The following is a 72,089-nucleotide window of genomic DNA, read 5'->3' as shown; positions in this document are numbered from 1 at the left end:
TTAGAATAGGGAACTTTCCTTATTTCCTTCTAACGTAAAAAAATATGGGGTTTTTTTATTATTAATTCATTTTGGATGAAATCATTTGTTTAATGAAATTTAAAGCTTATTTGTAGTTGGTATGTTTATTTGTTTATTTCTGTCAAATAAAAAAAAAAAATTTTCACGAAATAATTGAATATTTAAAGCATTTACACATATATCACAAAACATTTTCCAGGCAATGCCTGGAATTCTCGCGAAAATAGCGAAATGTTGGAAAAAAGACCGGAAGTTATTTTTTTAAAAAATCTTTCAAGGAAGTGTGGAACGAAATTGTCTTAACACTAGAAGTGCCGAAGATTGATACCCCCCTTGAACCGCCGTCGTGACAAATTTGTCCCATTCTACTTATTATGTTGATTGTTGGTATAATACAAAAAAAATATTATTAAAATAATTCGTAAAATATGTAGACCATCTTTAATAATCAATTCTTATTCTTTAACAAACATAAAAGTACCAAAAAATAAAACACAAAGAAAGAATCAAATATTTCTAATACGTTCTAAGGTCGTGACAACTAACTGAATAACTCTTACAAAATTATAAGTTATTGAAATTAGTTAATATTATTAGTAGGCCAAGTAATGCATTAATATATTCTTCATCAGGGATACATCACAGATGATTTATAACATTGTGTGGTAATGCCTCCAGAATTCGGCGGAAAATGCCAGCGGAATGCATAGCACTAGGTTCCCAGGTTCCCTCTACCTACCCTACAATTGGCCACATTTGGTATCAAGTGCTTTTCTGAAATTCAAGCCTAGCTTAGTCATCCTTTCATCTGATACCTCATTTGGACTAGCGGCAAAATTTAGTATTGACACCAATTTTACCCCACTTTTCAGGCTATTATTTTTTAAGACTTATAAATAAATGTATAGTTTTCAGATTTTTTCCTGTACTAGTACTACATGTAGATGCTAGCTGCCAAATTTCATAATTCTAAGTTATCTGAAAGTACCTTATTAATTTGATTCCCTTTATAGTGTCGAAATACATGTTTTTTACTGTATAAATGGTCATATCTTTTTTTAAGGGCGCTTTTTCAGGAAATCAAGGGACTGTAGATCGTCATATAGTTGATATTCATATACTCATATGAATATCAACTCGATTTCTCCAAGCATTCCTGAGATAAAGGCACAGACAGAAGGATGGACAAAAAAAATGATCTTATAACGGTTTTTTTTCCATAAAAGCTACAGATCCCTAAAAACTTAGGCATTGACTGCTAAACCTACTATTCATTTTTTTTCCGGCCCCGCGTCGCCCTTTCACCTCCACCTCGTCCCCGAGGCATGAAAATATGTCAAATGATACCCTCAAATAATAAAATAATAATGGCGGGACAAAAATGACCCAGCGGCAGTTCTAGGTAGACCTAATTTTTTTTCAAAAAGTATGACTGCTATAAAATTATTTATATTTTTAATTAAATAAAGGTGTAAAATTGGTAATAGTAAAAAAATTTCATCTACATAAATTAACAAATAAAAAAGTTATATACAATTAACCTTGCGTTTGGGTCAAAAATAGGACGGCGGCGCTTCTAGTGTTAATGGGAACGGCGTTCCTTAACACCCTCTCCCTATGTTCCCTCTACCTACTCTGCTATTTCCGGGATAAAGCATGATGCTCAAAAACTAAAAACACGTTATACCTATATCTTATAAAAAACTTATTCTGTATAGTTTCAACAGCTTTCATATTAGCCAATAATGTAGTTTTTCTAATATGGATGGCCGAGGATTTATTTATTTCATAATAGCAAGCGTGTATCTGACAATGTTCATTATCGCTATTTCCAATAAGCCACAGAGTAGACGCAACGATATTTTATTATGTCTTATAATTTATTGAGGAGACTGATTAAATATCAAGCTTTTGAAATACCAAATTAGAGGCCAGTTCTTACTCAGGGGTGACTGCAAACGAGATTGGTTGTAGGTTCGATTCCCACTCGATGAAATGAAATATTTAATATTTTTATTTCTTTCGCTCTTGTGTCGATGTGAAAGTGGTTTTAAATTCCGCTACTCAGCACGCTATAAGTCCAGAATTCGGCGAAAAGTGAGAGCGGAGTGTTTTAACACTAGGCTCTCTCAGCCTACACTGCTCGAAAATAATTTTTAGAATACGTACTACACCATTTAACAATAAGCCGTGGTCACAGGCAGTGCTATGTCGTTTTATCTTTAAATTTATTTTTATCACCTGATAGGCATTTGGCGTGATAGGATTGCTGTACAATTTCTTAATGAACTCTAGGATCAGCAGAGGAAACTTACACTAGGGGGAAAGGAACCTAGTATAGGTTCCCTCTGCTAAGCCTAGAGAAGAAAAATAAAACACTACGTCCATTATTCTTGGAGTAGAATATGAACCCACTTCTATTATATACATTTCATTCTACATCAATACTTTTTTAACGTAGAAGCTAACGCTAAAAATATAATGGAATATTAAATTTGATATTTTTTCATATAAAGTTTGACATTTTGTTTTATCGCCCGGGGATTACAATTTCAAATTACTAGAACAGAGATTAGGTCAATTTGTCCCTTTTCACTTTTATGTGCCACTTGAACTTTTACATCACTTACGTTTTATTTGGCTTATTACTATTCCTTTTTTTGCTTCACGCTTTATCCCGCACATAGTGGGATACAGGGGGAACCTAATATTATCGTTTACGACTATCTGACTGTTCTGCACACATTTCGATCCCAAATTCCGTCTAATTTTAGAAACACTATCTATTGAGTGGCGAAACTCAACGCCGCTCTTTGTCATGTTACCGGAGTATGGAATTGAAAATAATTAATTTTCCTGATTAAGAATAAAACTTCACAGATAATTGGACAATCCACCATGACGGTCTCGTCAAATGAATTTTCATTGTTCAACCCAACAGACATATTGTATGTTAAGTAGCAGAATCCAATATCCAATAGACAAATTAATAAGATAGAGTTCCCCGAATGGGAATCGAACCCATAAACATACGCTTGTGCCCTTGCACCCCGACTAATCTCATAACTGGCGTCTGCTATTTACGAAAATTAAGAAAATAAGCTTTATACCTTCAAAATATATAACAGTGGATTCCTTATCCGCGTTGGCGATGGCTAATGGAATAACAGATGAAATCAGCATTGTCACGCTCATATCTTAATGAGGGGAAGTAAATAAGACTTCGTGACATGCATGTTATTTAATGTGAGAAATGGCGTCATGTCATTTTAGTAGGTATATTTTTAAGATTTCCGACAGGTTGTGGGTTCGATTCTCACTCGAGGAAATGAAATATTTTAATAATCATTTCTCTGGTACCGAGGCAAACTGCATCGTTGATTTTCGCAACTCAACACGCATTACCTCCAGAATTTGGCTAAAAGTGGGCAGTGGAGTGTCTCAATACCAAGTTACCTCTGTCTATCCTGTTACATGCGGGATACAGCGTGATGCTAAAAAAAAAAAAAAACTTATAATTAAATATTCTCATAATTTTGTAGGCATCATCAATTTGGCATCTTTCCTTTGGCGTAGTACCGACGACGACTTTCGACTGTCAGATTCAGTCTTAAAACTAAAGAGCAATTAGGTCTCGTGTTATTAAGAACGTTTACCTAATGTTAATTATGTTTTACAATTAATTATTTAATATTTAGAAGTAAAATGCTTAAAATAATTTTAATATAATTTTGTAACATCAATTGTTTTTTTTTTATTAAAATAAACACATTTCATTAATAAGGTTTCATGTATCTATGAAGTCAATGAAAAATCTAATTGTAATTGTTTGAAGTCATAGTGGCTCAGTGGGAGTAGGTTAGACTGTAAACGTAATGTTTGTGGATACAATCCCCACTCTGGGAAATCAATTACATATGCTAGCTTCTAAATCTATCTGTGACAAGTCAAAGTGCTATTAAATTCCGCCGCTCAACACTTGATGTCTAGAATTCTGTTGAAAAGCGGAGAAAAGTCACGAGTAAAGCTAACGAGAGAAAAACCTTTGCCTATACCTTCTTGGTTTTGGATAAAACGTCTTAAATGATCCATTATGGGGTGAACCTTTTTGCCGCGCGTGGTAACGGATGTACAGTACATTAATCAAACAATTCTTCTTTTTATTTTTATTCTTCCTTTTATTTTGAATTTTAAAATGAAATTTTATAAACATAAAATAAAATATGTAGTGCTAATATTTTTATATTATTTAACATAGGATTATCTTTATAATATTTTTTTTAGCTTCTAAGCTAAAAAGAAATGTTAGTGTTTAAACATTCCGTTATCCAATTTTAGTTATCCATTTTTCGAAAGATTCCATGTTGAGTAGCGAAACTAGTCGCTTATTTTTGCATTATTATTTCAAGCAATTCAATATAAATTCTCAATTTAATTCTGTTTCTAAATAACAATTGCCCGAAAATAAAGTGAATTTATAGCCAAAATTTACTTATTATCTTAATTAGAAGAACCCTCTGTATTTTACAAGCCGCATATTTTAGAATATTTTACAATATTAAATATTTAGATACATATTCTAGATGCTATAATAAATTATACTGTAATAAAGTATCTATGTTTAATATAATAAAGCTAAAATTATTGTTTCGTTAAGCGCGCTAACCTCGGGAAGTACTGGTTCGAATTAAAAAAAAAACTTTTGTGTTGGATATTCCATCTACGAAAGTAAGCTTAACATCACATTTATCATTTTCATGTAATCCAGTAATCATGCGGTCAGAATTACACTATTAAGAATATTAGTTTATATTGCTATTCCTATCTCTCTTGTAAAATGTCTTATTTCCACTATGTATGCTATAAAGAGTTTTATCTATCTATCTATCTAAGAAAATATTGAAAGATAATTTTAAAAACTTTTTAGTATAATCATTAAAAATATACTCACTTAATGTAATTAGCGTTTCTCAACTGTGCCATGGGAATAGAAACAAATTATTGTCGTAGTTCAACGACGTAGCGTCTGACTGTAAACACTATAGTTTCAGATTCGATTTCCACGCGGTGCAATGAATTATTTTCATCTCTTCACTGTGGTAGACAAAGATAAGAACGTTGAAAAGTGTGAAGGCGAAGTGTGTTAACACTAGATTTCCTTTGCCCATATCTACCTCGCCATGTACGAGTTACAGCTAGCTAAAATATATATATATATATATATATATATATATATATATATATATATATATATATATAGAGAAACAAATGAAAACATAGAGTCAGTCAAGGAGAAGTATAATAAATACGTACGATAAGCCTTCGCTTTTAGAACAACTTTGTTTCAATTTATCGTCGACGCTCGTAATACATTTAAAGTTAGCTTCAGAATGCTAATATATTATTATTATTTGGATAAAATATATTATGCAAGAAGTTATTTGAGTAATCAAAATCTATTTCCATGTACAAGGTAGTAAGCCAAGAAAAAATAGAATGAAGACACTCCCTTCTTAATTTTCCGGAAGAACTCGAGACATTGTGAGTCGTTGGGTAGTATTTTTAACCGACTTCTGTAAGTAATGTGAGGTAACCTCAATCCTCAAAACCTCATAACTTTTGACTGGGTAAACCGATTTTGAAAATTTTTTTGTTTGAAAGGAAGCTTCCCGAATGGTCCCATTGTTTTTGGTCCATGTCTGACAATGGTATCTATGAGAAAATCACATAAGTCTTAAATTTGCATTAGGTATGTGCGCGACAAATAGACGAATAACTCAATGTCGCGCAAACCGATTTTGATGATTCTTTTTTTATTTGAAAGGAAACACTTCAAGGTTTAATTTGGTGAAAGTTTGGTTAGGTTCCGATTATGGGATCCGGTGAAAATTGAGAAAGTTTGTTTTTTTTTGGTAAAAAATTGATTATACTATAATAGTTACAAAAACTTTTTAAATTGATGTCAGAAGTTAGATTCCTGATCGTTGCATTTCTTTTCGACCAACCTCAAAAAAGGGAGATTCTCAATTCGCCCGAATATTTTTTATGTATGTTCTTGTCAATATACCAAAGTGTAACTTTGCACAAAAATAATACCTAATTAAATAAAGTTTTACTTAGGACAACCACAACCACCCGTTGACAACCACTACCACCACCATCACCACTCGATTAAGAAACATCATTTTAAGATCTACCCATCACTTAAAATCGTAAAATAAATTAATTTTTAACAAAAAGAAAACCGACTTCTAACAACGAACTAAAAAGTGAAAAATAATTATATAAAGATTTTATAATTTTGAAGTCGGTGCCAAGTAAAACAAACAAGCTTAGTAATTAGATATTGTAGTAAAGGTATTGTAGCATTAGCTTGACACCGACTTCAAAATTATAAAATCTTTGTATAATTATTTTTCACTTTTTAGTTCGTTGTTAGAAGTCGGTTTTCTTTTTGTTAAAAATTAATTTATTTTAAAAATATACTGGAAGAGTATTCCGTTCTCTGTTTTAAGGAATGGAATATCTTAACACAAAGTTTCCATTCATTTATCTACCCTGCTATGTGCGGCAGTATAAAAAAAGCCTTAAAATTGTAGATTACAACAAAAAAATATATTTTGCTAACGCTTCATACATTTACAAATACTGCTAACACCTAATAAAAAAAATTAGACTCGTAAAGGAAAGCGAAAGATTAATGATGCGTAAAAAGGATCTACTTTAAATAATGGGAAAGGAACCTGACTTGTGTTTTTATATTTTTATTTATCTGCGTCGTTAGGTATCGATACGAATACATTTGTTTTTTTTTATAGCTTTTACAAATTTTTCCTTTGCTCAGTTTTTGACTTAACACGGCTGGCTGTGATGTTTTATTTATGTAAGTACTAGCGGCCCGCTCGCGGTTTCACCCGCGTGAACTATGTTATTATTAATTTCTGTCTCCATGACTACGTCCTAGTGACGTCTATGCAAAATTTGAGACTCCTAGCATTTGTAGTAACGAAGTTTCATACAAACTTTCGACCCCAAAAACAACCCCTTAGAAGTCGAATATTGCAAATTCCCGTCTTAGCGAGCACCCACGTCCTATAAGTAACTCCTATGCAAAATTTGAGATTCCTAGCACTTGTAGTTTCTGAGATTTCGTGATGAGTGAGTGTCCTTTCGATTTTATATATATAGATGATTATTATTATTGATATTGTTTCTATATAAAAATTTTCTGTTATATTTTACTTTCCGTCATGCAGGTATCGTTTACGTTCCGTACAGGTCGTCGTGGTGCAAAGGTACAAGCGTGCTGTGGGGTAGTGGCAAGGGGGGCATCATGCCATGGGCGCCGCTCATAAAGGGGCGCCAAACAATCTGCAAAACTATTTAAACATATATATGAAATTATATTGTGTTCGCCTGGGGGGCGCTGTAAAAGTATTTTTCCCGGGCGCGAGTTAAGCTTGCTACGCCACTGCAAGCGTGCAATGGGAAACGTGACGGCAGTGGGTTCAATTCCCACTTGGTGATCGATTTTTTTATTATTTTTTATTTGTTAGCTCTGGTAATGAGGCAAAGCACGGCGTTAAGTTCAAAAATAGAAGTAACATGAAAAATGAAAAATTTTAATTGGATTTTTATTTACGTCATACAAACGATCAAATACTATGTACGACTCGTACATCGTAATGTAAAGAGACAATAACTCAGTGTAAACATTGTTAACGTGGCGTCTACCGGTGAATTGGGAAACCGTTTGATAGCTTTCGCTCTCTATTCATCGGACAGGCCATTAAAATGAATAGAAAGAGTGAAAAGCGAATTCTAATTTGATATTACTTAACCTATTTAGGTTTGGTTTTTCACGTTTTATCTTAGATACAGGATAGAGGGGGTAAATTAGAGTCAAGATTTTGCGTTCTCCACTTTGGTAACACATATAATAGGGTAGATAGAGAGATCTTGGGTGAACCTTTCAGCTTCAAGCTGTACAGCTGTACCCCGTATGTAGAAGGGGTTACTACATACGCTACTACTATTGTGTTCTCAGCTTCCTGCTGCAGTCTCGGGCCTGTCCGTGTGGTCAATGTGACCAGAATCTCGTGTCTCTATTAGAAAGAATAATGGAAATATCAATAAAATATGATAATCGAATAAGCAACCATCGCGATTACACTCAGAGGTTTTTTCACTGCGCCAAAACGATCTTTTATAGATGACAGCATAGCCTATGTATATCAGTTATCAATATCTGTCACTATATCTACGCATAGAGCCTAATATGATCAAACCCTGAGCTACAATGGTACGTATCAAATTCGATAAGGGATTCCAAAAGCCCTAAGGCGTTACTCAATAAGCCTAGAAACCTAACACCTATCTAATACATAGATATTAAATTAGCTTCGAACTTACATTTAAGCCCCGAAGGAGATAACTTTCATATAAGTTATGAAAGAAAAACCTTTGACATTTACAATACTTTTTCTTCAGCTCTTGTATTTCGTGTGTAATAAGACAGAAGGAGCTGAGTGTTAAGATACTCCGCTTCCCACTTTCTATTGAATTCTGGAGGCATTGCGGAACTCAACGCCGTCTTTACACAGTGCCAAGAAACTCGAATGGGAATCGAACCCAGAACCTGTCGCATTTACGGTCATACACTTGTACCTCTGCGTCACGACTGACCTCAAAAATTCAAATAACTATAAAATTCCCACCACCCACAGATTTTGAGGTACAAATCTCTTATTGTCTAAGCTTTTATCTCCAGTTCCTCCAGCTTGCTCTCATTTGACATTCCTCACCCGGTTGTTTCATTACACATTCCGGGTTTACCTCTGAAGTGCTACTAAAATTTAGTAGTAGTTAACCTCTTAATAATAATATTCACGTTGAATTTAAGGTTTTTTTTTTAAAACAGTTTTTAAGATTGAAATTTATGAAAAAATAACTTTTTCTTATTTAAATTAATGATGTAAGTTTGGTTTGGTTAAGAAAATGTTTTTTTTAAAAATCAATAAAGAATAACTCCATACCCACCCCACTTTCTGCCTTATTTCGAGGCTTTGCGTCTAGAGTGGCAGAACCCAACGCCGCTTATTGTTCGGCCCCCCCGAATTTCCCTCTATCATCAGTTCAAATTGCACCAAAAAGGCTATTTATTATTATATTTTCTTCGGCTTAGTTTGCCTTTTTATTAAAAGCTTTTATTTAACTTGCAATGTATGTATGTGGGTTCGGGTGAAATCTTAGAGCTCAAGTTTGAAGTAGATATCGTCAACCGATTGAGCTGAAATTTTGTATACACGTTTACTTTGGATGACAATGCACGATAAAATATGTGACGTCATTCTAAATGTAATATGGCGGACCATGCAAGATGGCGGAATTGTTAGTTTTAATGAACTTCTACAATATGGGTATCAAATGAAAGGACTCGTTGAGAGCAACTCGAAAAATAATCTAACGTCATTCTAAATCCAATATGGCGGACTATCCAAAATGGCGGAATAGTTATTATTTATGCACATCTGCAATACGGGTATCAAATGAAAGGGCTTGCCGAGAATAATTAGAAAAATAATATGACATCTAGTGTGAGAAACCTTCTTCCTCCTGGCATTAATCCCGGCTATTGCCAGGGTCTTCCTACTCAACCTACTCCACTTTGCGCGGTCTTTTGCATCCTCGGTGGTTAGACCATTGGCTCTCATATCCGGCATCACGACATCCAACCAGCGCATCCTTGGGCGTCCAGGAGGTCTCACTCCAGGAACTGATATAGCAAGGCACTTGCATCCGACATAGTTCTTAGACCGGCGCGTAACGTGGCCAAACCATCTCAGGCGGCGCTCTTGGAGCTTATCCGCTACGTCACGGACCCCAAGACTACCTCGAACGAATGTGTTGCGTATGCGGTCAGACTGCGTTACGCCGCACATTCAACTCGACATCTTCATTTCCGTGATGTGAAGCTCCTGAGTGTGCCGAGATAGTGCTGGCCAACATTCGCTGCCGTATAAAAGAACCGGTCGTATGATGCTCTTGTATATCAGTCCCTTGAGCTTGGCAGTTTTCTTCGGTCACAGACCACACCAGTGACCTCCCGCCATTTGGCCCAGGCAGCATTTATCCGGCCATGGACATCGTGATCGATGCCTCCAGACTCGTGCATAACGACAAGCTTTTATAATCATACTAGCGACCCCCTTGCGGCTTCGCCCGCTTTTACTACTGGATTATTCATATAATGTATGTTTGCAAAGCACTTAAGATAATGTGAAAATTAATTAAACCCTAATGCAACCCGCATTTTCGTAGTTTCAATAAGGATTTTCCAATTGTTTTACACAGCAAGGATTTTTTAGTAGGTACCGTAATTTTAAATCTGTGCTACTAATCTTTTCAAGTACTTATATCAAGTACATTAAAATATTTTTAAATGACTATTTTTAGATAGTTAAATGACTATATTTAAACGGAAGAAATTATAAACAAAAGCCTACCTACTAATAACTACTACAAAAAATATGAAACCAAATATATCGCGCTGAAATAATACATTCAACTCCAATTATCCAATACGTGCAAACGCATCTAAATCTTCGTTGCTATGCCTCTATAGCGGGCGGGTTTTTTTTTCGAGCTTGTGGTTAATGCTGAAGAGAGTATTCTGCCCCTGATGAAAAGCAAGCACTACGTGGCTGCCTATGAGGAAAATTAAATAGAATGCATTGGCCGGGAATCGAACCCGGGCCTCGTGGCAGGCGAGCATTCTACCACTGAACCACCGATGACAGCTCATGACGCGCTTGTATAAGCAAAACGTCGCGGGGCGCGTTTCGCAGCAAGGATGTTTTGATATTGTAACAACTTCTAAAGTACTTATTAAAATAAAAAAAACAGTAAAAGACAGTTTTGATCTACATTAAATGGCCAACGTAACTAATATACTTATTTATATGCTGAGAGTAAGGGATAAGTAAAACTTGAGTCGGCACAGCTGATGTGTCAACGGCGGGATGTGTCAACAATTAAATGCATTTTTCTCTAATACTATTCGCAATTTCGAAATAGTGTAAAAAGCAAATTTTATCTTCGTTTAACGTAGAAAATTAATAAAGTATTTTAAAGGATAAGGATTAATACCATTATGGAAAAATATCCCTCACAATAAAAAATATATTGAAATTACTATTTTTAGACAGAAATATGATCACTACACGTTATTCTTAAAAGATAAAAATATGCTCTCGCGGACTTTTTTGTAGATCTTATTAAGAGGAACAATACTCCAGTACATTATTTTCACGTAGTACTTACCATTAAAGCAGCGCATGCGCGAAAGTGTCTCAACGGGTAGGACTTTAGACACATTTATCGTATTTATGTTAATTTACATAAGAATGTACAAATAATAAACTATATATAAACCTTCCCTGAAAAATACTCGACCTAATGGTGAAAACTGCATAAAAATCCGTTGGGTGGTGTAGAAGAAGAAGAGTTAGAAAGTTCAGACAGACACGAAAAGCGACTTTGTTTTATAAGATAATAGGATAGGATAGGATAAATTGTGTACAATGAGATTATGAGTTGATAGTTAAAATTTAAAAGACAAATTTTATTTTCTGCTTTTTAGGACGTTTAAATAAAAGCTTTTTCTAAAAATGATTTTTTGCTTATAATTTATTTATGACTTATTTTAGCTAATTAACTAACTAATTTAATATAACATTTCTATATTTTACAGAATTACTATTAAAAACATTTCTTTTTCCAAATAATTGAATCTTATCTTTCAAAACAGTACTTTACTTAACAAATGTACGTACAGACACGAACATGAGAATATTGGAAAGGTACTTAAATATTTAATTAACGGTATATGAAATAAGCTCGGTCTTACGGAGGAGGATATACGTACAAATGTATATTTTCCATTTCATGTAATTCAAATTAACAGGAATATGTAATGAATGTGTTATATTTATTGATGTAGAATTTTGTAACGGGTATTATGAAATTATTTTTAGTAATAATGTTATTTTCTTAGATACAGGTTAATTATTTTAATTTTGAAAGGAAAACGGTGAAAATCGTTGGGTGGTGGTGGAAATCGTCTCTCTTGGTGTGCTTAATGATCTTTAACCACATTTTGAACACGGGAAGCCGCTACTCACCTGAAAAAATAAAGCGGATGCAAGTGCCTTACTAAATAAGTCCCTGCAGTGAGAGCTTTCGGACGCCAAAGAAAGCGTTGGTTGGAAGTCGTGACGAAGAACATGAGAGCCAATGGTCCAACCACCGAGGATGCTAAAGATCCTGCAAAGAGGAGTAGGATAAGCCGGCAGGCAGACCCTGGCAAACGCCGGAATGAATGCCAGGAGGAAGGTTAGGGAGGGTTAAGGTCATAGGTTAATTATTTGAAATATAGTGGTCATTATATGCAATGTAATCATAAAGAAAGCATATTTCAAATTAGAAAAACTAATGAAAGTTTATTGATTGGGATTCGATTTCCGATAAGTTTTATTTATGTAAAACATTTATATAAATAAAACTTCTATACTTTTTAAATTGTTATTAAAAGGCTTTAATTTTAATTCTAGGCTTAAGATATAAATAAAACAGTATAATTGGGCTAAGTGAATCAAATGTAGACAACGTGTTGCTAACTACGAGACGACACTTCTTCTAGGTGTTTTGTATGGCGCACTCGACCTAATCTCATTTACAACTAAAAGAAAAAGCCTTTTTATTTATGTGTAATATGAAAATATTTTTGTTTCTTATATGATGAAATTAGAGTACCTCAGAATATTTGTAAATATGTATATTAATGTTAATGTTATGAAATTAAAATGTTTGATTGTTGGAACGTGCTATACTCATGAAGCACTAGTTTTATTATTTTTCCTTTTTTTTTCAGACGATTGTGCCCGTTCTCCACGGCTGGCTTCATATATTTGTGTTAGATAGCGCATGTCGATGTACCCTGCTGAACCGGCGGGCAGTTATGGGCCATAGTATAGACTAGCAGACGAAGCAAGGCGTTAAGTTCCGCAGGTCAAAAATCTAACGACAAAAAATATTATTAATTAACATTAAAATTCGCCATGCCGCCCCTGCGTTAAAAATAATTTAACAAGAAGAAAAATAGGCTTGCATGACTATGAAACTCTTACATTATAACAAGTGATAACTAACGGAAATTCCAACGGTACTATTCGGTACGGTATTATAACGGTAACTATTCAGAACCCACAAAAATTTCAAAAAGCTACTAAAAATATATCCATGTACAAATATTCGAGTACATTTTGCATACATGAATAGTTTGATAGAACATCAAAGGAGTACGCCCATCGCCAGGCAACGGAATATTAAAAGTTTCTTTTGAACACGTGTTTGTGTGAGATATTGAAGCGAATATAATACTTTACTTATTTTATTGACAAAAGGTAGAAGTATCTTTATATCGAGTTTATTATGTTTAATACTGCTCTAGTTTACAAAGCCTTTATGAAATTGGAAGAGGTGCTTAGAAAATATATATAAAATGTTTAGACATGAAGTGTTTTTACAATGTTTTATAATAAGATTAGTTGGGTATTATTTTCTATTGTGAAACTTATTGGGTCCGAGAAATGATTTTCTTGTGAACGCAGATGGCAAAGATTATTATTATCTTTTGTTGATAATATTTCTGATCGATTTATATGTAAATTTAATTTAATTTTATGATGTTAGTTTAAATTGTGGATGTATTTTTATATATCGGCTAAGCAATATAAATATAGTTTCTCATGTGTTCATTAACAATTAAATTTCTTCCTACATATAAAGATAAAATATATTAATTTTCTCGTTCTGGTAACGAGGCAAAGCGCGGCGTTAAGTTCCGCCACTTAACAATACAGTGGCTCCAGATTTCGGCGGAAACTGTGGAACGAAGTTTACTTCTGTCTACCCTGCTATCTGCGGGATACAGCGTACCCCGAAAAAATAGCATATTCTGAATCGTATGTATCGATTTTTCCTTTGAAATGACTAAGAATTATATTAATTCTATTGTTCGTGTAATCTTTTAGCAGATATTAACTACTACTATTTAACATATCCCAAAATTAAAAAAAAAGATATTATCTGAAAAAAGGAGAGATGTTCAATAAATCCATATCAATAGAACTTATAAGTGACCATCAGGATATAAATCCTGAGTGAAGACCAAATAAACGTACCAAAGCTGGACAAGAAGCACTATCTGTGAGTGGCCAGGATAAACATGATGCATATGGGAATAATGCTGAATATTCACCGGAAATATCCTCTGTCAGGTTCCTTTCAACTCAGCATTTCGCAATTTCAAGTTAAATTCAAAGTTCTATTGAGGTATTTATATTATAAAGTTTGATAAAGTGGAATATGGCCACGTCTGTCTACGTTTTCATATTCACACATCTAATAATATACCGTGATATGCTAGTTAGAATAAATGGAGGTGGTCTTTATATGTAATTTTTTAGTTATTTTCAGTATAAAATGACTTGCCTCTCAAATGATACTTGTCTCTCAACTGTTCTTATAGTTTCACATCTGATATAGAAATTGTAGGGACGATAAATCTATTAATAGATAGTTATATTTTTTTATCTTTTGTTTTATCTTTATTTAAAATCTAATGTCGTTGTAAGATGTAAATAGTCTGATTTGACACTTATTTAATAGAAAAATAAAGACCGATAGCTCTCAAACTTCCCTTGCAATAGCATAAAAAAATCTGCCAGCACCATTATTGTTTATGTATTCTTTTCTTTCAGCTTCACACTGTATCCCGCATGTATTAAAGTAGGCAGAGGGAGCCTAGTGTTAGATACTCTGTTCCCCAATTTCCACCATGCTTCAGCTCGACACCAGAGCGAAAAAATTAAAAAATATATTATATATATTTATATTCCTCGGATAGAATCAAACCCACAAGTAATTGCGGTTACAGTCAAGGATTGGGATCCTGTGCCACGACTGGCATCAAAATCAACTATCAAATAAGCAAACAACGATCATTTAAAATCATAACGTATATTAACTTTTAATTTCACCGAAACAACAAAAAGCTTCTTAATTTAATATAAAGCTTCAAAATCAATAGCTGTCAGATTAACTTTAGTCACAAGCAAGATTCATTTCCATTATTCGCGGCGTCCCCGAGGAACTCACAAACGATTACTATACTTTATTACTCGCATTAAAAACAAAATTGTTCCGGAGTTCCAGAGATCCCTGAGACACCGAACCTTCTAAATAAGATTTAAGGCCAGCTTCAAGCAAAGGCTTAGGCGTTGGAATTTAAATATTCATACTGTATATCCTTGGACGGATGAAATATCTGTGTGATGCGTTATTAAGAACACATTTTGGAATGGGCAATTTGTTTTGGGGGGTTAAGCGGAACAGAAAATAAGATATATATACATTGTGATATAATAAAACTTGATAGGAACCTCTGGCTTAGTGCTGCTTTTTAGGGCTCCGGACTCAAATTCTTAGATAGGATAGGAATAAGGTTCTGCTATCTATCCTTTGTCTATCTGTCCGTCTATCGGAAACTGATGATGTATATCTATTGCCGTTATAGTACCAAATACTAAGAACCTAATATAATAAATATTTAAGTGGGTTCCCACACAACATTTTTCCATTCCACAACACTTAGCTTCGTTAGTATGATAATCCGCAATCCAGTACCAGATTACACTCGAGGTAATTTGAGATAATACGATTCGTCGTTCCTCTTTTGCTTCGTTATTTACAAAGGTTAAGCCGTTGACGGCGCGTAGGTGAACTTTGAGGTTCCTTCAGCCTATTTGTCAGCTTAGTCTGAAATATACATCTATTTTCAGAGAGTAAGCATTTTATTCTTATTTTGGGAAGTTGACATGGTTAATTATAACAAAATTAAACAACATTCATTTGTGTATCCTTTATAGATAGTTGTACGCGACGTTGGGGGTTCGATTCCCTCCGGGGGAATGAATTGTTACTGATTAATTATTTTACTTTGGGTATCCTATTGAGTATTTAAAAAATGGTAAATAAAGTTCGGCGTTGAGTTCCGCCACCCAACTCGCAATTCTTCGAAAAATTGGGCTTAAAATGGGGAACGAAGTAACACTAGGTTCCTACTGCGTGCGGGACACAGCGTGTAGCTTATTTGAATCTTTTAGGATTTTATTTTATTTTGTTTGCATAAAATATCGTATTAGAAAAATGTTTAGATATATTAAATAATTTTAATCTTGTTTATTAGTAATAATCGTAATTGCACATGAAAAAACACGGTTAATTTTCATTATATAATATTTTATTATAATAACAGACAGACACTGCAATACTATCTATACTAATATAATAAAGCGGAAGAGTTTGTTTGTTTGTTTGTTTGTTTGTTTGTTTGTTTGTTTGAACGCTAAGATCTCTGGATCTACTGGTCCGATTTTCATTGTTTTTGTTTTGTATGAAAGTTGCATTCTTCCGAAGTGCTATAGGCTATATAACATTACATTACACATATAAACTAATATATTTTAAAGTACTTTCTAATTTGACATGCAATTTATTCCGCCATGTTAATAACAACCGTCGCGTCGCTACGCAACCGTTACCGCGACATTTTGATATTCATCCTTATGAACATAAATATAATAGTCACTCTTAACATTTTATCTAGATTGAAATTATAGTTTGCTGTATAACATTCTAATAAATAATTAAGGAGATGTCACTGATTCTAAATGACCTAGCCTACGGGCGGCACAGTGTGAGTATGACCGACGCGAACGGGCAGATGACGTTGACGGTTTTATAAATTTTCATACATTTTCGAACTATTGTAAATGTTTATGTAATTATTTGCTGTTTATAATTAATTTTAACTACACTTTGGTTCTCTTCTTATTTTATTTGATGTTGCCCGCTAAAATTATCCTACTTAATAGAGAGAAATGTTTAGTTATTTCATAGAGTCGATATCTATGTAAGCACGCACGGAAAACTTTAGGTACTTTTTCTAATATTGAGAATACCTATCCTTTAGTTACTTTTAATCCTTTTGTTGGTTCATTTCAATAACTCAGATATTTTTTTCTAATAATGTGTATCTACTTATTATTCTTTTGATTATTTAAGCTTATATTTTCTTACTAATTCTATTGAAAATTGAAAATAATTTCCTGAATATATTTAATAAATATTGTTATAGTTGAAGCAGGCGTAGCCGCGTCCGGGTCCACTAGTTAATATATATAGATGTCACATAAAATTGACATGTCAAAATAAAGACATATTGCAGTAAAATAACTTAATTCAAACATTATACGCCAGTTTGAAGGTCAATGTATTCAATAAAACCACGAAGTATACAAATTGAGTAGTTTATATGTCAAGGTCATTCATGGGTACAGTGTGGCGTGCGCTGTGTAATGTCGATCTATACATTGTGAACGGTATTTTTCTTTTTTGCAACTTCACTATTTATTCCGCATGGCAGGTAGACAGATACAACGGAATGTTAAGACAATATGTCCATCCATATATCTTTTAAATTAATTCGATTTATTGCATATTTACAATTGTTAATGTTTGAAATTATTTTCGCAATATTTACACCGATAGTTTTTTTTATTTAAATGGCCCACTCTCCTGCAAGGGAAAGTGAAACATTGCAAATTTGTTTTATTGCTATTTTTAACTATTAAAATGAGTAGTTAGTCGATTAGATACACGCTTAAAAACGAATATTTTTTTGAAATTAAAAAAAAATATCAATAAAACGTAAAAGATTAAAAGCGCAATAAAAATATTTGCTAAAACTATTTATTATTTTTCTTAAAGAAATTCGTAATTTTTCATTTTCGATATACTTAGGAACCATTGAAGTATCTTGTAATCCAAGTGTAAATTTAAGGGGCCCCTTTAAAATTATATTATTATTAATTTTGTCTTATATTTATTATTCTATCATTATTATTAATAATTAAAAATTTCAAAAGATGTGATAAGTGAAAATGCAAATACGTGTAGAAATATTTATTACAACAGAAACTGAGCTATCCACAACATTAGTTAGTACATGAGATCTATTTTCTTACAAACTTTTGTACAATCGTTGCATAAATGAGATGAAAACGCTAAATCTTACAGGTAAAGAAAAAACAATAAAAATGTTATTAATTTTAAGCTACAACTAAAGTTGAAAATGTATCTATACATATTTGTACAGAATTATTAAATGAATATTGTTATTTGTATTATAAATTCGAAATTTTAAATTTAAAACTCTTTGGCGTTATACTAAGGCAATTGTTGCACGCTATGGTCATAGGTTCGAGCCTGTTCGAGAATGTTTGTATTTTGCTTATTTGGTGGAACAATAACGTAATTCTACTTTGTCTAAAATTTTGATGACGCTTCCTAAAATATTTAAAAAAGTGAAAATGAGAAACGAAAGTGTTAATGGAAAACTGAATATCTTACTAGGTTTCCTAAGTACCCTCTGCTTATCCTGCTATGTGCTATGTGGGAAACAGCGTAAAGCTAAAAATATTATCATTGTCGTGCCAAATAAGCCATTTCTTCAATAGTGGTGTTCATCATCAAATCGTAGGAATGTGCTAAAATAAAAACTATTTGAATGAAAAAAAAACAATGACACACTATGAAACATATGAATGTATATGTATCTTAAAAGAAGAAGGAAAATAACGGGAAAATTATTTCAAATATCCGTAGAATATAGACAAACTTGAAAACCTTAAAATATTTTTCTAATATAAAACTTGCAATATTGAACATTTAAATACCGTCTAATGAAAGATATAGTTGAAAATACGTAATGTATATAACAAAGATTTTTTAAATATTATCCACCTAAAGATATTTCTATAAATCGAAAAATATTAAACAAGTGATTTTGTAATATTTCATAATTATATTCTTGAACTGTAATTAAAAGTATAAGAAACTATTTTAATTAATTATAATAGTTATTTTTACTTTACGCAATTTTTTGCACATTTTTTTTCTATGTTCATAAATAAAATAAAAATAATTAACATGTAATGATCCGTCCAAATATTTAATTTATTACTATCATTATTTACATTTTACTTAACTTAAAAATCGTCTTATATCTATTGAAACAGATTTTCTAGAGTATTTTAAAGTTTTATGTAATTGAAAAACTATTTTTATGAGTATTGCAATTTTTCGTGATTTAAAAAGGCCAATATAAAACAAAACTTATTTAATGAAACTTTTTCTTTCAAGAATATTCATAAAACAATTTTAAAACTATAAACAATTTTTCAATTCGTGCCATTATGTAGTTTCGGAGATAAACGCGAGCAACCAAACTAACGCTTCAGCTTTATAATATTAGTATACATTGATTTTTGAATAATAAAACGAGCAAAAAATTAAAAATAAACAATATTTTCATAAAATATATGTATAACATAAATATTGCTTGGCAACTAATTTCAAAAATTGCAAAAAAAATGTTGAATACGAAAGTAAATAGAAATAAATCGAGGCCTGTCTAAGTATACAATTTCGTTATCTTCATAATATATTTTCCACGAGGGATCATATTTTCACTTAAGCACGGGATCGCGACAAAAGTTTTCACATTTCATTTAATATTTAAGAGTAGCTGCTTAAGATCGTAAAAACTCGATCAAAAGAAACTTTGGACTTTATAAGTGAGATTATTATTTTAAACCTGACAATTAAAATTATTTAGAAATTTCTCTTCCTGTGGAGAGATTTTTATAAAAAAAGAAAAAAATCGATTTAAATAATGAACCTATAATATCCAAATCCTTTTTGCCACACCACTGCAACGTATCGAAGTAAATATTTTGCAGATTTTTACGATTTAATCGACCTCTTTCAAGAAATAATGAATATTCAATTACGTAATAATATTCTATACACAGTATATCTTTTTCTATATGTATTTACCTATATATTTTTTAATTGTCATACAATAATAGATGTTTTAATTAATTTAAAATACAAAGTTTGCTTGATAAATTACTAACTAAACTAAATGAAACATTAAGAAAAACACCAAAACACCGTTTAAGATCAATAGCAGATACTTAAATTTTACATCTTTTTAAATATTATTTTTAAATACTATTGCTTTGATATAAATTACTTTATCCTTACGTACATCGTTATATGTGAAGACTAAATAGAATCGAGAACTTGACATCAACATTCTAAAGTAAGTGCGTAAAACGACGATAATTATATAAACGACGAGTTCGATCGCTTGGTGCAACAATGACGCAATTGTATTTAAAAAAAAGAGAACAATTTTATATACTCCAACATAAGCGGAAACACGGAGTATTTATACACTAAAACGAATGTTCCGAATTTTTTTCGCGTAAATACGTCGTTTTGCACCAATAGAACGACATGCATTAAATACAACGGTCAATATAATATATTCTCACGGCAATTATATTACAATACAAATATTTACAATAATTTTTAAATTTGTACACTAACATGACATTTAAACAGAGGCTTAGCCTAATTTAACACTTATCTATATTTTACAAGGGATCCGATACTAAATAGATATGCGAAAATTTATACTAATATCACAAAGATTTTGTCTTTAAATGTTTAAATTTCAATGCAGCACTAGTACAGTCACTATAACAATTAACATCAACGAACTGGAAACAATTCTTTGGACATTAGAAAACGCCTTCAGCCTAATTTCATTTTGTACTGGATGTCCGTACGTCTCTTCTATAGTCTGCATCAATTCCTTAGGACATGGCAAGGTCTCCAGAGGATAATCGATCAATTTGATAGATTTATTCGAATTCGCCTTCTCTTTGTCCTTATCTGTGTAATCGTCGGTTTTGTCGTAATACTCGTAATTATCATTAGTCAAAACATTACCGCCTTCCACGTCCTCGTCTTTCATCTCGCTTCGTCTGTCAGCAGTTGGTTCTGGTATACAGGATATCTTTTCCAGGGCATGTTTCATTGTGTTGTCTTGGGTTTCGTTACGCAGCATATATATCCAGGAAAGGCGGCAATTACAGTTGAGTGGGTTACCTGAAAACAAAAGAGGGTATTAGATTTAACGTGCAGAACCGTTGCAAATGAGAGCGATTTAAAGGTCCGCAATTAGAACAGTCAGGCTTTGTGTCATTAACCGTGGATTTTGCCTTGGATACTTAATATGCATTAGTGGAACTGAGATTTCGATTAGAATTTAAATTTTCATATATTTTTTTCTCTAATCCACCGAGATACTAATGGGTCTAATTAAAATTTTATGCGCATTTAGTTCATTTCAGTTCAGTTCAGTTTAGTTCTGTGCAAATGCATTCTCTTTCCATATATATCCGTTGCCATTACGCCTAGAGGACTCATTATTTTCTGGAGTAGCAACTAAGAAGTGCCATTATCAAACAAAGAGAAAAGTGCGGTGCCTACCCACCGGTGTCATTAACTGCGTTGAGTCTTTAAATCATTATGATAAATATACGCTGTTGTTATAGAGGAGAAAAGTTTGTTTTTATAATAAGTGATTCCAGTTTATTTTCATTTTTAATATTGAATTTTTTGATAATATTTTTTTATTAATAATAATATTTTGATAGTTTTGAGTTGTGGGTTCGATTCCCGCTCGAGGTTTTAAGGATATTTTAATTTCTGTCGTTTTATAAAATATGAAACATTTTCTAAAATATATAAACAATTATATTTATTTATCCTTGATTACTATTACAATAACGGTACACGAAGCAAGTTGACGTTGAAATATTGTATATTGCTATTACAATCTCATGTCTGACAAATATTGAAACAATCTAAGACAGTTTGATAGCATCTATTTACAAATGTCACGTAGGTATTAATATTTATATATAAATACTAGTATTGTTTCTTGTTTGCATTAGCAAGGTAGTTTTGGGTTCAATTTTTGTAAGAATATTTATATGTAGATATAAATAACTAGTTGAATTACTTCGCATATAGATGTATAGGCTAAGAGAACTTTAATTTCTGCAATTTAAAAAACAAAAACACTAATTAACAAATTCAGAAGACAAAGAGAGTGCAAATATATATATCACTTACAAAAAAAAATTTGAACATAGCATTGAATATTGTTTAAATTTTTCATATACGAATATTTTTCAAGAAAAAATGAAAACAGTAAATTTTAAAATTCTCACTAAAGTCAAAATGCTACTCGAGTAAGTTTTAATTACTTCCTTTAATTAAAAGAGCACATATGAGTTTCTGACAGCTCACGTAGAAAATATCGATACGTATTGCGTCGGCTGTGAAGAATTATTATTATATACCAACCCACTTTTATTATATATGTATAATATATATTATAGGACTCATTGTTTAATTACAAATGTAAAATTTCATTAATAATTTAAGCATAAATTAAAATTCATGATTTTGTTGTCACTCAACACGCAATGCCTCCAGAATTCGAAAAGCGAGGAACGGAGTTTCTTAACACTAGGTTCCCTCAGCCTACCCTGCTGTGTGTGGGATACAGAGTGAAGCGTGATCACATGACAAAAATTCAGCTGTTGCAAGCAAGTGTTGAGTGGCAGAACTAAACGCCCCGCTTTGCCTCGAAACCAAAGTGAAGAAATGGAAATATAAACGTAAATAAATATTTCACTACCTCGAGTGGGATCGATCCCATAACCGTCGCGTTACAGTCATTTTATTAATAATTCATTTAATCTCTCTCTAATAAAGAAGACACAAATTAGAGTTCTATATCATAAAAAATATAGCTAATAAATTGTCTTTTACAGACATTAAGGCTCTGAACATTTCCAACAATTATTTTAATTTAAGTTTCCCCAACAATGAAATGTGAAGAACAGAGAGTGCTTTGTCAATAAATTTTCATTGTTAGGTCTGTTTGGATTAGATGTAATTCATTAAAAGTACTACAGAAACTTTGTAATTTCAAAACTCGCTCGAGTGTAATGTTTGACTTAAGCTATAAGTTTTAGACAAAAATAATAATATAACAACAGTATTTTCAGGTAAAGGTAAAGGTAAAGGTAAATTATAATTCAATATCTTAAACTTACAAGTATTCAATTAATTTTAGTAAAGCCACGGTTTACCGGTAAACTTTAGTGATTTGAAAGCACTAGGGAACTACTTTCAACAAATCAACTAAACAACAAACTAATTTTGTATTTATAAATAGTTTCTATGTTCCGTAGCTTTTGCTTGCGGTTTTCATACTTAGTTTTACGTTTCCTTTACTATAATCTGACATCGGCGATGGGGAACGTTAACAACTCCTTCTACTAACTACAGATCTTAACAAAGGTATGAAAATTTTTCAAGTAAAATGTAAAATAATAATTTATTTTTATTAGAATAAGCAATCACGTGAAAAAATATATATTTCATTTCTTTGAGTGTACTAAAATACTAAAATATCAACCATTTTTTCTCAAATTCCAAATTCTCTTAAATAATATTAAATAAATATTCGTATAGTTCAAGAAGCCGAAGCCGCGCGGGGGTCGCTAGTTTGTAGTGAACTTAAAAGATTTTGTGAAATCAAATAAAAACTTAACTTATCAAAAGACTTTTCTTTTCAATAGATTTTTTTACTAAATAAATCGTACTATTACATTGTACTCAAAGAGAACATCGGTAATAAAGTTAAGAAATTACAACATTTTCTTCAAATTAAATTAGTAAAAGAAATCTACGCATTACATCCAACTTCATCCAATAACATCCATCCATCCAAGGAATTGATAAAAAAACAATTGATAATTTTTTAATGAAATTTAAGATGAGTAGGTTAAGCACGAGTTCATTATCAGTTCTCATTCATTATTAATTCTTTCGTGTAAATTAGTCGCTAATGTGGATTAGAATTAATTATTTATTATAAACCGTAACCATGTGTTGAGGCTATATTGGCGTAGTGGGACAATATCTGCCTATTAACGCAATGGTTGCGAGTTCGATTCCAACTTCAGGAAAGTTATTATTTTTATTTTTGTCAACGTGCGACGTTTCAAATACGGAAGATAAAGAGAAAACATAAATTTCTTCAGAATACAGTTTGCTGGCTATATGCAGAAGATAGTAAACTTAAAAAGACAATCTGTTCCCTTAATGGGAACAGATTGTCACACTTCTAAATTTTGGAGACAACTCATGTTGAGTGGCGGAACTAAACACCGCGCTTTTGCCTCATTATTTGAGCGATAAAATTCAAATAATTATGAAATATTTCATTTGCTTGAATGGAAATTGAACCCACATCAGAAAGATCCATCCTTTGCGCCATAACGGGTCTAAAACTGGCCACTTCTGTACTTACTATTATTTCAATCGTAAGAGGTTGCTTCGTTCTCCAGAGTATTTCAATATTTACCGCATGTAATATTCACAATGACACCGTCGTTGTTTGAGCTTCATGTATGTAAATGTTTTATCACGGCCTTCGGTCCTCGGTATTTAGTAGGATAGATAATAAACTAATGTAAAACATTTGTTCTATTATTTAAATTTGAATTTTCTAGTGGTATATATCCACAACTAGGAATAAAGATAAATCGCAGTAAGTGCTAAGACACTCCTTTCCCCATTTTTCAACAACGCTTCTTCTTCACTGCGTATAAAAAAAAAATCCCTGGGATGGACAGACAAATGAGGAGTTAGGTATCACCATCTATCAACGAATGAACTCGTATTTACATAAAAAGTGTAACAGTGGATAAAACAATGTAACATTAGCTACGTATGATTTGGAAATTAGAAGAAGCTTGTGCATACGATGAAATTCAAATTCAATTTTTCTCTCTCTCTCTCTTCAATCTCTAGCCTAGCGGAACACTCCCTTTTCCACTTTCCGCCCAATTTCGATACAGAAACTCAACGCAAACAACGAAGATAAAATACAAATTCTAATCGAGAAGATTCAATATAAACCTATATCAAGACCATTTAGAATTGAAATTTACAACAAGTTTCGAGCCAAAATTCAATACAAGTCCAATACAAGTAAACTTCCCATATCCTTTAGTACGAGGCTTAAAATTTTGGTAACAAATGAAGGAACAGTTTAAGCGCTGCTCGAGGCGCTTTCCTTTCACGAGCAAGGAAATATAACTTATGTTGAAGTTGTTTGTACGATCTATTTATAGGGATGTGCGATACAAATTGTGAAAGTATATTACGATATACTCGTATGTGGAGAATTTTATTTAAAGCTTTCATAGTAAAAGCTCAAGCTCAAGATCTGTATTTAGAATTTTGTAGAAAGTCCCACTTTGATCTCTTCGTCGGTTTACAATCTTATATTCGTGTCGTGACCTGCTTTACTGTCTTATTTTTTATTTACACTAGTCAAAATGTTATTGATGCTATTAAAATGTTAGTAAGCGCGACGGTCCAAATTGCACTAAGATCATTTTTTTTTAAATAAAATATCTTTTCTTCTCCAACTATGGTATAACGCTTTAAAAAGGTTAAAAATCTATATTTACAAATCAGGGTAGGCATATTAATTACATATTTAATAGCCTAATACAAAATTTACCATAAAAAAAACAATTCCCACATTTTAAACAATTCAACAGTATACGTACTCAATTCGTATTAAAATTCAATCTAGCACCATCCGAAACCATTCAAAGACCTAAATCAGATCGTAAGACCGAGCTACTTCACCTGGATTACCTACATCAGAGTACGATTTTTACATCAACTCGAGCCTCACCCGAGGTACCTATTCATGAATAATATACTCTATTGCGCACAATGAAGTAATAACAGCCCCAATAAACGAGCAATGTTATCTAATAAAACCCATTCCATGGATCGAAGCGTGCGAAATTTATAGTATCCTTTTTAAAATATAGGTTTCGGTGACACAGATTTACGGATACGTTAACGGAAATAAAAGTGTAATAGTATCCGTAAAATACGATATTGTATATCTTTGTGACGTATACGTTACGTTACGTTACATCAAATATTTAACCCCGAACGGGTGTACGGTAAACAACGGGTGAGTGGTGTTCTATCATTTTGGGGTGATATAAGAAATAATATTATGTTATTTGCTGAAGAAGTATTGTATTTTTTTTTGTATTTTGAAGAATATTTCTCGTGTTGAAAAGAACTTATTGAGGCCGTGGTGGTGCAGTCTAGGGTTGTACATTCGATTTCCCCCATATTTCCGTATTATCCCGCCACAGCGTTCAGTTCCGCTACTTAAGGTGGAATGTCAATAATTTGGCGGTGCGCTTAGGACGGAGTGTCGTAATACTTCTGGGTTTCCCCTATTTACTGTGGGATATAGCGTAAAGCTATAGAGGCCCCTTATTCCATTATTACGTAAGTAACCCATTAATTAAATTGACGTAAAATTATCACAATGTTTCGAAACCAGCGTATTCATAACTTCGAAGATTGTCAATTCAAGAACAATACAAAAGTATAACAAAACCTTGCTCGCGGCGTTTGGCGGTGAAAATTCTTAAAATTGTTCACCAAATAAAATTGAAAAATATTGCAAAAAAGTGGCTTTAACACCTATTCATTCCAACTTCTTGAGCTTCCTTACTTTTGCATTGAAAAAGGACAAAAAAGAAATGAAAATTTGATTTTCATAACCGAGCCCCGCTCACAATGAACTTCTGTTTACGGAAATAAAAAGAAACATCGAGGCAAAACTAAATTTGTAACAAACTCCACCGTCCAAAGTTTTAATCCTATTTGCAATGAGGGTAATGCAAATAGCTTACTTAAAAGTTAATGATGAATATTTCATAGAGGATTTGTTTGCTTTACAGTATTAATTTTATACAGGCAATATATAGTATTTTTTTAACAATTACGTTAATATAATTAAGAGAACTTCGTGGCTCAATGGAATACTATTGAGCTCTTAACAATCGTCCTTATTCCAAGAAATAATTATATATAAATTATATAAGAGCATAGTACAAACCTATATTGGCGACGAGGACTATAAACTTACATGAATATTAATAAAAAGAAATATTAATATAAAAATATCATTGGATTCGAAGCTGTAACTTTTTCAATTTGTTCATTACTCTTAAAATTTAAAAATTAAATATATTATTTATAATATCTTATTCAATACAAATATTAATTAAAACTATATCCATTCTATTTTGAATGTATTGTCAATGTTGAGAAATTGTGTTGGATATTTTCTCATCTCGTATATTACAATTACAATCTCCAAGTAATACATTATTTCCATCTAACATAGACCTCTTTATAATGCACTCATATACTAGTCATTCTATTCATAATTTTTCAAAAGCGCCCATATCTTTTGTAAATAATATACTAGAACTACCCTTTCCCTATACTTTGCCAATGCACGTAACCTAGTTTTAGAAAGTATGCCTTTTACAGACTTGACAAGTATTGTATTGTGACATTAATCGCAGTTCTAGCCTCATAAGTAGGCCGCAACTAAAGCACAAAAGATTCTAACGTCAGGAAATTTTAATCATGCATAATATTGGATACTCACCGTCTAAATAAACCACAGAGGATAGAGCCTTGTCGTTCTCCACAACGGGCCGTATTGTTTCGTACGATATCGTCGTCAAAAGGTTATTCCTCAAATCTAATACGATGAGACTTCTTATATCTTCGAGAACGTACTCATAAAAAGTTGCCAACTTGTTACCAGATAACGTCAACTTTCTCAATTGCGTCAGCCCCCCGAACGCTCGCTCCGATATAAATTCTATAGCGTTATTATCTAACATCAATTCTTTCAAGCCCCACAACTCACTGAAAGCTAAGTTTCCTATCATATTTATTTTGTTATTCCTCAAGTTTAATCGAGAAAGATTCTCCAAGCCCTCCAACATTTCTCTCGTTATAACTGATATGTAGTTATAATCTAATTTAAGTTCGATCAAGTTGTTCAAATGTTTAAAACAACCTTCGTGGAGAAGACTCAGGTTATTATTAGATAAATGCAAGACGTGAAGGTTGGGCAAATTGAAAAACACGTCAATTTTTATTTCCGATATTTGATTATCGTCTAAACTTAAGTTCGATAGCATCATCATTTGAGAAAAGGAATGCTTCTCCAAATTAGTCACTTTATTGGATTTCAACACAATTTGGCGTATCGTCGAAGAATTTGTGAAGGCGTAAGGATAAATTATTTTAATTGTTCCAAATTGTATCGACAAGTGTTTGAGCCTATCGAGCCGTACAATAGCTTTAGCAGGTATAAAATTCAAAGCTTCGTCTGTTCGAACGTTGAACATGAGATGTTCTATTTCAGATTGGGACGAAAAGCTCGGCCATATTGGATCGTCCTCTGTTAATCCACCACCGAATATCCAGCAGTCGGCCCTTGTCGCCATTTTAGGCTTATTACTGTCGCAGTAGCAATGGACCTTCGATCTTCTGTCGACTATGTCGCAAATGTTGATGAAAATTGGCATTTGATAGTGGCGTCTATCAATTTTGGGTTTCGTCTCGTTTTTGCTCTCAGTGACAGTCAGCTTGGCAGTCATCAACGAGGCGATAATTATAAAATATTTTATGATTTCTTCCATAATGCTCGTGCTATCTGTAACAATTTGAAAGAAATTATGTTAATATTTTATGTTAATTAATCGCTGTAAGTATGGTATGTTAGGAGCTGCTTCCAGAAATCGGCGAAAAATGGGACACGTAATTTTAACACTAGGTTTCTTCTGTCTACCCTGTAAAATTGAACCCACAGAGAACGCCTTTATAGTTATATTTAAAATAAATTGCACTAAATTTGCATATTAAGCATATATATTAATTATTATTTAGTAATTAGTATCACTTTTAAATTACATGCATTTAATATATGAGCACGCCAAATTGACGCGGGTGCCTATTTGATTAGGAATTACTGGTAATTAGTGTAATCATAACTCATAGTTTATGAAGTGTTATTAATTTTAACCATCACGCGACAGCGTGTACTTATATGTAAAAGCTAAATTCCTACATGTTATTGTTAACTATAAATATTTTATGTTAATGTTTTTTTTCTAAAGAATATTTTTTTGATTAAGCAGTAAACAAGACAAAAAAATTGTCACTAAGACCAATAAAACACACTACAGTTAAAACGATGAGGCAGAGACCACCTTGTCAGTCTGTTCCCCAACAATGCTGAATTTTCGAGATATTTTTTACTAGTGGCAGAACTCAACGCCTCGTTTGTCTTGTTACCAGAGAGAGAAGATGAAAATATTAAATTCGTGCCCCTGAATGGAAATCGACCCCACAACCCTCGCAGTCACCCCTTCACGGCCTCTAGTACTACATATAATAGTATTTATTAAAAAAATCAACCACAATCGGGATTCAAAACCACAATCATCGCGTGTGCAATCCGATAATTCAACCTATACCATAGTGTTGTTAATTTGTAATTGACCTTTATGTATAATTAATGAATATTTACAATTTTAGGGCTCATAGTCTAACATGGAGACATATTAGCCTAATTAATAACTAAAGCTAATTTGTTTCACGTTATGTCGTGACAAACTAATATATTTCATTGTCAGATTAAAGGATTCCAAAGAGAAGTCGTTGTTGGAAGTTGAAAAGCGGATTAAAAGTTCACTGAGGATTTTCATTGTTAAAAGTAAATTTTAACGCGGAAAAATGTTCGACGATATTTATGAAAATACAGTAAAATTTTAGTTCTCATTTAGTTTTCACAACTTCGAGCGAAAGCTGCTCAACTTTCCGTCGGGGTTGTTGTGAACGTATTATATACAAGTAAATATACATTTAAACAGCCATGTTCATTTTGTTATTTAGTTATTTTACACTGATAGCTTATAAAAATATATTTTTGGATTAAAATTTTTGCGCTTGACATATTATTAATCTATTTTTTTATAATACATAGTTATTAATTTTGAAACATAATTGAATGAGGCATAAACATTTGAGGTCGTCGTGATGCAGCGTTAACTATCAACGCGATGGTTGGGTGTTCAATTGCCACCAGAAGGATTAACTTACGTAAATTTTCTCTGATAACAAGATAGAGTTGGAAAGCCTTAGCCATAGAGATTTTTAAATACAAATTTAATGTCGAAATTATTATTTTAAACTGTTATATCACAAACCTTAAGTAAATTGTTATAAAAACTGTCTATTCAGAAGTCTGCAAGATATAAAAATATTTTATTTTTCCCATTAACGCCACAAAAATTTCGTTGCCCAATATCACATCACCTAGCTGTAAGAGGTCAACTGCACCTATAGATGGCGTTAATATAGAAAACTCCTTATTTCACAATTCAAATCATTATTTTCTCATTAACCCTTTCCTATATGGAATGAACTTTGACATTATCATTAAATATAAGCTAAAATAGATTATAGGTAAAAAAAAACTTTCCAAGCCAACAAATGAAAGAATGAACAGAGCATTGAATTGAAAAAGCATAACTTATCTCCATTAAACTTACTTACAAACAAAAGTTTCGAGTTTTGTTAACGATATTTTCTTTTTGTGGGCTATTTTAACGAGTTCATAACGTTGCCCTTTTTTTATTTGGAGTAGTCAATTAAGTTGGAAATGGAATATTAAATTATTTATTCAACAAATTGTTTGGCCATTTATATACAATATTTAATATTTAATTTTAGTATACGGGATGTTGTAAAATCGTTAAAACATGTTAATTTTTAAATGTATTAGAATTGTTTTAATTTTCAATATACGTTTGAGGCTATTTGGAGTATAGCGAAGAATTGTGAAATTATTTTAACATTAATGATCATATAAGGAAAAAAATAATATAATAACTTTTTTAAGATATTTTTTTATACATTTTCTTAATATTTATCTTCCAAAGCGTAAAACGAAAACAACACTACAAAAAATTAACATATATTTAAACCACAAACCCAACTCTCAAAGCATTTACCTTAAGCAGACACACTAGCCACCAACAATTCTAAATTACTTTCATCCAACTTTGATCACGCCATTGTCTTCAGCACGTCCTCAGCATCGATCCATTGAATTTGCCGTTACATTCAAGTTTTCAATAAGTTATCTGTGGGGCACGAGCAGTCGAGCACGCTTGCTTTTAGAGAAAACTCGGTTAGACGATGTGACGGCAAAGGTAAGTAAGGTAAACCTAACTAACTTTAGTACCGCATTGTTTGTGGTTATTCTGTTATATAACGGCATAATGGTGTCTGGATGTATGTGTTTTTATGCTATAAACGTATATAGAAAGTAGATTTTGGCTAGTTTCAGTTGAGCATTTTTTTAATAAATTTATTTTTTTGCGACTTGAAATATCAATAATATGCATGCCTTTTCACTTTCTTCTTTTTCTTTATGTGTGCTATTCATCTATATATGTTTTGCTAATCGATAAGCAATTAAAAGCCAATTTCTAAAAATTTATGCAAAAAAAAACAATTTTCATTAATGGTAGATGTACAAATTGCATCACTAAATGCTATGCGGAATATCTAATATTTACTTATAGACTGTGGTAAGTATATTTAGTAGACCCAAAACTAACATTTATCAAAATACCTTATTTGCGTCCCAAAATCTTAAATTTATATTTTATTTATTCATTTTTAACTCAATTTCTTTGTACAAAATAGTAAAAGCTATAAAATTCAATTTATATGCAATTTTTTTTTCAAAAAAAAAACATACCAATACAAATACTATTAGAAGTAGGTATACAATATTTAAGTTCCACGGTTTCACGGTATATAAAGGCCGATTTTATTATTCGGTTTTGCAAATATTTTTGATGAAAAAAATAAAAGTATTTTTCGGTAGTTTTTAAGGTCAAAAGCGTTCTATTTATTTGCTCACTCCATTCCTGACTTGAAAATATTTATTTTCATACTTCATGTTTTATTTCAAACCACAATAAACTCTATTTTTTCGTGCTTTTGGAGTTTTGTGATAAATCTAAAAGGTTTTAGTTATTTTCGTGTGTTTGTTATGTTTGTTGTATATTTGTTTTATCGTATTGCCTGGTTATTTATCTTGTAGGTGGTTTTCGCTATAGATGAATATCATAATCTTAATTTAATGTTTCAGAAAAAGTTTTAAGACTTTGAAATTGAAGAGGCCAGTCGTGGCACAGGGGCACAAAGTGTGACTGTAAAATCAACTGGTTGTAGGTTCGATTCCCACTCGAGGAGATGAAATATTTATTTAAATTTATATTTCCATATCTTCGCTCTGGGATCAAGGCCAAGCGCGGCGTTGAGTTCTTGAGTTCTGCCACTGCAATGTCTCCAGAATTCGTTAGAAAGTGGGAAACGGAGTATCTTAACACTAGGTTCCCTCTGCCTACCTTGCTGCGTGCGGGATACAGCGTGAAGCAGAAGATCACAAAATTCTGAAGGTTCTTATTTATGTGAAACTTAGGCTCGAATTAACATTAAAGATAAATATCGGACATCAAGCACTTAGGTTAGATTGTGGTCGCTTTAGGGAGGATCGTCAATTATACTGACAAAGTCAATATCTATCAATTGAGAAACTTTATAGTGAGTGTAGTTTCTACTTAGTTCATAGTAAAGTTACTTTTAATAATAGTACTTAAATTAAAACTATATTTTGTTATTTTATGTAGATAGAAATAAATTGTTTATGTTATATACTTACTAGTAGTCACCCGCGACTTTGTTTGTGTGAACTTGACGAGATATTTTTTTTTTATTTTTTCCCGTTTCCTAAGAACTTCGAGATATCTATATATATAAAAAGGACTTGTCCTCACTGACTGAGGTAAGACGCACGCACAGCCTTAACCGCTGATGGTAGAAACGTTAAATTTGGACAAAAATTTACTTTCGTAATCTGAACATCCACTAAGAAGGGATTTTGAAAAATTTTAACCCTAAAGGGGTGAAATAGGGGTTCAAAGTTTGTATGGAAAAAAAATTAAATCGGTACCGATTTTTATAAAATTTGAAATTTAGACTTAAAAATATTTCATTGAATACATGTTTCATGGGTTATTAGAATTCACCCTTAAATAGGCAAGCGAAGCTGCGCGCGTCCGCTAGTCTTATATATACTTAAAATTTTATTATTTTAATATTTCAATGTTTCATTACAAAAACAACATTATAAATCATATATAATAATAATACGAAATACTAATAATAAATTTGTTGTAAAGGCGGCTTTATCACCACACGTGATCCCTTTCAGGCTTCTTATATTACTATTTAATGTAAAATCCCATTTAATTTCGTATCTTTAATCGTTTGATAGAAATTACGGGGCGTTCTAGGCACATCCTCCCAAAACAGACAAAAGAGTTGATATTAATGGGCTATAGAAAGACTTTGCTTATTAAATTACACTCAATTGCAAACTTTGACAATGCTGACAAGAAAAGCATTTCTATTTTTGGCATAGAAACTTTCCCTTTTGTAATTTAATATACAATTATCTACGATGAAGATAAATTTCAGCTTAAAGGTATATTTCGCATATAGAAGAGTAGGTGGGCACAGAAATTTAGTGTCAAGACACTTTGTTTTGTGCTTTTCGTTTGGATTTGAAATATTGCATGTTGAATTGCTTAACTCAACGCCGCGAAATCAAACCCACATCCATCGCATTACTATAAGACGTACCACTGTGTCACCATGGTCTCTACCATTAGTGTTTGTACATGAGCTAGTCCTGACAATAAAAAAATAACATTTAAAATTATATTTAATAAGCCATAATGGAGTAAAGGTCATTGATTAATAAGATGGAAATTCTGAAAATAGATATAGAAACGCTATATCTATTTTCAACTCTTCAATAATTATAAGTTGTATAAATATAGAATCAATGTTAAAAGGTTTCTTTAATTTTAATTAAGTAATTGAATAAACATTAATGCTTCGACCGCAACACACTAGGAACGTTCTCTACGAACCACTACTGAGTTGGTTTAATCGTTGTCTATTTGACTTCAATTTTTTCTCGTATCTCAATTTTTTTCTGTCAATATAAACGAACATTTTAGACTCTTAAAGTGTACTTTACGCCTCTATGCTTATATCAATAATTGTATTTTATAATAATATTTGTTTAATAATTATATCAATAATACTCACAAAATAAAAAAAAAACTAGTACTTTTCCTTTTTTAATTTTTTTCCTAGTGCTGCCATACAAGAACTCCCAAGGAGGAGGAGAGAAAGGCACTCAAAATTTTCTATTTTTCATTGTAACTATTTAAGGGTTGAACATCAATCAGTTACTCAGTTACGAAAGAGTTTTATATACTTAGATATAATTATATCGTCAAATAAGTTTATAATTATCTAACACGTTTAATATTTTAATTAATTACAATAATACTATTCTTTATTTTATATCTAACAAAATCCACAGCTTAGAAGGCATCAAAAATTAAATTACAACCCTCTAAAAGCAGGTTCCGTATCGCTATATGCCTAATCACCCACAATATACATAACAATATTAATTATACTTCCCAGGCTAGGTAACATTAACATAATTAGTTGGGGAACTTCTGTCTCAAATTCACGCCGAACTAAGACTATTTCTGAAAACGTCACGTAAGTAGAACACCGATCTGATTTATGAATTTAGTAAAGTCGAGAACGTAGAAATGTCTAAAGTTGTCTATTTTGTATTTCCCAGAGGAAAGCGTCAAGCTTTAATTTTTATGTACTGAAGAGCTACTGGAAGTTTTTGCTTCGGTAGTGATAAAGAACTACCGAAGTAGACTGTTACTAACGATAGTTTGATTTTGTATTTCTTTTTGGTTAGTTTTTGTATTAAAATTAAATATTTATATATTCTGTACAAAAGTTAATTTCTTTTTTTAGATTAACATACAGCTTTCATCTATATATATAAAATCGAAAGGTCACTCACTCATCACGAAATCTCAGAAACTACAAGTGCTAGGAATCTGAATTTTGCATAGGAGTTACTTATAGGACGTAGGTGCTCGCTAAGACGGGAATTTGCAATATTCGACTTCTAAGGGGTTGTTTTTGAGGTCGAAAGTTTGTATGAAACTTCGTTACTATAAACGCTAGGAGTCTCAAATTTTGCATAGACGTCACTAGGACGTAGTCATGGAGACAGAAATTAATAATAACATAGTTTACGCGGGTGTAACCGCGAGCGGGCCGCTAGTCTTGTATATAGCAGGGTAGGCAGGTTTAAACTTAATGCTAAGACACTTCGCTCTCCACTTTCTGCTAAATATTTGAGTGTAAGCGGTAGAGCTTAGCACCGCGCTTTGTCATACGATCAGAGCAAAATTAAAACAATTCTGCCACCCAATAGGAATCCAAACCTGCCATAGTACGAGTAAGATCTATGGTAGAAATATATATTTAAATTGCTCTATTCTCCACTTCTCACCTTTCTTCCTTATTTTATATCGATATTGCATGTTGAAAAGCAAAGAAAGCTATTATTGCTAACTCTGCTATACAACAATTAACTTGGATAGGAAAATATTTTATAAGAAATACTGTCAAACACTACCCAGCTGTCAAAACTAAAGCTCAGGTTTTCTTCACAAGTTTGTATAAACATATTTATTTGTATGAAGTTACACAGCAACATAATGAAATGTTAACTTAAAAAGATTTCCATTATTTTCATTCAACATGAATATTGTAGGGTTTTCTTTGAATTTAAATATCAAACTTGCTGATGTTAGTGCATCTTTGCACGTTATCTTGGAGATTTCTTGAAAAGATTCTATAAAATCCAAGTCCTTGGCTTGCGCTATTCGCCGTTTCTACATCGAATTAAATTGAAGTGAAGAAGAAACTGATAGTACTTAATGTCTAAAGGAAAATCAATGTTATTATATTATTTATGTACTATGAATTAATAATGCAGTAATAATATTAATAGTATTTTAAAACGTAATGCATAGTTGAATAATTAAAGGATTAATTTAGTATGAATAATTGTTTTAAAAGTTTTGTTTTTATCTAAATTGACAGCCAGATTGTCGTTGTAAAATTAATACATATTTTTAGGGCCATATTGTCACTTAATATTAAAAATTCACTCCAAAATTAACTCTAAAACTTCTCAACAGATTATTATGAAACTTTGATTGTTGAAAACAATTATTTATAGAAGGTTCCTTCTGCCTACTGTGTTGTCATGGGCTAAAGGTAGTTTCCCTCTGAAACCTAGTGTTAAAACACTCTATTCCCGACATTTTGCCGAATTCTGTACGCTTTGCATGTTGACTAACAGAACTCACCGCTGGACTTTGTTACTAGAACGAGCAAATGAAAATTATAATAAATATTTCCTCAAATGGGAATCGAACCCGCAACAGTCGTACTACGACTGACCTAAAAAAATTTTATGTTGATTATATCGAAATTTCCATAGCATAAATATAATGATATATTCTTGTTAGTTATTGATTTAATGGAACAAGAGGTGACTCCGGCCATCAATCACATTCGCTAAAGTGTATGTATTGCTTTCTAACGACCCGCCCACGTCCGCTCAGGTACTGAACGTCGATCGATAATAGTTTATTTAGTTAGGTTCATTATATGGTGATTATGAAGTGGTATGTATTTAAAATTAAATTAATTTAATATTATAGTATAATATTAAAAGTGCAATATTTTTTTTTATCGTAAGATGTTTATATAATCATTTATAATTAAATTTATAAAACAGCTTCACTCTTTTTGTAGTAAAGAAGAGTCAGCTCTCTAGTCTGGTGTTAAGTTTCGTCAGTCAATAAGCAATGCATCGAAAATTCGTCGGAAAGTGAAGAAAGGAGTATCTTAACACTATGTTCTCTCTGCCTGTCCCTAAATGTGCGAAATAAAACATGATGCCCATTCTCTTTTTTATAATACCTTTAATATACAAAAATATCTAAAACAGAGATTCTGTTCTTAATTTACTTATTTCAGTTTATACTTTAATCTTTAAATGTAAGTTTACCAACTGGTTAATAACTAAAACGGGCTATACTTACTTTAGTATTGGATGACCGTATGGGCTAGATTTCAAAGATATATCTATTTCCAAAGTTACGAGCTCCTGCCCACAACTTTATGTTCGTAGACTATAAAATTAGATCCGAAATAAAGTTCCAGAAGTAGCGGTCATTGTGGTCAGTTAGACAACGAATGATTTTAAGTTGATAGTGGGTTCGATATCTGTTCAAGGGAATGATAGTTAGTTAGTTAGTTAGTTAGTATATTGAAATTGTGTTTTTTTTTCGCTCTGGCAGTCAAAGCGTGGGGTTAAGTTCCGCTACTCAATGTATAATGTCTCAAAAATTGGGGGGAATGTGGGGTGCGGTGTCTCGATAATAGATTCGCCTCGCTCATGTGAGACAAAACTTAAAAAGTATATGTTTTAAATTTGATTTTCTTATTTCTATGTGCCTACTTAATAGTTAAGCAATTATAACAAATGAAAAAGATAATTTAGTCAGAAAAGTATGGAATTTTATTTCATCGCAAGTTTTTTTAGTTTGGTGTATCCCGTATATAGTAGGGTAGACAGAGTTAAAGCTCGCGTTCAGGTAGTATTAACGGCAGATTTAGTGGCAGAAATTAACTTCACACTTTGATTACCAGAGCGAGGTAATGAAAGTCATGCATTCCCTCAAATGGAATTCAAACCCACAACCATCAATCGTACCGCTAAGCCACTACAGCTTCTTAACTAAACTGAATTAAAATAATAAATTAAAAATTTTAAACCCAAGACGCTAGTTCACTAGTCCCCTCACTGACTGAGGTAAGACGCACGCACAACCGTAACTGCTGATGGTAGAAACGTGAAATTTAGACAGATATTTACTTTAGTAATTTGAACATCCACTAAGAAGGGATTTTGAAAAATTTTAAGCCTATAGGGGTTGAAAGTTTGTATGGAAAAAAACTTAAATCGCCACCGATTTTTATAAAATTTCAAACTTAGACTCTTAAAAATATTTCATTAGATACATGTTTCGTGGTTCATTTTAATTTATCCTAGGGGTGCAAATAAGGGGTTGAAAGTTCGTATGGAAAAATCTTTAAATCGCCACTGATTTTTATAAAATTTGAAAATGAGACTCTTAAAAATATTTCATTGAACACGTGTTTCATGGTTTATTAGAATTCACCCCTAAGCAATAAGCAGGCGAAGCTGCGCGCGTCCGCTAGTATCAAATAAAGCATTCTCTTTCACACAATTTAACAAGCGATCCTACTCGTGAGCGTATGTATTTTTGGCGTGTATTTACTGTAGTTCCAATCGAGCTGTATACGTCAGTGTTCAGTGTGGTCACAGCATACATTATTCAGTATAACAATGCACCTATTTTACTACACTATACGAGTATGTCCGTGGACCGATGCAATTTATCGGCTTGTCATTTAAAACTGGTAGGGAAACTGTCCTTTTGGCCAATTTACTTGTTATTTGGATTTGAGTAAGAAATGTTTTTAATTTTTTTTTATTAAAAAAAATAACCTTATTAACCTAGGATTTTTTTATCAGGTTCCCGTACACAGCAGGGTAGGTAGTGGGAACCTAATATTAAGACACTCCGTTCCCTATTTTCCACCGAATTACAAACACATTGCAAGTTCGAGGTTCCTCGAACAGGGATCGATCCCACAACCAGTCACGTTTATAGTCACACTTTGTGCCCTTACGCCATAACTGGCCTCAAAAAAAAATCATAAGTATTATTCAATCGATTGGTCCCTAATTTCGACCCTTTTCGAGATTAGGTTTAGGCTGATTGAGTGCTAGTTAACAAAATTTAATACGGCACTTTGCCTAGATAGAAATATTTAAGTACAAATATAAATCTTCAAGAGGAATTTATAAGGTAAGTAATGTGATATAAGTTAATTACTTCTAATGGAGTAAAATAAACTCTATTCAATAGAAACAAACCATTTTTATATATCTTGCATTATAAACCCATGCGCCAAAAAAACCCACTGACCAAAATCTCTGATCATTTATTTAACATCTACATATTAAATAAAATAAATTTACCAATTAAGGGTGAAAACACCCCCATAGGCATATTATATATTCATGATGTTGTCCCCTTAGCACCGAGCAATATTTCCATAACCATTTAATATTACCATACAAATATGTTAATGAATGTAACATGTGTGACATTTATGTCTTGACTGTTGACCCGAATTTCATCAAAAAAACCTTCAAAGGAACCTTCAAAAGAACCTTCAAAGACAGAGGTTTTCATACTGAACATGTTTTCATTGTGTCATTCACTTAATATATTTTATTGTGTTAGATAGTGCCAAAAACAGGTGGTATAAGAAATATTTAGGGCAGGTCTACGCCGTAGAGGTAACGTAGAGGTTCCTGCTACGTAGAAAAACGGCATTGAATAAATTAATAAATCGTTGAAAGTAATAATATCTAAATGGTTATAATTATGTATATTGTACATATACATATATCATACGGATATGTTCAAAATATTATACGATATCCATAACATATAATTTTTGTATTATTTTTTATATATTTTGATAGAAATTCAAAAAATATATCTACAAGCAATTATAGAGAACTAGTTTAACAAATATATGAAAAATCTCATAACATAAAACAAACAAATATTTTACTCATGTTATTGCAATAAAATGAAAACAAACAGTATTTCCATTTCAATTTTATGAGCTTCCTCTGTAATCAAATGAAGTTGTATTTTGAAATGTTTATTAGTTTTAGAAATATCGTTGATTGTTTGTTTATAATGTTAATTGAATCAATTAAGAAATTAAATTTCGTGGCGCAGTAGAGGAGCGTCTCAATGTTGACGTGATAATCGTGGGTTCGATTCCTACACAAAAAATCGGCTTCATCCTCTATTCCGCATATAGCAGGATAGGCAGAGGGAATCTAGTGTTAAATTTCATTATTCAACTCATGATATCTCAAAGTATCCTGACTCATTTAATAAACTACTGAGAGATATAGTGAATCTGAAAAATATAAGTAGTTTTTAAAATTATAAGTACTTACAATAAATAATATATATATCTATACTAATATAATAAAGCGGAAGAGTTTGTTTGTTTGTTTGTTTGTTTGTTTGTTTGTTTGTTTGTTTGTTTGTTTGTTTGTTTGTTTGTTTGTTTGTTTGTTTGTTTGTTTGTTTGTTTGTTTGTTTGTTTGTTTGTTTGTTTGTTTGTTTGTTTGTTTGTTTGTTTGTTTGTTTGTTTGTTTGTTTGTTTGTTTGTTTGAACGCTAAGATCTCTGGATCTACTGGTCCGATTTACTATGTCTTTGTTTTGTATGAAAGCTACATTCTTCAGGAGTGCTATAGGCTATATAACATTACATTACACATATATACTAATATTTTAAAATACTTTCTAATTTGACATTCATTCTTATGAAAATAAATATAATAATCACTTTTAGCATTTTATCTAGATTGAAATTATAGTTTACTGTATAATATTCTAATAAATAATTAAGGAGATGTCACTGATTCCAAATGACCTAGCCTTCGGGCGGCATAGTATGAGTATGACCGACGCGAACGGGCATATGACGTTGACGGTTTTGTAAATTTTCGAACTTTATTTGCTGTTTATAATTAATTTAAAATACATTATGGTTCTCTTCTTATTTTATTTGATATTATTGGCAAAAATTATCCTTTTAGGTAGTTTTTAGATACTTTTTCTAACATTAAGAATATCCTTTAGTTACTTTTACTTCTTATGTTGGTTCATTTCAATTTCTCAGTTATTTTTTGTAATAATATGTCTCTACTTATTATTCTTTTTGATTATTTAAGCTTATATTTTCTTACTAATTCTATTGAAAGCTGAAAATAATATATTTAATAAATATTCTTATAGTTTAAGCAGGCGTAGCCGCGTCCGGGTCCACTAGTCTATACTAATATAATAAAGCGGAAGAGTTTGTTTGTTTGTTTGTTTGTTTGTTTGTTTGTTTGAACGCTAAGATCTCTGGATCTACTGGTCCGATTTACATTGTTTTTGTTTTGTATGAAAGCTGCATTCTTCAGAAGTGCTATAGGCTATATAACATTACATTACACATATAAACTAATATATTTTAAAGTACTTTCTAATTTGACATGCAATTTATTCTGCCATGTTAATAACAACCGTCGCGTCGCTACGCAACCGTTACCGCGACATTTTGATATTCATCCTTATAAATATAAATATAATAGTCACTTTTAGCATTTTATCTAGATTGAAATTATAGTTTACTGTATAAAATTCTAATAAATAATTAAGATGTGACTGATTCCAAATGACCTAGCCTACGGGCGGCATATATGAGTATGACCGACGCGAACGGGCAGATGACGTTGACGGTTTTATAAATTTTCATACATTTTTGATCTATTGTTAACTTTTATGTAATTATTTGCTGTTTATAATTAATTTAAACTACATTTTGGTTCTTTTCTTATTTTATTTGATATTGCCCGCTAAAATTATCCTATTTAATAGAGAGAAATGTTTAGTTATTTCATAGAGTCGATATCTACGAGTATGTACTAGGTACACACGCACGGAAAACTTTAGGTACTTTTTCTAATATTAAGAATACCTATCCTTTAGTTACTTTTAATCCTTTTGTTGATTCATTTCAATATCTCAGATAATTTTTTCTAATAATATGTCTCTATTTATGATTCTTTTTGATTATTTAAGCTTATATTTTCTTACTAATTCTATTGAAAATTGAAAATAAATTATTAAATATTCTTATAGTAGAAGCAGGCGTAGCCGCGTCCGGGTCCGCTAGTAATATAATAAAGCGGAAGAGTTTGTTTGTTTGTTTGTTTGTTTGAACGCTAAGATCTCTGGATCTACTGGATCGATTTACTTTGTTTTTGTTTTGTATGAAAGCTGCATTCTTCAGAAGTGCTATAGGCTATATATAATATAATATTAAATTACACATATATACTAATACATTAAAATATTTTCTAATTTGACATGCAATTTATTCTGCCATGTTAATAACAACCGTCGTCGCTACGCGACCGCGTTCGTTACCGCGTCATTTTGATATTCATCCTTATGAAAATAAATATAATAGTCTCTTTTAGCATTTCATCTAGATTGAAATTATATTTCTATACAAATTATATTCTTATATTTCAAGCAGGCGTAGCCCCGTCCGGGTCCGCTAGTCTATAATAATAGTAGATAGTGATCTCAAAATAATCATGTGCTAAGAGGCTATAATTATTTAAACTATATTAAAATATAACCTAACAATTTCTAATTGCTTGTCTGTCTTTCATTAATTAATGAATTCATAAAAAAAATCGCCATATACCTACTAAACGTTATCAAATGTACTAAAATTGCGAATCCCCATTTAAAATCTATTTCCAACGTCGAAATGAATAGAAAACCAGCTGACGCCTGACGCTCCGTAGATACGAGTGCGAGTACGTAACAAGCAGGAAACGTAGCATCTGATGGTGCTAGTTGAATCACGAAAGCGTTGGAATTTATATTTAAATTTAGTGCTTAATCTGATAGTTATTTACTTGGCAATTATATATAATTGCCAAATCTTTAAGGTTGGCAAAATCTTTAAAGATTTTGCCTTCAATATTTTTCTTAAGAAAACGTAACGAAATGGTATTTGAACCCATACTTCTTGGAATCCGTCCAGGCGCTCTGATCAATAAGCCATACGTTCTCATCGAACTACTACTATGTCGAAGATTTTGACTTCAAGAACTACAGTTAATTTCTGAAACGTACTTCGAAAAGTGTTAGTGAAATCAATCACCAAAGCGAGCCACTCGAACGGTGGAGGCAAGCATTAATGAGCATTTTGAACGGGCCCCTGAAGACTATATTTGGGTTGATTTTTCTACCAAAATTGACCATAAGCTAGCATGATTTTTTTAAGCGTGAGGCTTCAAATCACCCAGTTTTCTATATTTGTCGCGATTAAGAAGAAAATGAGATTTTTTTTCTTTCTAATTTACTTTAGTAAAAATGATTTTAAGCCACAACTTTCACAAATAAGAACGTTATATTATATTACCAAATGGTTTACTGTGGCATCACAATTAAATATTTAACTTATAATCTACTGATTAAATATAACCAGTGACCAATACCGGAGATTAAATTTACAAAATTAACATAAACGCTTTATCCAATTCCACAAACAACATTATCTCGAAATATTTTCACTTATATTAAAATATTTCATTTACATTGAAAATTTACGAATAGAAACACAAATCCTCATGCCGTCTCTTTCGTGACCTATATTTTAACGTAAAGGATAAACGAGACGGTTTTTACAATCTGTTACTAGTTTAAAGTCAGTCGATAAGCTGGTTTATTAGTTCAGTATTTACATAGAAACGATGCAACGCCTGTTTGTTTACGACTCACTTTATACAAATATAGTATAACGCGACTTAATTAAAAGTGAGGGAGAAATGTACTGCGTCACAGATGTGGTGATTCATATTTAATTTGGTTCGTTATTTAGAGCAAGAAAAGTTTTAATAATATTTTATTGTGTTGCTTTTATGAAGCGTACAATTTTCACTGTTTGAGCGTACAAAAGAATTGTATTTTTTTTCAGCTTTGTATTTTTACTCGCATATAGATTCTCATAGAGACTTGCATAGAGTAGACTAATGTAATCGAGAATTAGGACACTCCGTTCGCCACTTTCCGTATAGTTTTTGTAAAATATTTCAAATATAATTAATTTCCGTGTTCTGGCGTTGAGTTCCGCCTTATAATTCTGGAGTAAATAATAGAATGTTTTAAACCCTGTTTTGTGTTTATCTGTAGCACTATAGCTGCTGAATTAATGAACAGATTTGAGTACCTTTTCAATCGAAAGCCTTCTTTTTTGAAAAAGTTTTATGAAAAACAGATTAGTAGTTTAAGATCTACAAGCACATCACCAAACTTAGGTACTAATATTTTTGATAGATTTTTTTTATTTTAAATTTTACTAGTGTCACTATATATACCTACTTTTAAAAGTAATTAGGACATTTAAATCTCAATTGCAAATATTTTACCGACTAATATTTTTTCAAGTTTATATTACTCTTATGAAGGTTTTCAGTTTAATTGATATTTTATATTTCTAAGCCCACATTTACCAGTTACAATTTTATTATATTATAAAAGATAACAAGAACATAAAAAAGGCTTCTAACATTATTATTTTTTTCCAAGAAAACATAATCTATTAGGTAATAATAGTTATATTATTTTATATTTTTTTATTATATTGCCAAAAGTCAGACACTTAAAAAATATGAAAAATATCATAGACCCATTATTAGAATAGAATAAATATTGGTACAGTTGTAACGTCTCTAATATGATTCAGAGATCAAACTCTACTCTGAAAAAAATAAATGTGAAATTAGGACTAAAATAACTTTTTTAGTTTGTATGAAAGGATTCATAAAAAAGCTATTTTAGTCCTACACATATGAAAATTAAACTTAAAAGAACTATATTTAAGATTTGTCTAATGTTTTGAATAATATTAAAATAATCTTAGAACAAAAAAATGTATAAAATTCAAATATTGGGATTTGAACCAGTGCCTATTGGAAGCCATCTAACGGTTTTTTTTTTTTTTTTTTTTTTTTTTTTTTTTTTTATTCTCGTCCCTCTGACTTAATCAGAGACTTTATTTTGCAATTATATATATTGAACTGGTTTAAATTTTGAAAAAGTGGCACTAGGCCAATAATGAATTTAGCTTTAAGATTTTCTGACTTTTTTAATTTATTTGTTCCTTTTTATTACTTTGCTGCCCACGCTCTTACAGAAACCCACGAATGCCTCATGGATCTCTTTGTCCCTTATCAATGTTTTTAAGTTTTCGGCTGCTACTCTTTTCCCGGTCCGGATCTCGAGTTGGGCCCTCTCATTACTGTAGACCGGACACTCGCATAGAATGTGAGTCACGCTCTCTGCGGTGCCCGGCTCACAGATGCACGATGGGCTCTCCTTGCACTTAAATCTATGTAAGTACTGGGAGAACCCACCGTGGCCGGTCAATATTTGAGTCAGTACCGTATCTATCTTGAGGCACCTGGTGGTCCCGTAAGCGCCAGCCACATCTGGGAAGAACATTTTTGTACCCGAGGCCGTTTGGCCAGACTGGTATCTTCGATTCCATTCGCCAATCGACTTCTGACGAAGAAGTCGTTTGGCGAATGAGATCGGACACGCGTCGTAGTCTGGCCTTTTCTTCAGTTTGGTCGCTAGCTTGGCCAGCTCGTCCGCGCGCTCGTTCCCCTCCAGTCCTGCGTGTGCCTTCACCCAAAACAAGCACACGTGCTTATTTTGGGTGCGACAACGCCTCAGGTTGTCCCTAATTTGCACTACTAGTGGGTGGAGGGATCTATCACCTATCACCGACTCGAGTGATGATCTCGAGTCGGTGTATAGGCCAAAGGAGCTGGCCGGATTTTCCAGCATTAGGGCGGTGGCCCTGCACAGCGCCAGAAGCTCAGCCTGGTAGACCGAGCAGTGCGAAGCAAGTTTCAGTTTGAAGGCCCTGGTTTCCGCGTCGCCATTCCATACGGATATGGCCGCCCCAACTCGCTCTTCAAACTTACTCCCGTCTGTAAACATTCGCACTGCTTGGCAGTTGTGCCTATCCACCTGTTCTCGCTCCTCCAGGCTGAGGAATTTGAGGGCTGTTCTCTCTGCTGGGTGCTGCAATCCGAAGGGCCCAACTCTCCGCCATCTAACGGTTGGAAGGTACCAAATAACTTGAAGATTACTTGTTCTATCGAGGGATAATAGCTCTATTGTCTCCAAACTTAATAAATGTGGGTATAACTTTATGAATAATAATAAACTAAGGTTAGTAAATGCCTATATAATATATTCGATTGACAGGGTCAATGTCGTCATACTAACAGTGTGTATTCCATAGGTTTTTTAGCTTCACGCTGTTTCCCGCACATAGCAGGTTAAGCTGATGGAACCTAGTGTTACGACACTCCATTCTTATAAAGATATTTCTGTTACCAAATTTGTGCCAAATTCTGAAGGCACTGTGTGTGGATTGGTGGAACTCAACGCCGCGTCTTGCCTCATTAACAAAGCAAGGGAAAATGAAAAAATAAATATATCATTTCGTCGAGTGGGAATCAAACCCACAACCTGTCGCGTTGGGAATAAGTAGTATATCCGTGTCAAACACATCATTTATCATAGAGGGACCATTTTCGAAATAGTATACATATATATTGAGTGCAGGAACTTAACGTCGCGTTTTGTCTGATTACCAGAGCGACAAAATTGAATAATAATTCATTCCTCTGAGAAATTGAACCCATTACCATCGCATTTAGTCACACTCAGCACACACTAAGATACAAAACTAAGCTTATTTAATTCATATAAGTCAAAAAGGAAATACCATAACAAGTATAATAAATAGTATTAATAATAATTAACATGTAAACATTTTGTACTAAAACCAAAGCTAATAAAGGCCAAAGTTTACTCCAATGTCCACGAACAAAAACAATAGAATCTTAGCATTATTGTATTACGAACAAAGCCGAGCGTCGCGCTATGTATAGTTACTTGATTTATTACCCTTGAAAGGAAGAAACGGGAATTAAACACAATTGCTTTGAAGATTAATGTTGAGGATACAACGAATTTAATGCGAACCCACCCAGATAAGATTTATTTTTGACCCTAAGTTAACCTTTTAAATTTTTTATTACAATTATATGAATATTTTATTTTATTTAATATATAATAGTAGACTATTTGGTGAAATTGAATAAGTAATATCTACAAGAATAGTGAGTTCAATTTTCGAAAAAACATACGCTTTATTCACCATCCTGTGTATGGAATACAGCTATACGCTGTAGGTGGTAGGCAAAGTTAACCTATAGTTAAGACACTCTGTTCTCCATTTTCCGCTAAATTCTGGAGACTTCGCGTCTTAACTATACTATATTACAGAATATTTATAATGTCTAGGCAATAATGTTAATGGATTTGACCTTAGAATGTATTAAACCTTTCACAAGTAGATACTTAGTATTTAAGTTTTCAAGTAATACTACATTCTAATTCAAAATTTTCTTTATTCAAATATACTATTGTAAGCACTTTTGAATCGTCTATTGAACGTAGCAAAAGTTAATTTTATTATATAGTGAAAGAAAGAAACTGTATTTATTATAACAATTATGTATATAAAACGACGAAATCATATTACTGGAAAAAGTAAGTTCTTTATATACTAGATATATACTCATACTTTGAATATAACTTGTTTGTTGGTTGTCGTAGCCATTGTCGCAACGACGAACTGTAACTACGATGATCGTACGTTTATTTCTCATACGGGGGTGAGAAGACAAAGTGATTCATTGCCTTTGGATAATTAATACGCAATGAAACAAAAGATGGACGTAAAGTGGGGAACAGACTGTTTTAATAATGGGTTACCTCTGTCTACTCTGCTATTTATGTTAAATGAATCGTTTGAAAAAACTTATTATTAATTATTTATCTTCACGCTATATCCTGCACATATCGGCGAACCTGGGAACATAGTGTTAAGACACTCCATTCCCATTAAAACAGATCTATTCTTCACTTTCCCCCAAATTCCTTACGCATTCCTTACGCATTGCGTCTTGCGTCATTTACTTATCAATTTGTATATAATATTTAAGTACTAATATAAAATAAGATATAATAAGTTCATGAATAATTAACAAACTAAACATATTTGGTTACTTTTGACATATAAATAAGTTTAAACCCATCATATTAAATCCCATAATCCCAAGACGAGCATTTCAACTCCAGCTACATACATACACTCTCCCTAACGTCATATTCAATTTACGTGCAATGACTCATATCATACTGTATATTAAATAGTTGCGAAGCCAACTTTGTAATAGGTAAATGTCTTTCAGAATGCAGTGTCTAGACGAAGCCTGATATTAGATATCTTTAGATAGAATATCTAGTCTTACAAATTTAGATATTTTTTTGGTAAAATTGTTAGAAGAAAATATTTTGTAAGATAATCTGATTGCATGTATCATACACTTAACAAGCAATGCCTTCGGAATTCGGCAGTAAGTGGGGAACGGAGTGTTTTAACACCACGCTCCCTGTACCTGCTATATTGAAAAGCTATATATATAATCGCGGATATATTGAAAAGCTTTATAGCCAAATATCTTAATCTAGGCGACCGCATATAAAGAACTAAAGCCATAAACCGTCTTTAACTTCCTGTCTCTGGGGTGTCATTAAAATAGCGAAGTTTGGTCAGTGTCACAGATGTCAAGTGGCGAATAAAACAGAAGGAAAAACTACCAAGTTTTGGGATTTCACCAAAACTTCGAACGTCCTCAACATTTATATTGTGTTACAGTACAAGGGCACGGAAATACTTTTGTTTTCTTTTATATAAAACTAAACAATGCAAAATATATGTAATGTTCTCTAAATAAACTTTTTAACTGAATATGAAACAAAGCCTATTGAAATACAAAATACATATTTGTTATGCTATTTTAATACATTTCGCTCTAATGCCATTATGCCTTACATGCCTTAGGTTCACGCTGTACCCTGTACACTGGAGAGTAGACAGAGGGAACCTAGTGTTAAAACACTGCGTTCACAACTTTCCGCCCAATTTTCAGTATTTCGTGTTATCTCATTTACCCAAGATTTGTTTCTTTCGTTACGCCGTATCCCGCACACAGTAAGCAGCATAGTAGAGGGAACCCAGAAACCTAGTCAGCCCATTAAAGTTCTTCCATTCCTCACTTTCCGCCAAATTCCGAGGGAATTGCGTATTGCGTACACGCAACTCAACGCTGCAGTTGTAAAATGGTTTTTACAATAGATCTCTCTCTCTCTCACACATTATCATAGTGCATACTGGAAGTAAATTTGTTTATCTATTTATTTATCTATCTATGTATTTTATCGTTCTTAATAACTCCAAAAAAAACTTTTATTTCGAGAAAATATTTAATACAGACCATAGTTTCCAGAATGTAGAACTAGGAATTTGAAATTCACGCCTCTAAGGCATTTGAGGGATCTACCGTTAAAGCATTCTACGAGAGATCTAACCTCGTCACGTATTTATTAGAACGGTACGGTAAGTTAAAAATGTTTAATTCTATTTTTATGTAATAAACAGTAAACAATAATTGTTGTAAAAAATAAACACAAACAGGACGTGCTGACACGGCACTGCAGTGGCACGGCGTCTGACGGTTATAGGTTCGACTCCCGCTCACACAAAACTGTATTCTTTTTATTCTCTGCGTACCTTGCTGTGTGCGGGATACAACGTAAAGCTGATTTTTTTTAACAATAAACTCTAATATGAAAAATATAATATAAATAATATATGAAAAACACCCAAGTAAACTAAAGGCGAGGTTGTAAAAAGTCATTAATAACAAAAATACAATAAAATTGTGAATGTCCGTGCCTGTTTAATTTTTAATCAGTTATCGAATTGAGCTCAGGGGATTCATCCATCAACTATGTCAATACTAAACTTTGTTTAATGATAATGAAATATGAAAAAGCTTATAATATTGTACTATAATTTATCATTATTTAAGGCTGAACGCGACAGGTTGCGGGTTCGATTTCCTATTAACGAAATTAATTATTTAATAACTTTATTTCTGCACTCTATCGCGCTTCACGCTGGTGTCTATACAAGTGTGGCGTTAAGTTCCATCACTCTAAAAACAATGCCACCAGAATTCGGAGAACAGAACGGAATTAGAACGGAATGTCCTAACACTAGATTCCCAGATTGCTTCTGTGTACCCGTTTATAATTTCTGTTCCATTCTGTTTATCTATTTTATGATAGTTTAATAGGCTTTAAAAATATATAAATATATATTTAAACATATTCTACTACGACACCAACTAAAAAAAAAACAATCAAACGTAGGTTTGACATTATGTCTGTCATCCTCGCCTGCGACAGCACTTGAACAAATATTTACAATGTCAATACATAAAGAGGTCCCATGCGGTACTATAGCCTTTTCACGAAAGCGTTGTTAAAAGTTAAAAACATTTTACTGCGCCAAATATGGACTTTTCATGGCAGTGAGACCGCAAAAAAAAATGGTCGCTTTAAACTTATCTTTTAGAGTTTAGTAGGCACAGACTTGAAATTTGAGTTAAATATTTGATTTAGCATTTTTCGGTTGCATATTTAGATTTTTTATATTTTATCTTATATAATTAGACGTAGGAAGGTAGGTAGAGAATGCGTAGCGATAAGTCACTCTGTTCGGGACGTTGTTGGTATGTTGTATGGCGGAATTTAACGCCGTGTATTGTCTTGTTATCAAAACGAGAAAATGATATTAATTAATTACTCCGAGTGAAATGAACCTAAGATCGCCGCTTTTATAGTGAGGATCTGTTTGTCTGCGCCATATGAGCCTTAAGAGTTAACAGAATATACTAAATACTTAACATTCAAGATGTATATTATATTAAATAAACATCGTATAAACATGCAAAAGGTGAGGTTTGATAACTGAATTTTAATAAATTGAAAATTAATGGGAACGGATTGATAACTCAATACACCCTGAAGTTAATACAAAAAGAAAAAATATATATACATTTAGTACAAAGTGCATATATTTAATAGCGTGGGAGCTAAATTTACTCGTTGTATATGAAATTGTATATCTACTGTACGTATATTCATTTCAAAAGAAAAAAATCTAGGACAAAGCCTTTCGACTGTCACTAGACCCGTGTCTAATAGAACGTCATGTTATTTTCTTACAAACATGTCTTAGTAAAGACATTTTTTTTGGTATTGTTATTTAAGTTTGATTGATATTCAAAGTAAATGTATATTTCTTTCTTTAAAAATGTTCTAAGATATAGGTTTCACTTGCGGCTTCGCCTGTGTGATATGATATTTGTAGAAATTAAGGGTTGACTTTATAGTGTGTAGTATAAGAGTTTTTTGTGAGAGAATTGTATGGACTCACTCTGAGGACCACTTTCATCTCATTTTGTATTGGGTGGCAAAACTCTCTTTTTGATACTTGACTTTTCCATAGTGGTTAATACATTATTTTATTTTATTTCTGCTTTCTCTGCAAAATATCATATTCTGTATTTTCATGTATGTTATATTTATATTTTAGGTGAAAAGACGTCAATGGTTTTAAATGCATCGGCATTTCTCACTTAATACGCCTAAGAGCTTTGATCATTTAGCCCACAAATAGATTTACTATTCGGAATAGTTGTATTTCCTATAAATAGCGGTACTCGAAATGTTACAGAACCATTAATATTAGAAATGTAACAGGAAAATGGATATTGAATAGTATATTTCACCTGTCTTGCTACTCAATGCGACGAAAAGGACGAAGATATTATCAATAAGTTTTTTATACTCATCTACACGTAAAGTATGAACAAAATCTTAAATTATTAATAAGAAAACACGATAAAAGAATTCGATAATGGCTACTTAATTTACAAAAAATATATGTAATACGTTTATATTTTTTTTTAGAGCTTGATTATTATTTCCAAAATTACTGTATAAAGGAAGGAGTTATCAATAATTATCAATGAATAACATAAATGCTAGTATTAAATTATTATGAATCGCGTACTAAATAATATTGTTGGCATAGTAAGGTTATCGGTAAGGGCATAAAGTTGATTATATTTGGAGAACTACATAAGAATTAAATAACTGTATAAGAATATTACTAGTCGATTAAATAAAAATATTTGCTTACAGACCAGAATCAAAAGGATTATTTTTAATTATGTACTCCAAATTGTTATTAATTTAATACATAAAAGACGAATAAGGCTGTTTACTTAAACAGCCCTATTTATATATTTTTTTTTATTTACAAGACATAGCCTGAAATATGCAATTTAAATTACAATTTTAGCAGTAAGGATTCCTCGAAATTCATACAAAAACTGATTTACAACCTCATAAAGGGTTTTTTTATATACAAATCTTACAAATAAACATATAAAACACCATTAGAACGAATATTTGTAACTAACAGATATAATTTAAAAGTAAGCAGGTGCTTGTTTAGAATTAAATACGAAGTAATAACGGAAAGTGAAAATTCCATTCAATTACTTAGTTCATCGTAGTGTGAGTGAAACGAATGCTTCTACATACTCGTATACAGAAGTACGCACGCTATAACAAATTGATATTGTTTAGAACGAATGAGACAAATCTATTCATACTTTTTTATATAAAAGTGTTTCTAAACTGAGACGGTTTCTAAAGGACGCGAGTTCGAGTCTAGATACGTTGAAGTTTTAATATATATTTTTAAATGTATTGATAATATCAAGGGAACCGAGTGTTACGACACTCTGTTCCCATTAAAACATACCGTTCTCCACTTTTCACCGAATTTTAAAGGCATTGAGGTGAGTATAGAGCTCAAAGCGAAGAAATAAAAACATTTAATATTAATTTCCTCGAGTAAGAATCGAATCCACAACCTGTCGCATTTACAGTCACACATTACTGCATCACGACTGGCCTCAGCTATATAACTGTTCCCTAAAATTATAAAAGAAATAAGAACGTAGTATATTAGTTAAATAAATCTAGACCTAAAAGCTTTATTCACTATTTTATGTAAATAAACGAATTAAGAAAAAAGCAATATTAAAAAAAAATAAGCAAGTCACTACCAATTTTTTTAGCGTATTTTTAAAATTTAATATTCCAATCATTTCATATTAAACAAACTGACTGTATTACTTTAAAAAAAATGTCAAACGCAATCCATTTCCGTGAAAACCTTGGGAGCTTATGACTCATGTGTGTTGAACCTAGATATCTAATCTAAAGGTAAATGTAAAAAAGGTCAACTTTTTTATTAAATAAAACCTCTATATGAATTTAATTTTAAAAAGTATAAAAGTTGAAATTGAGAAAATTATTAAAGTATGACAAATACAAATATGTAACAAACACATTTTAATAAATTATAATAACATTCTTTCTTAATGGCAACGGCGTGTTTTAACACTAGATCCCCAAGTTCCCTCTGCTTCAGTGAAGCTAAAAAAATATTAATTTACATATAACATACATAATATTATGACTGATTTTAATAATATTGTTTCTAAAAATAAGACACTCCTAGATACTAAATCCGAAAACACTTCGTCTTTTACTAAAATCACTAGCTAAAAGCTTTATAAAAAAATCCATTTACAATTGTCTCAAAAATATAATTGTGTAAATAAATATATAACTAGATACTATGTGTTCTTTTTGGTATTTCACCATTATTTTATGTATAAGTATCATGAATTAATTCTATTTCATTTTATTTTTAAATGTCACTCTACGAAAAAATAAAAAAAAGGAAAGTATATTAGTATAATTAAATTCATTCCAAATTGGTAGACACCGTATTTCCTTAAAGGAACAATTTATCATGTAGCTTACCGTATTTAACATTTTTGGTCACGCTAAATAAGGATTTATTTCAAATAGATTATAACTATGTTCAAATAAAATTATGGTGTCATTTTAAATTCTAATGACTTATACTTAAATTATTTAAGTTATTTATGTTTATTTTAAACTGCTATTTAAATAAACATTGTCGATGCACAAGAATGTGACTGTGGGTTCGATTCCCACTCGAGGCAATGGAATATTTAATATTTTACTATTGAATTTTCATTTCCTTGCTCTAGCAACGAGGCCAAGTGCGGCGTTGAGATCTGCTAATCAATGCCTCTAGAATCGGCGGAATATGGGAAACGGGAGTGTCTTAACACTAGATTCCTTCTGCCTACTCTGCTGTATCCTACTTACAGCGCTAAACTAAAAAAAATAAACGTTATCATATTATGTAATTTAATTTAAGTTTTAATAATGTTAGTAAGCAGTCCCTTATACATTTACAATTTATTATCATATTATTACAATATTTCAGCTATGTTTTAAATTTCTTTTGTGTTTTTATCTGTTTATAAAAAAAAAATTTTTTCTTTTAATTTTTTTATTTTATTATCTGAAAGTTTTTCCTATTCAGGACAACAGCTGTTCTTTTTAAAATTACTTAATAACTAACATACCAAAATTATCATATTTTTTTAAAATAAAAAATATACATAAGAAATATTTAAATATTTAAAAAAAATCCTTACCGTATCAAATCCATATAAACACAAATTCAAACACGCACATAAAGTCCCACGAACTTAAACTTTGTATCACTGAACACGTCCATACAGGACGGCGGTCGGTAAGCTACTGGATTTAAACTTGGAACGTCACATGCAGAATTCTCTAAACATGCGCAATGAAGAATATTGTACAGCTTAATAAATCTATTATATATTATTTGTTAATATCGATAGCAAATAAATATCGATGTTGAATGGTCTTTTTTGACGGAACGCGATAAATATAGGTTCAAATCTCATTCATGGAAATATTTGATTGTAATATACATAGATATTTTCTTTCCAAATTTGTATGGCGACATTTTTGCTTACCTTCCTTTTCCTCTCTTTGATTTTCTTCCCCGAAGGATTCGGCAGATACGCATCTACGTATGTACGTAACACTAGCACTATTTCTTATTTGAACCAATAATATTTGGTTAGTAGATGCGATATGGAAAATATTTAGAAAAAAAGTTATTTTGTGTTTTTGATAGGAAACAGATCACAATGAACATTCCCTTTTAATGGACTTGTAATGGAATGGATGAAAGAATGGCAAAAAAGATTATGAAGGAAAGAGAGAGGTAAAAGAGGTAGGGAGAGACCTCCCGAAAACACATATGACGAGGATAAAGAGATATGCAGAGACCGTAGTGTTTAGCCCTGTTCTTTCTAGGTACCTAGCAATTAAAAATTCTTTTCCGTCTAAGGGCCTCAAAAAAATCCATATGTACGAAAAAAAAAATTGATTTAAATAAGTTTTTTTACAAAAACATTTTTTTTTTCTTTTTAGTAAAATTACTCACATTAGTATAAATATAAAATTTTTACTTGTTAAACAAAAAGTTGTTAATAGAGCAATTAAACTCAAACATAGCTTAGAAAGTCGTTACGCGAAAAGGTATTAATGCTTTTACAACAACGAATCATAAAAATGTGGCGCCGTTATAATTCTATGTTGTTATAATTTAAAATGGTTTAGTATACGTTTGTGTTATTTTATATTAATAAAAATTATTACATTATTACAGAGACCAGTTGTAAGCTCGGGGGCACAAGCTTGTTTTACCGTAGTAGCAACTGTAAACGCGAGTTGTAAGTTCGATTCTTGCTCAAGGAGAAGAAATATTTACCGTTTTCATTTTAAGGGTAGATGTCAGGTCACTCCGTTCTTCAATCAATCCTCAACATTCTAGTTTACAATTAAATGCTGTGCTATAGTTATAGCTGCAAGTGTAAATATTTTAAAACATCAATGAAAATTACACGAATTAAACTTAAATTAATTAGATATGCCATAGTACCTAGGTACTCGCGCATGAGTTCTCCACTTAACACGCAATGCCGCAGAGGAATATCGTAGTGTCATAACACTATCTTCCCTCTGCCTAACCTGGTATATGGGATATACAAGGTGAAGCTGATAGTATCTAGATTGTGTAAAGTTGAACGCACACTCAGCTACGTCAACGCGGACGAGTGTCAAATTGTAATTTGAATAATTTATACCTTGTTTCCCCACCAATCTTTATTCGATATCGGCATAATGATTTATGCAAATCCGGAAGTTGGGAATGCAAATTTTATTTTCACTATCCGTTGTTCTCATTTAATTTGTAAATCGGTACACAGTGCACTGACTGCGGTAAATATAATCAGGTGAAATGAGTTTTTTGGTAATTATTAATTATTTGTGATTTTTGTATGTATGTATATCAATGTAATGCTTTTCAAGATAGGTACTAGATGGTAACAGCTTTAATTTTTATTTGAGGACTCCTTTGTATCATCATCATTATCATTATCATCATCATCAGCCTCTCCTCGTCCACTGCTGGACATAGGCCTCTCCAATGGCACGCCACTGAGCTCGATTTTCAGCTCTTCGCGTCCAGCCGTTGCCCGCCACTTTCCTTTGTATATATTTATGTAATTACAATGTATAGAAATATCCAAACTAGCAAGTTTACATTAAATATGCAAAATATACTTAACATGTAATACAAAATAGCATATATACAATTCAATATCTCAATAGTATATAAATCTTAACATTATGAAAAATATTAATTTATTTGACTATTTTATGTAATGTTTCGAAAAAAAATTAAATGCTTATAGTATTGGTTTCCTTTCAAATAAGGAGTTCAAAACAATTTTTAAGTTTCCAAGGCTAACAAATTTCTTTAAAGCCGCTTCAGAAAATGAATTAATTTGATAAATTGCTTATCCAATTTATTGTTACCCAAATGTTAGGCGTTTAGTTTTCTAAGTTATATTTTTTTACTTAGTTTCACTTTTTATACAGAATATAACAAGTATTAAGAAGACAAATCTGTTCAACACTTAAATCATCAGAAATAATTAATGAATGTGTAAAAGATAATGAATGAGTTTACATAATTATAATATGTATAATATATTACAAAGACCATATAAATTTCTAAGTCTAAAAATTATTACTTGACAGTATCCAATTCTCTTACGACAATTTCAGAAGTCAAAGCGAATGGGGGCCGAATGTTTAATTACTTTTGTTGTATATTCAAAACATCGTACTAGAAACGTCAAAATTCTGTATAATATATAAAAAATAAATACTTAGTTCTCGGTAGGTTAAGATTGCCATAATTAAAATATGGTGTAATCGATTATCCGAAGTCCCATCAACAAAATGATCGTTTATCCGAACTGCTACGTTCAACCAATTTGCGAGTTCATAATATTTTAAGTTTTTTGGCAATTAAAATAACACTAGGTGGAAATCGAAGCATTCATCTAACTAAACTAAAGAAGCTAGATCTTTTATATAACAATTATAGTAAAGAAATCGAACCTACAACCATCAAATACAATAATATTCCCAATTTTCCATAAATAATCCAAAAATTTTCAATATAATGTATATATTGAAAATAACGTCAAACCTTAGCTGTAGAGGAAAACGAAAATATATGGAGGCGGCGCATAGGATGATAGCGGAGTTTACCTTACAAAATGGGGTTTCATAATATAAAAAAACAACACAAAAAATCAACGGGGAAGCTTATCAATATTAATGATATATACTCGAACCAGTGGTTTTCCATATATTTTATTATATTTACTTACTACGTTATTACTTATAAACATGTGATTTCAAGAATTAAAAAAATAACTTGTCATACATTGGGTTAGCTCGCATCGCAAATCTAAATCGAACACACTACCATCTTGTTTACAGTAAAATACTATATACCTCTACGCCATAACGTACTTTTATATATTTAAAACGCGCGGAGCGCGTGCCAAGTTTCTGGGTTTCAGAACTGGCGAGCAGCACCGTGTGTTATTTTACACGAACCATTTGAAGCCACTTTTTACCTATTCGTAACTCAAAAACTATTCCACCTAAACCTGTCATATTTGGCTCAAATATTTAGACCCCCTACCTGTATACGTGCATAAAATTTCATAAACACAGCTCAAACAGTTATTTAGATAATGACGTCCAAAAATCGTAAATTTTTAGGGGGGTGACTGACCTATAGACCTTAATGTTAACCAAGTTCCAGATGATCTAGAATGGTGAAATTTAGCATCCGGTTAAGTAATTGGGTGTATGTCAAGGGAAAAATCCGAAACTAGTATTTTTTTAAATATTTTCTTATAATTTTTCAATAAATAGATTCAATTAGGAACATTTACTTATAGCACCTGTAATGAAAGCATAGCAATCAAAGTTAATGATAACTGATTTTTAGGCATAGCGCCTGCCAACAAAATAAGAGCAATGCATTATTTATATATATTTGCTTTTATTTATGTCACACGTTAGTAAATATTTTATTTGTTTTGTAGACTAACTTCACTATTACTTACGTAAGCCATCTCAAACAACACGATGCTTTCAAGTATATTTTAAGATAAGATATGTCTCCATTTGTAGCTGAAAATGACTCTAATTTATGTCCTGAGAAAGCCTGTCATCATGTGGACTTCAAGGGCTTCACGTAAAAATATAAAAATATAATAAATGGATTAACATCCTTCATTATTATTTATTACTAGCGGACGCGCGCAGCTTCGCTTGCCTATTTAATGGTGAATTCTAATAACCCATAAAACATGTGTTCAATGAAATATTTTTAAGTCTAAATTTCAAATTTTATAATAATCGGTGGCGTTTTAAAAATTTTTCTATATAAACTTTCAACCCCTTATTTGCACCCTCAGGGGGTGAATTCTAGAAAACCATACAACATATGTTTAATTATATACGTTTAAGAGTCTGAATTTCAAATTTTATGAATATTTATGAATATTTGCACCCCTAAAGGTTCTCTCTATGGGGGGGAATAATAAGAGGGGAGAATTCTAGAAAACGATGAAACACGTGTTCAATTAAATACCTTTAAAAATCTAAATTTCAAATTTTATAAAAGTCGGTGCCGATTTAAATTTTTTTCCATAAAAACTTTGAACCGCTATTTCATCTCTTTAAGGTTAAAATTTTTCGAAATCCCTTCTTAGTGGATGTCCAGATTACGAAAGTAAACTTTTGTCCAAATTTAACGTTTCTACCATCAGCGGTTACGGCTGTGCGTGCGTCTTATCTCAGTCAGTGAGGACAAGTCCTTTTATATATATAGATAATTTAAACATTTTAGTACTTATTATACTAAGAGCATTTGCATAGTCGATTAACGTATTTGATATTAAATACCTGAAGAACTTTTATTAAATTAGTGAATCACTTTTACATTTTTAAATATAAATTATTATAAAAAAGATACATTTAAAAATATAAAAAAACCACTCTTCCGTGGGGGACAAGGGGACAAGGGTCCAAGCCATCGGTGGCTAGGGCTCCAGAGAGAGGAACCTCCGCACAATACGTCTCAAGTAATACTGCCTTCTGTATCCGGTTCTTGATCCAACAGCTAAGCGATAGTTTCTTAAGGTGTTGGTCGAGGCTTTTCGCTATTAAACCGTTAACCGAAACCACTATCGGCACAATGATAACAAATAACAAATTATTATAACAAATTATTATTACAATATTTAAGTACTAAGTCCTATAAGGGTTCTGTTTTATTGCTTTCGAGGTACAGAATCCTAAAACAGAAAAAAATACACTAAAAAATAAATATAAATAAAAGCTTTTAAAAAGTAATTATATTGATAGAAATATATGTAAAATTTAATAATAATATGCTATCTGTAAGGTCAGTCGTGGCACAGGGGCATAAAGTGTGACTGTAAAACCTGACTGGTTACTGGTTACTAGTTACTGAGTGTTTTAACACTAGGTTCTCTCTGTCTACTCTTCTGTGTGCGGGATACAGAGTGAAGCTGATTTGATTTTTATTTTGAAACATTGTCAGCCTACCAGCTATCTTAACAGAAGTAATTATAAAGTAATTATTAACAGTAAAAATTTAAGTAATTGTTAATAAAAAAATAAGAGAAAATTAAAAATTACTTAAACAAAATAATAAAAAAAACCAAAATGTGGTGTCGTGGGACACCAGTTAGGAACGAAGTTCGACGAACGACGAGTCCTTCGGCTAATGTAGAATCGACACAAATTGCAAAAAAAGTCGTGCTCAATTTTATGTAGGTTTTCTTGATTTTTCTCTTAAATTTTGCTGATTAGTTTTTATTTAAGTACAAGAAAGTATTTAGGAAATTCAGTATTTTAGGAAATAATAAATTACTTAAAATAAAAAAACATCGTAATTCAAATTATCAACTAAAAAAAGAAAGAGGGAGAAAGAGAAAGGTATTATACATTACTCGTCTGTGTATGCGACTGTCGCGCCTGCGCACGTCTCATTTAACGGTTTTATTCCACGCATTTTTTTTACGGTTTTACTATCACATTTTTTTCAGTTCGTTCACGCAGCGAAATCCCTATCCCTTCCAAGCCTGCCGTAAGGAACTTCGTTCCAATAAATAAATCCGCTTTACGGTGTATCCCACACATAGCGGGGTAGGCAGAGGGAACCTAGTGTTAAGACACTCAGTTCCCCTCTTTCCATCGAACTCTGGAGGCATTGCGTTTTGAGTTATTCCAACAAAATAATAAAATTAGAAAAAAATAATAATAAATTTATCAGATTTCTAAACGCAGCATACATTAATTACTTTATAATCTGACAACTGTCATTTAATCAACAAAATAAAAACTATAGTCGAGATTCATAGATAAATATAATCTAAATTCATATACAATTAAATATCGTCTTAAGAGTAATAAAACATAATATTATTGACCATAATAAAAAAGTAAATACCTAATTATATTAGATACATTTTATTGTACGAAGGCGCTCATATTTTAATGGTTTTTTTGGCCTGGGTTTTATGATTTTACTGGTTTTAGGAACACTTGTGAAAACGGCAGAGAACGAAGTTAACCTTGGGATCATATCAATTCAGATTGGTACCGTCAGCACTTAATAAACTTATTGTTTATATTTTTTCCAAGACATGTTGAACAATGAGTCGTTCAATAGAATTGCTTGTGGGTGAAACAAGAACCTTACACCGAATTGTTCCAATGCCTCCCGATGGGAGCTGTCTCTTCCATGCTTTTGCATATTCTTTGTTTAAGCGTATTGATATACAACAAACTAATACATTGCGCGAGACTATAGTAGAGTACGTATGTCGTAACTGGAATGATTTAAGTATCTACACTAGCGCTCGAAACGGGAATCCTTACTCTTCTAAAGAAGACATGCTTTGCTTAACTACGTACGGAGCTACTTCCGAAATAAAGGCTGCAGTAGATTTGTACAATATTAAGATAGAAGTGTATTATCACAATGGTGTCCTACTTGGTTTATTCGGCGAAGAGAAATGTCCTATGAAGCGCTTACTCTAAACGATGTTTTAAAAAGAGCAACTCTTGAGTTTCTTGCTATAGTAGCTTCCTATAGGAAAAGTACTTGTAATGGCCAAATTGAATAAAGAATATTTTGATTTTGATAACATTATGAACCTTCCTACTTATAATTTCTGTACAAAAAGTAATGATATCCCATCAAAAACATAAATGTAAAAAGAAAGCCAAGTTCTGTAATAAAACGTATGCTTTCAGCGATAAAAGAAGTGAGATGTAAATGTATGCCAAGTTCAATGGTCAGTCCTGAAATTTATTTTTAACAATATAAAATATTTTATAACAACTGAAAATGCCCATTCTTCTTACAACTTGGAGACTTCATTTATGTGTAATATCTGACTTGGCTAGTTTTCAAATTAATTTACATCGATATTAATGAATGTATTCAAATTCTATTCTATTCTATTCAGATTCTATTGTAAATTCATATGAAAACTAGCCAAGTCAGATATTACACATAAATGAACTCTCCAAGTTGTAAGAAGAATGGGCATTTTCAGTTGTTATAAAATATTTTATATTGTTAAAAATAAATTTCAGGACTGACCATTGAACTTGGCATACATTTACATCTCACTTCTTTTATCGCTGAAAGCATACGTTTTATTACAGAACTTGGCTTTCTTTTTACATTTATGTTTTTGATGGGATATATTTTTCATTTGACACTCTACAAATTTAATATTGTTTTATTATTTATTCACGTTGTCATCTATTAATAAATAGAGTTTAAAAAATATACTTTTTAGAGTTTTAACACTGAATTCACACAATGACAATCGCTCTACACATAACAAAAAAAATATAAAAAATACTAAATAAACTCTAAGTTCTAAACTAAACCTACTATAACTCTATATATATAAATAATTAAGTACATAAAAGTATTTAATGTTTACAATTTAAACTAGAAAGTACCACTTAGAACTAATATAAACAAACAGTATCGGCGACCGCGTCGTTTGCGGTAAATTCCAATTTATTTGCACGTAAAATTGCATTGTGCATCGATACCAGGCTCTTGTGCTAGTGATATATTTTAATCAAAGTATTAATAAAAGAAGGGTATAAAAAATTGCTTAAGTACGCATTTATCGTATTTTAACAATTTTATATAAGGATTTAATTTATATGAAGAATTAAGCTTTTTTTTTAGCTGAGGCTGTATTCTGTACATAGTGTGTTAAGCAGAGGGAACCTGGGAACTTAGTGTTAAGATAGTCCGTTCACAATTTACCATTTTCTGTCGAATTCTTGTTGCAGTATAGAGTGGCAGAGCTCAACGCCCCGCTTTGCCTCGTTTCTAGAGCGAGAAAATGAAAATATTAAATATTCAATTTCCTCGAGTAGGAACCAAACTCACAACCTGTCACATTGCAGCTGCGCTACGACTGGCCATGAAATATCCTTATAAATTAAATATTTTCCTGTAAAATTAAAACATCAACCTTGATATTGAACTTGTAAAATACGAGTAAATATAGACGTCCATTTAAAAATTCAATTACATACATGATGGAGCTTAAACTCATCTTTAATAAAAAACAGAAAAGGCTACCAACTTAATGTAAACAGCTTTAAGAGCTTTTTTAGGGTTCTGTACCTCAATAGGTAAAAACGGAACCCTAAATGTCAAGCTGAAATACGCAATTCCAACGCATTCATGCATAGATGTTGGTGTTGCATTTTGATTTTGTATGAAAAACGCAGTAAGAAATTACAATATAAATAAAGGGACAATTCCAAAAAGTGAATATTTATATTTATTTACGTTTATATTTCCATTTATTTGCGCTGGTTTCTGTTTGAATGGTGCTGCTGGTTTTGGTTGAATTCTGCCACTCAACACGCAATGCCTCCAGAATTCGGCAGAACGTGGGGAACGAAGTGTCTTAACACTAGCTTCCCTCTGCCTACCCTGCTGTGTGTGGGATTCAGTGAGAATTATGATTTATTTGAATATTTATAGGTTTTTCTAACTTATATAATTAGGTAATTTCATATAATATTTATGTGTGCATAGTGCATATACCTGCAAACTTAAGTTTGTCAACTTACATAAATTGTAATTCCCGATACAATCCTGAATTTGGTACGGAACCCTCAGTGGGCGTGCACAACTCGTGCTTAACCGGTTTTTATAATAGCTCAAACGTTTAAAAATAAAAATAAAGTATCTACTGGTCGTCACAAAGTAAGAAGTCTGTAACATTTGGTAGATGTGCTCTTAACTACACAAGTGCTTTAAATTGAAATATAAAATGGAGCGCCCTTTGTATCATAGTTAAAAATATTTTCCTTTACAAAATTATATTTTAATTGGTCATACAAATTTACTTATATTCAGTTTTGACGGGTGAAAAGCTTTTTTCAGCCGCATGAGAGATGTAGCGTATATCTGAACATATGCCAGAATAGGCGGGGGGAACCTGGTATCTGTCAACCTAGTGTTAAGACACTCCGTTCCCATTATGATACTTCCTCACTTTTCTCTGAATTATAGGCAACGGCTTAGTTTCGAGGCGCATTGAGTGGCGGAACTCAACGCCGCGCTTTGCCTCGTTAGCAGAGCAAGGAACTGTAAATATTAAATATCAAGAAGAAGTTGATCTCAGAAGACGAGGCAAAAGAGGTATGAAGATACTAACATTTGACGCTCCGTTCTATCTGGCTATTCCGCTAGGGATAATACGTACAGTACCAAACTAAAGAGGATTGCAGGAGGAACTGATTATGGGTTCGATTCCAAATTAATATATTATTTTCATTTTCCCACTCTCACCACCTTGACCCAAATGAAATGTTAAATTGAAAATTGAATGACACTAAATTCTTCTTATCCGCCTTCTATATTCTATGAAACATAAAACTTTTAAGCAAAAGCTAAATCAGTATATAAAGTCTACAGAACATTCCTCTATAATATTCCGTTCATTTTGATTAAAATTTTCAACAATATGAGAATATTGCATTAAAACTTAAATATTTGGCCGATGAAGTGTGAGTATTGAGACGTATTTAATTATAGAAATGTACAGGAAAATATTTTCCGGGAACGTTCGAATCCATAGTATATTGCTTTTCGATGTTATGTTTTCATAGAGAAACAGTGTATGAGATACAGTAAACTTTTATGAAAGAGCATGCTTGTAAATAGAATCTGGTCGTCTGGTAGTGTTCGATTATTACGCGATGGTTGTGGGTTCTATCCCCGCTCGGAGAATTATATTAAAATAAATAATTTGAACACTTTGATAAACAAGGCGCGCTGAGATTCATTTAATGTCACGAAAATTGAACAAAAAACGAGGATGTCCTAACTCTAAGTCTGTAGAGTATATACTCTCTGTATGTAAATGTAAAAAAGCTTGAAGCTATATTTTTTTTATGAAATACTACTAGGTTTTAGTGACGCGTTAAAACAGATGTGTACTTCAAAATTTAAAAAAAAAAGATTATATTAAAGCACTATAAAATTTGATCATTCATAGATTAATTAAAAGAATAACCTTTTCCATCAACAGGTAAAAAAAACTATAAAAATTACACGAAGCTATCTCTAGAAATTCTGTTAGTAATTCCTAACAAGTAGGTATTACCTCTAGAAATTTGCTAAAAGGGTTCTGGGGATTAACATCTAGCTTATTTAGAACTTTCCTCCTAACGAAAACTTTTATCTCTAAGAAGTTGTTTTTCTTTAGTAACCTAACACATTATTAGAACAGCTTCGATAGTGTATTTCAGTGCACAGTCGATTTAAACAGGATCTTTCTTATAAGGGTCTTGTTTAACTATATATAAAGTTTCACCTCGTCGTTTGTAGTTAACTTATTATTTTGGTTTTTTTTTAACCTTCACGCTATATCCCGCACATAGCAGGTTAGGCAGAGGCATCATAATGTTTTAGTACTCGCCAAATTTTTCGAGGTATTGCTTGTTGAGAGACTCATGAGTGGGATTCCAAGCCACAACCGTCGCGTTACAGTCCCACCGTTTATACGTTTAACCGTTTATACGTTCAAAACAAATATAATATATAAAGTACAAAGGCGTTTTTATAACATAAATAAATATTATAATATTTTTTTCTTAAAATAATCTTAAGTATTTTCTTATAAGAAAAGATGGTCTCTTAATCTTTTTAAATGCTTTTTTCTTCTGACCTCAATGTAGGTTTTAAGTAGCTTACTGACGATTTCTTTATACATCAAAGATATAAATAATAAATTATATTTGTATTTAAGTAAATGCTTGTTTCTATGTCAAAAAGTTTATAGTAAATACCCGACTCTCCTACTCGGGGGAGTGAAATATTTAATACTAGCGGCCCGCTCGCGGTTTCACCCGTGTGAACTATGTTATTATCAATTTCTGTCTCCATGACTTCGTCCTAGTGACGTCTATGCAAAATTTGAGACTCCTAGCATTTGTAGTAACGAAGTTTCATACAAACTTTCGACCCCAAAAACAACCCCTTAGAAGTCGAATATTGCAAATTCCCATCTTAGCGAGCACTTACGTCCTGTAAGTAACTCCTATGCAGATTCCTAGCACATGTAGTTTCTGAGATGTCGTGATGAGTGAGGTACCTTTCGATTTTATATATATATAGATTTTTATTTATCCGTTCTGGTAACAACACTAAAGGCGGCTTTGAGTTACGCCACTCAACACGCAATGCTTTAAGAATTTGGCGGAAAGTGGGCAACGGAATTATCTTAATGGAAAACGGAAAGTCTGAACATTAGGTGCCCAGGTTCCCTCTGCCTGCCCCGGTATGGCAGCGTGAAGCTAAACATATTTAAATTATAAAGAAATGTATGTACCTAAAACAAAGCAATACCTTGCTATATTTATCTCTTAAAGCCCGTTTAGGAACACTCAAATCAATTATCAGTAACGTTACTTAAAAAAGAAAAAAAGACTATCCAATAAAAATAAAATCACTAAAAAACTATTTCCACAAAAGCGCCGACAGTTTTCAAATAATGTAGAACAGTTCGGTAGGCGGGTCACGTGTCTAGTGTTATTTATATGTGAATGTATGCGGAAGAACCACGGCGCAGTCAATTTAGAGATTTGCCACTTCATCAGACACAGCAAAGGGGAACGTTGATTTCCAGCACAAAGTTTGTTAGCGTACGAATGGAAATAAATTAAAGCTGTGTGTGCTATAGCAGTTGACGCTTTAAATAGATTTTCTAGGTTTTTTTTTTAGCTTCACGCTGTATCCCGTCTAAAATAGGGTAGACAGAGGAAACCTAGTGGTAAAACACTCCGTTCCCTTTTTCTTTTTTTTCGCCGGACGAGTCATTGAATGTTAGTAAGCGGGACTCAACGCCGCAAATTAGCGTTAAGAGTTCTATATATGAATCTAAACCTAAGCAAATAGGTTTTAATTGTTAATTCAACGAAAAAGTTGTCTAAATATATATGTATATTAAAAATATAGAGTAGGTATGTATACGCCAGTCTATTAAATGTTATCTATTCATTGTGATTTTCTTACATTTTCCCTACAATATTTCCTTAAATACAATTTTCCCCTGTTTCTGACAGCTTGTCCAAAAAAATATATATGTATTCCTTTTGAAATATTGCTTAATATCCGGGGATAAAAAAGAGCGTATTTCATCCGAATACGTAAGGGAGTCGAGAAATCAAAAATATTTGTACGTTTTGTTTGATTTATTTAAAAAAAATAACCAATATTTGTTTTTGAAAATACTCGTAGTAGATCCGTAACAGTGATATTTACATATAGTTAAGGCCAATCGTGGCGTATGGCGTATGAGTACAAGCATGTAACTGTAAATTGAGATTAAAAACACATTGAATTAAATAAATTGAGAAATTTGGAAATTAAATATTTAATATTTTCATTTTCTAGCTCTGATAATGAGGGAAACCGACGAATCCGGACATAGAATCCGGCGAAAACTGTTGAAAAATGAGTGTCTAACGCCAGGTTCCCAGGTTCCTTCCATTTACTCTGCTATATGCGTGGAAAATAGTAAAGCTGAAAAAGAATAAAATTGAAAATAACTATTGTAAATATGCTACTACCAACTACCTTTAATTAGATAGGATTAGATTTAACTAGGCAATGCAGTAAATAAGATTAACCCTAACTTCAAAGGTTTCCTTATCTATCCGAGTTCATCCCTAGATTAGATCACACTCTAATAATCACATACTGTTACAATAGTAAATACCAGAACATTTTACTGTTTTACACACATTTAATTAAAGTAAGTGTCTTTTTAGTCAGCTTCATGCTGTATCCCGCACACAGCAGGGTAGGCAGAGGGAACTTAGTGTTAAGACACTCCGTTGCCCCCTTTCTGCCGCATTCTGGAGGCATTGCGTGTTGAGTGGCAGAACTCAACGCCACGCTTTGCTTCGACACCAAAGCGAAGAAATAAAAATATAAAGTTAAAGAAATATTTCATTTCCTCGAGTGGGGATCGAACCCACAACCGTCGCATTACAGTCACACCCTTGTGCCGCTGCGCCACGACGGTCTCTTTAGTGTTTTTATAAATTTAAAGATGATTTGCAATATGACACTGCTACTCACTAAATAAGTTTATCTCAAACGAAACATTTTTTTGTCATAATAATAATATTTAATAAATAGAAAAAATGGGTAGATTTATGAGTGATCAAAATATTTTAAAGAAATATTGAAAAATACTATTATTACTAATTATTAAATCTGCAAGCAATTTAACAAAGTGCCTTTTTTGTAGCAAAAATGATCAGAATATTCTATAAATATCTTGAAACTAATACTTAAAACTTACACCATAACGACTGACTGGCAAAATCGTGAATTATAAGTTCGATTCAAACTTAGGGCAGTGAATTATTTTCATTTCTTTAGTAGGGTACAAAGACAAAGCGAGGAAATTATTTCCGCCATTCAAAACGCTATGGGTAACGCGATTGGGTGAAAAGTAAGGAACGGACAGACTTAACATTAGGTTCCCTCTGTCTAACTTGTTATGAGTGGGATATAGCGGGAACCTGAATAAAATAAAAAAACATACTAATATTCAACAGATTACTTTTTAAGTTACGAGCTGTGACGTGCTACGAAGCGCTACGAAATGCTACGCTACACTAAGCCAGAGTGAGACGTCTCGTCGCGTCTGGACCACAAGTTTAAGTTAAACTTTAAGGCTTCAACTTTATTTATATTTTATAATATCGTATTTTATAATATTAGATTTAAGTGTATATTTTAACATTTTTATTATTTTTTATATTTATCCACTCAGAGGTATAAATTGTTATTTATTAATATTTTTGTTTCCTTGCTCTAGTACGAAGATAAAATCCTGGCGTTGAGTCCGCCACTCAACTCGCAATGCCTCGAAAAATTCAGTGGAAAGTGAGGAACGAATCTCTTAGCATTAGTTTCCATCTTCTTACCCTGTTATATTCGTATTCGTATTATATACTCGGTGAATACTATTGCCTCGCTATTTAACTCATTTAATTAAAATTATTTTTATTTTCATTAAATAGTTATTAAAGAATTAAAACAACTAAAAAGTAGCTTATATATATTTCTTAGACAGGCTTCTTTTCTTGAGAAAATGGCACTATTAGCTAATTGCAGCAATCAATGAGACAAGGGACTCTAAGACATCTCTTTGAACAACTGACTTTTAAGACTCACAAAGAAGATTTTATTTTATTTAAAAGAAGATTTTAAAAGTGAAACGAATAATGGTATAATTAAAATAATTTAAGGACCTTGTAGTGCAGTTGCAGTGTATGCCTAAAATATGACGGTTGTGAATTCAAATCCTACTCGAGTGGATGATTTCATTTCATTTCCTTGCACTGATAACAAGACAAACTTAAGCTTGACATTCCGTTTTATGTACAAAGAGGAGGCAATGCGTGTAGGGTGGCGAAACTTAACGCCGCTCGTTGCCAGAACAAGGAAACCTGTCGCATTTACAACAAGTAAATAAAAGTAACAATTTATGAAATGTTTTAAAATATTTTTAAAACAATATTTCATGTTTCCCCTACTTAATAACTGGGAAATTGAAGAATGTTGTACAAGCGATGTGTACAGGCGTATGATCGTTGTACACAACAGCTATATTATATGGATGCTTAAAAGAGAATGCTTCCTGCCTCACAGGAATATGTCACGGCCAATGTCATAAGCGATAAGTATCTAAATAATTTAAAAATATAATATTTTAAAAATTATTTTAAATAAAAAGGAAGGAAGGAACCGAATATCAGGAACAGAAGTGTCTTAGTATGTTCCTAGATTATGTTCCCATATGGACATAGTATGGTGCAATGCGTGTTAAACCGAAAAATGAATACTCGGAAGTGTCACTGACGGAAAATGTTTAGAAAACCTTTAAGCTTTAAATATATCTATGTATAAATGGTTATTAATTATCTCTAACATGCACTACAATACTATATTTGCAATGTTATGAGAAGGTAAAATAAAAAAATAATAAGAATAAAAATGAAAAACGCTATACTCTTATAAATTGGAACAAAATTTAAAAGAAACAGTACCAGGGCGACCGAACAAAGAGCGAGGTCTAACCACTCCACTCTCTTTGTCTTATATACATTGTTTAATTTCACTCCAGCCAAGATTTTCCCTTCAAAATAGATGCTGATGGATTTTCACGTTCGACCTCGAAAGCTCGATTGCCTTAATGTACGTGACGGCTGAAATATCGTATTGTTTTTTTAAATACCGTCTCTATCTTAATTTTTGTTTCAGATGTATAAAAAATCGTTTTGATACGAATAGTTGTATTTTATATAAAAAAAATGTTTTTTTTTCAATACTTCATATATTTTTATAACATTCTACATAAACACAAGTGACCCAATCGATCCACTAGTGGACACTGAAGGGATCAACTCAGCAAATTATGTAATACGGTTTCCTCGACCTAGCGAAACCCTAAAAATAATATCGTTATCTTTCTGAGTGTCCTTCCTTGGAATTAGGAAGTGTTTATAATGAAAATGCAAGACCATTGGAAACATTTGTATGAATTTTATTTTTGATATTTATTTTTATTAGAAATGCGGCTGGGCTCGGTTAAAGTTATTATTATATTATAATCAATTTATATATTTTTTTTACATTAATATAAGTATGCTTCTGATGTAGAAGTAAAGGAAGTTGTAAAGTTTCATCGAAATCCGTTCAGTAGTTTTTTCGTAGAACAAACACAAACATTCACATTTATAATATTAATAGCATTGTAACTCTTTTAGGACAGTGGAATTAGTTGTTCTCTCTATCCTGTTGTAGTAACAAATAGTGTAACCGTGACTTCCATCACTCATAACGTCGTCTCTCGAATTCGGATGGAATGCTTTACTATTATGGGCAACTTTTATTTATTAGACAAATTCACTACTTCTAAGAAATTTGAAAATTTGCTCGATAATAAGTACGTCGATTACCATATTTATTGTCGAGACCGGACATTGATACTTTTTTTAGCTTTACACTGTTTCCGCACATAGCTGGGTAGGCAGAGGGAACCTTAAAACCTAATATTTAGACACTCTGTTCTCATTAAGATACTTTCATTCTCCATTTTCTGGGGGCTTTCCCCGACTGGGAATCGAATTCACCTGTTGCCTTTACAGTCACAAGCATGTACCCCTTATTTTATATATTTAAGAAGCGCTGTATTTTTTGTTTCAAAACTGCTCAAGAAATATTTAGATAAAAGGTGCATCATAAAATTTTTATCTTTGAATTATAAAGAGCAGCTATTTCTTCTGTATTTTATCGGAGAAGTTTAAAAACAAAAGTTGAGGCTCTTCGCTTTGTTTACTGAAGTTTTTAATTTAAAAAGCCACAAACGTTAAACAATACACAATAAATAACTTTTAATTAGCGTATCGATTTAAAATTAGTAAAGTATTTATAGATTTAAGATTATAATTTTAATTGAATGAGAAATTTTAAGATGGTAGTCATTAACTTAAATATATTAAAACTTGCGACCCTCTTGCGGCTTCGCCCGCTTTAACTACTGGATTATTCATGTAATGTATGTTTGCAAAGCACTTAAGATAATGTGAAAATTAATTAAACCCTAATGCAACCCGCATTTTTGTAGTTTCAATAAGGATTTTCCAATTGTTTTACACAGCAAGGATTTTTTAGTAGGTACCGTAATTTTAAATCTGTGCTACTAATCTTTTCAAGTACTTATTAAAATATATTTAAATGACTATTTTTAGATAGTTAAATGACTATTTTTAAACGGAAGAAATTATAAACAAAAACCTACCTACTAATAACTACTACAAAAAATATGAAACCAAATATATCGCGCTGAAATAATACATTCAACTCCAATTATCCAATACGTGCAAACGCATCTAAATCTTCGTTGCTATGCCTCTATAGCGGGCGGGTTTTTTTTTTCGAGCTTGTGGTTAATTCTGAAGAGGGTATTCTGTCCCTGATGAAAAGCAAGCACTACGTGGCTGCCTGTGAGGAAAATTAAATAGAATGCATGGGCCGGGAATCGAACCCGGGCCGCCCGCGTGGCAGGCGAGCATTCTACCACGGAACCACCGATGACTGCTCATGACGCGCTTGTATAAGCAAAACGTCGCAAGGCGCGTTGCGCAGCAAGGATGTTTTGATATTGTAACAACTTCTAAAGTACTTATTAAAATGAAAAAACAGTAAAAGACAGTTTTGGTCTACATTAAATGGCCAACGTAACTAA

General features: G+C 32.0%; 1 protein-coding gene across 1 annotated transcript; it reads right to left on the bottom strand.

Annotated features, from left to right (window-relative positions):
* Positions 1-18,093: 18,093 nt before the first annotated feature.
* Positions 18,094-54,511, bottom strand: LOC146530763 (uncharacterized). Its single transcript, XM_085199233.1, has 3 exons — positions 54,414-54,511; positions 27,650-28,711; positions 18,094-21,165 (listed from the first exon to the last, which is right to left on the bottom strand). The coding sequence occupies exons 2-3, from the start codon at positions 28,695-28,697 to the stop codon at positions 20,729-20,731; spliced, it is 1,485 nt and encodes a 494-aa protein (XP_085055359.1). The 5' UTR covers positions 28,698-28,711; positions 54,414-54,511; the 3' UTR covers positions 18,094-20,728.
* Positions 54,512-72,089: the final 17,578 nt, after the last annotated feature.

Source organism: Heliconius melpomene, chromosome 16 (genome assembly GCF_056956725.1).
Source record: "Heliconius melpomene rosina isolate 202511_hmr_F chromosome 16, ASM5695672v1, whole genome shotgun sequence".
NCBI lineage: Eukaryota > Metazoa > Arthropoda > Insecta > Lepidoptera > Nymphalidae > Heliconius > Heliconius melpomene.
Note: the sequence above shows the minus strand (reverse complement) of the source record. Positions and strands in the feature narration are given on the sequence as shown.

Bases quoted from the DNA above. Each gene is read 5' to 3' on its own strand.
- LOC146530763 (XM_085199233.1), bottom strand. From the start codon at position 28,697: ATGGAAGAAATCATAAAATATTTTATAATTATCGCCTCGTTGATGACT. The intron at 21,166-27,649 runs GTGAGTATCCAA...TTTTGTTTTCAG, and splicing joins CTCTGTGGTTTATTTAGACG to GTAACCCACTCAACTGTAAT.